Source organism: Cervus canadensis, chromosome 1, assembly GCF_019320065.1.
Source record: "Cervus canadensis isolate Bull #8, Minnesota chromosome 1, ASM1932006v1, whole genome shotgun sequence".
Taxonomy (NCBI): Eukaryota; Metazoa; Chordata; class Mammalia; order Artiodactyla; family Cervidae; genus Cervus; species Cervus canadensis.
In genome coordinates this window covers 83,486,706-83,558,794 of record NC_057386.1, presented here as the reverse complement: position 1 = coordinate 83,558,794, position 72,089 = coordinate 83,486,706, and positions in this window count along the sequence as shown.

Below are 72,089 nucleotides of genomic sequence, written 5' to 3'. Positions count from 1 at the left end.
ATCATATGATATTACTTCTGTGTGTGTATGCTCAGTCACTCAGTCCTGTCTAGCTCTTTTGACTTCATTGACTGTAATCCACCAGTCTCTGTCCATGGAGTTTTCCAGATAAGAACACTGGAGTAGGTTGCCATGGGATAGTCCAGGGGATCTTCTCAACCCAGGGATTGAGCTTTTGTCTCTTGCATCTCCTGTATTGGCAGGCAGATTCTTTACCACTGCTCCATCTGGGAAGCCCCCAATATCACTTAAGTGTGAAATCTAAAATATGACACGAACGAACTTACCTATGAAACAGACTCACAATCATAGTAGAGAATAGACATGTAGTTGCCCCCTGGGAGGCAGGGTGGTAGAGGGATGGAGTGGAAGTTTGGATTAGCAGACGTAAACTATTACATATGAAATGGATAAACAACAGGGTCCTACTGTATAGCACAGGAAGCTGGGTTTTTGTCTTTTCACTGGAAAAGACCCTGATGTTGGGAAAGATCGAAGAAAAAAGAAGGGGATGACAGAGGATAAGATGGTTAGATAGCATCACCAACTCAATAGGCATGATTTTGAGCAAACTTTGTGAGACAGTGGAGGACAGAAGAATCTGGAGTGCTGCAGTCCATAGGGTCACAAAGAGTCAGACAAGATGTAGCGACTAAACAACAACACAGCACAGGGAACTATATTCAATATCCTGTGATAAAAGAATATATATATATATATATATGTAAGTGAATTACTGTGCTATATAAAATTAATACAACAGAAATTATCACAACATTGTAAATATTTTAGAGTATTCAGTTCAGTTCAGTTCAGTCGCTCAGTCGTGTCCGACTCTTTGCGACCCCATGAATCGCAGCACGCCAGGCCTCCCTGTCCATCACCAACTCCCAGAGTCTTCTCAAACTCATGTCCATTGAGTCAGTGATGCCATCCAGCCATCTCATCCTCTGTCGTCCCCTTCTCCTGATGCCCCCCGTCCCTCCCAGCATCAGGGTCTTTTCCAATGAGTCAACTCTTCGCATGAGGTGGCCAAAGTATATCTTTGCCTATATAATAGGCCACAGTGGTTCTTATGCCTTTATCAAATTTTGCCATTTTGAAAGGTAGGCTATCTAGTTCAATATGTATTACTAAATTCTTTATTAATAGTGAAGGGCTTTCATTGTTTTAAACATTGTTATTGGCCAAGTGCATTTATTTCTCTGTGAAACGCCTGCTTACCTATTTTTCATTTTATAAACTTTATATAATTAAAGAAATTAATCCCATATTCTTAAAGTACTTGTGATTTGCCATTTCTTTCTTGGCTATACCAATAATAATTTTAGTCACATATATAAGTTCCAACCAGTCTTACAAAAAATCAGCTTTTTAAAATTCTAATAATTGTTTTTAAAAGGCTAGTGTGCTATGCACATTTTGCAAAAAATCACTATTGGTTTTCTTCTGGCCTACATAAATGGGAAAATTTCTAAATAGTAATTAGACATAATCATAATGAACCCAGTGAAGCATTGTTACAGTATGAAGGAACTCTGAAGTAAACAAACCAAAAAAAAAAAGAACATCAAAATTCACTTTAATCCATATAAAGAAAAAGCTTTGATAGTACTAAAGAAACAACATATAAATAAAGATTCACAGCACTGGGGAAAAGATAGACTAGGATCTTCTAACATAGAGTTTTAATATTATTGCCATTATTAGTCTCTTTCTCACACAGAAATTTTGAATAAAATGCCTTAGCGAGGTATCTCTGCCAATAAAATTGACAAGATAGTTACAGAGAAGCTTTCAAATCCATGGCAAAAGCAATTTATATTCAGTTTGCACTCATGTACAGTTAAAAAAATAACATTGGAATTTGGCTTCTTTTAAGTAGTCTTAGACTTAATTTCACCAACATTGATTTAGTCAGTAGAGTGAAAGTATACACTCTTTATGATTTTTTCAAGTGTAGTACATGTTTTATACTATTGTAGGAAAGAAAAATTAAACACATACCCCTTCTCTTTGGTATTATATGTGAATTAAAAATAAATGGATCCCAATCTAATATGATACCATTAACCCCCTAATTTTAATATTCCTTATTGATATTTATAAACCACACAATTTAAACTTAGGACAACAGGAATCCAGGTTCTCTCACTGCTATAAAGAACACTTTTTCTTTTTTGACTATTTCCATTTTATTGGAAAAAATCTTAAAGAATCCCCTCCATGTGTTTCTGCAGTTTTATTTCTGAAATATGCAAACAATGTCTTCTTGCAGTGGTGTTCACACCACCTTGGAAAACGAGATCAAAGTTGTACTTGGAAGGTAAGAAGTGATTATTCATTCTCTCTTTACTTTTAAACAGGAAATTGTGTGTTGATCCATCTCAACTAGAAGATAATTGAGTTAATAAAACAGCCTGGGGATGGGGGGAATGAAAGGTGATGGAGGACTTAAATGCAGCAAGCATGTGTACTCAGTTGCTTAGTTGTGTCTGACTTTTTTGTGACCCCCATCAGGCTCCTATGTCCATGGGATTTCCCAGGCAAGAATACTGGAGTGGGTTGCCATTTCCTCCTCTGGGGGATTTCCTGACCCAGGGATCAAACCTGTGTCTCCTGAATCTCCTGCATTGGCAGGCAGATTCCTTACCACTGTGCCACCTGGGAAACCCCTTGAATGCAGATCACCCACTTATATAGATGTAAAATCCATATCCTAGTTTAGTCTGCAATATGTAGTAATTTACAAAGAATTTAGATAACAAAGAAGATTGAAATGCATACAGCAGTAATATATAAATACAGGCATAAAGCATATCTTTATATTCAATATATATATATATATTTACAACTTCTATATCCATCAAGATTCTCTAGAAAAATAAGACTAATATGATGTGTACATATTTTGAATTATACATCATTTAAGGAATTGGTTCACTTGATTTTTGGGGCTAGCAAGTCTGAAATTCATAGGACAAATCAGTAGGATGGAAAGCCAGACAAAAGTTGCTATTGTAATCCTGAGTCTGCAATCTGTAGAGTGGACAGGGAGGCAAGAATTCTATAGTACAGTTGTAAGGCAGAAATCCTTCTTCTCAGAGAAACCTGTTTTTGTGTTTAAGGTCTTCCTTCAACTGTTTGAATGAGGTTCACCTATATTATCAAGGATAATCTCCTTTACCTAAAGCAAACTGGTCATAGATATTCATTCCATCTACAAAACACTACCACAACAACCTCTAGTGTTTGAGGAAACACAACTAGGCACAATAACCTAGCCACACTGACACATAACTTTTAACCATTACAATTGTGATATGTGATAACACACATGGAGATTTGTTTAAAGCAGTAATATGCATTGAACGTGATTATTCATTCAGTCATATATAAATGTCACATATTTTAGGTATGGTTGAATATTGAAAGCATTTACATAATGCAAATAAGAACAGGAAGGATTTTAATTATCCAATAATTGGAAAATAGTGAATTAAATGGAGATAAAATTTCAGTAGATTAAAAGCTCAGAGTAGAAGTGTAAAGAATATTTTTAAATTGGTGTTTTTTCAGATTATAAAATGGCTTTTATTTGGAAAGTCATATAACAGTTTAAAAAACAAATATAAGTCAATAGAGAGGATTTAATGAAAGCTTAAGAGGTATATAATTAATAAAACTGAAAGAAACCTATAAAGTGGGAAAAAAAAAAAGCCTTTCCTATGAAGAATATGTTCAGAATCCAAATAAACAATGTACCAAGCAGGTAGACTATTTTGTTTTGGAAATTAAATATTCACTAACCTGAGCGATCACTATCATGGTAGAAAGTGAGGAGGAACTATGAGCCTCTTGATGAGGGTGAAAGAGGAGAGTGAAAGAGCTGGCTTAAAACTAAATAACAGATTTAAACAGTACACTGTTCCAGCTGTATGTAGAAAAGGCAGAAGAACGAGAGATAAAATTGCCAACACCCACTGGATCTTAGAAAAAGTAAGAGAATTCCAGAAAAACATCTACTTTTGCTTTATTGATTATGTGAAAGACTTTGACTGTGTAGATCACAACAAGCAGTGGAAAATTTGTCAAGAAATGGGAATACCAGACCACCTTATCTGCCTCCTAAGAAATCTGTATGCAGGTTAAGAAGCAGCAGTTAGAACCAGACGTGGAACAACAGACTGGCTCCAAATTGGGAAAGGAGTATATCAAGGCTGTATATTGTCACCCTGCTTATTTAATGTGTATGCAGAGAACATCATGTGAAATGCTGGGCTGGATGAAGCACAAGCTGTAATCACGACTGCTGGGAGAAATATCAATAATCTCAGATACACAGATGACACCACCCTCATGGTAGAAAGTGAAGAGGAGCTGAGTTTGAGCAAGCTCCGGGAGTTGCTGATGGACAGGGAAGGCTGGTGTGCTGTAGTCTGTGGGGTCACAAAATGTTGGACACAACTGAGTGATTGAACTAACTATCTGAAGATAATGGTATCCCCATTACTTCATAGCAAATAGAAAGGGGAATGTGAAAATAGTAACAGATTTCCTTTGAGTGAGCTCTAAAATCACTGTGGATGGTGATTGCAGTCAAGAAATCAGAAGACGATTGCTTCTTGGTAGCAAATCTATGACAAACCTTGATAGTGTGTTAAAAAGCAGAGACATTACTCTGCCAACAAAAGTTCGTATAGTCAAGGCTATGATCTAGCCAGTGGTCATGTACGGTTGTGAAACCTGGACCGGAAAGGAGGCAGAGAACCAAAAACTTTTTGCCTTCAAACTGTGGTGCTGAGGAAGACTCCTGAGACTCACTTGGACAGCAAGGAGATCAAAGCAGTCAATCTTAAGAGAAATCAGCCCTGAATATTCTTTGGAAGGACTTACGGTGAAGCTCCAGTATTTTGGTCACATGATGTGAACAGTCAACTAATTGGAAAAGTCCCTAATGCTGGGAAAGATTGAGGGCAGAAGGAGAAGAGCTTGTCAGAGAATGAGATGGCTAGATGGCATCACGGATGCAATGGACATGAACTTGGGCAAACTTCAGGAGCTGGTGAGGGACAGGAAGGCCTGGTGTGCTGCAGTCCATGGGGTTGCAAAGAGATGGACACAACTGAGCAACTGAACAACTACAACCTGAGTTTACAAAATAAAGGAAGCATAAAAAGAGAGAGCCACTTATTGAAAAGAGAATGAAAGCAACATTTATTTTTAGTTTGAACAAATAGATTGACTAACATAACTACCACTGGCTCAGTGGTAAAAATTCCACCTGCAATACAGGAGACTCAGGCTTGATCCCTGGATTGGGAGGATCCCCTGGAGAATCAAATGGAAACCCACTCCAGTATTCTTGTCTGGAAAATCCCCTGGATGGAGGAGCCTGGGGGAGCTACAGTCCATGGGGTCTCAAAACAGTTGGACATGACTTAGTGAATAAAATGACAACAATAAAAAAAAAATTAAGTTCATTCTATTATGGGGTTCCCTGGAGGCTCAGATGGTAAAGTATTTGCCTGCAATGCTGGAGACTCAGGTTCAGTCCCTAGGCTGGGAAGATCTCCTGGAGAAGAGAATAGTTACTCATACCAGTATTCCTGCCTGGAGAATTTCATGGACAGAGGAGCCTGGCAGACTACAGTCCATGGGGTCACAAAGAGCTGGACATGACTAAGTGACTAACACTTTCATGTTGTTCTACTTTATACATTTTTAAAAATTGTTATAACTTACATTTCCATGCTAAATTCTCAGGTGACCTGCTTTTGTTTTAAAACTTTTCAAAAGGTTCTTAAACTCAACCACTCTTTAAATGAGGTTGATTAAGAACCTACTACAATATTTTACATAATTCAGGGGGCATCTTACACACTGCCCTGTGGAAAACCCATATTCTGGAAAAACAAAATGATTTCAATAGGAACAGCAGATTCCAGTTTCTTTTTTAACAGACTCCATTTATGAGTCAATTAAAAACCTGACACATTTGAGCTATTAAATACTTACTGTGAGGTAGTGTTTCTAATTGATTTTGTGTTGGGAAAAAACACCTCCCTTTTTTTTCTCTGCTGCAACTTCATCAAACCAGTAACACACAATTTATTTCTCTGTTTCTATTGTTGATCAGGAACAGTTAGACTGATACTGAGATTACTTAAGGGACGGGAAGGCATTTCAAGTGGCATTAAAACTTATTATCTTTCAAAAGAACTTAAAAGTATGCTTTACGAATGATATAAATGTGATTTCAGTTTTAAATTAGATGTGATTGCTATAATGTTTTCATGAGTGAACACAAAAATCACATCAAAATAAATTAAAACTAGATAAACAAAAAATGCCCCATGTTTAGAAGCAAACCCTTGGGCTTTTTGTTTTTATTGTTGCTGTCATTGTTTTTGTACTGTCAACTTTGTACTGAACTTCAGTGTAAATGAAAATCACAATTAATATACCTTTTACCCTTCTCTTTGGTGTCAAGATCTTATATATCTTATTCTTCTCATGATAATTCTAAATTTGTTCCAAAAGAAAAGAGATGGCTGTAATAATGTGTATGCTCTTAAAATGTGTCTTGATATAACAAGATCAAACATGCTATAAAGAAAAGAGGCAGTGACTATTTTGCACATTCAACTATATTTTAAAAATTTTACTATTGACTAGTTTATTTAATGACTATGTGACTTATTTGAGTTTACTCTATTTTAAATATGTAATGAATTATATTCCTACTTGCATAAATGGTTTACATGCATTTATTTGATTTTAGTAATGAAACAATGATATATGTATTGACTTACAAATTGACCTTTTTATCCAGAAAATCTTCTACTATTATTGATATATCTTGACTACTTAAAACAAAGCATCATTTGAATTAAACTGAAAACAGCCTTATATTTTTTTTCTACTTTAATTATTTTGGGGAAAAAAAAAAACTACACCCAGAAAGCATTAAACATTAAATTAATATGTAAATTTGTTTAAAATAAATTTTGTTATAATATGAATCACACCCTATTTCTAGTTACTAACAGCATAGCACAGTTACATTAAATGGAATTAAAAACAACACTTCAATTGACTCCATTGTGTTTTGCTTCCACACTTTGATTCTTTATCTCGACTTATTCAGGGATCAATATAGCAACATGAAGGGATTTTCAAATCATGATACACATTCCTTGAGGCCAGGTGAATTTCAAAGTAGCACACTGGCACAGAGTTTTGTGGGGCTAACTTTCCAGCTCCTTAACTCCCACGTATACTTTTCCTAAAACTGACTTCCCTGAAACCGAAACAGGAATCTGAGTTCTTGTTCATGGAGCTGAAGAATGAACTTCACAAACACACAAACACTCACAGTAGCAAGTGGATAGGATTTATTTTAAAGAGAAAGAAAAGTGCACTCAGCATAGACGCTGAGAGGGAGTGAAGAGTCCCCAGAAAGGCAGGACTTACAGCAGTTTATATCCTTACCAGTTCTGAATTGTACATTTTTGGTTAGCTCCTGTCCTTAAAAATAAGTCATTTCTAACCAATGTTTAAAGATCACAGTGTTTAACTTAACATCTCTATGGCTTCTCTTGATCCTTGGATAAAGTTGTCATCCTCTTTCATGCCCCCTGGCTGTTTTACAATGGACCAGATGTATGGTCTAAAGATTAATGATCACCAGTTGTTTTTCCCTCAGGCATATGGAACAGAAGTTAATTACTACTCTTTTCTGGATTTGAGTGCTGATAATTTATCAAACCAAGGACACGTTCCAAGAATTTGGAACAAAGAGTATAGTTTTAGGTTGATGGAGTGAGATTTCATTGAAAACCAGACCAAGGTCTCAGAGTCCTACACTGATTGCCTAGCAATTTCTATTTCAATACTGGGCTTGCACATGAGGTTTATCAGATATCTCCCTCCATTTGTCCTATTCTGAGACCTTCTTCCCTGTTACCCTTTCCAACTCTATAAGGAAGACATACCTCTTGTCTGGAATGTTTCTGTGGTGTTGCATGGCATGTAAAAATTCTGGGGTGCCAAATAAAGAAGCATTTAAAATATTTATAGTCATGGAGTTAAAAACAAAGCTAGTGGAGGTGATAGGAGTCCAGATGAGCTATTTCTAATTCTAAAAGATGATGCTGTTAAAGAGCTGCACTCTATATGCCAGCGAATTTGGAAAACTCAGCAGTGGCTACAGGACTGGAACAGGTCAGTTTTCATTCCAATGCCTAAGAAAGGCAATGCCAAAGAATGCTCGGACTACTGCACAATTGCACTCATCTCACACGCTAGTAAAGTAATGCTCAAAATTCTCCAAGACAGGCTTTAGCAATACATGAACCCTGAACTTCCAGATGTTCACTCACCTAGAGCCAGACATCCTGGAATGTGAAGTCAAGTAGGCCTTAGGAAACATCACTACAAACAAAGCTAGTGGAGGTGATGGAAGTCCAACTGAACTATTTCAAATCCTAAAAGATGATGATGTAAAAGTGCTACACTCAATATGTCAGCAAATTTGGAAAACTCAGCAGCGGCCACAGGACTGGAAAAGGTCAGTTTTCATTCCAATCTCAAAGAAAGGCAATGCCAAAGAATGCTCAGACTACTGCACAATTGCACTCATCTCACACGCTAGTAAAGTAATGCTCAAAATTCTCCAAGCCAGGCTTCAGCAATACGTGAACCATGAACTTCCAGATGTTCAAGCTGGTTTAAGAAAAGGCAAAGGAACCAGATATCAAATTGCCAATATCCTCTGGATCATCAAAAAAGAAAGAGAGTTCCAGAAAAACATCTATTTCTGCTTTATTGACTATGCCAAAGCCTTCGACTGCGTGGATCACAATAAACTGAAAAATTCTGAAGATGATATGAATACCAGACCACCTGACCTGCCTCTTGAGAAACCTATATGCAGGTCAGGAAGCAACAGTTAGAACTGGACATGGAACAACAGACTGGTTTCAAATAGGAAAAGGAGTATGTCAAGGCTGTATATTGTCATCCTGCTTATTTACCTTACGTGCAGAGTACATCATGAGAAATGCTGGGGCTGAATGAAGCACAAGCTGGAATCAAGATTGCCTGGAGAAATATCAATAATCTCAGATATGCAAATGACACCACCCTTATGGCAGAAAGTGAAGAAGACCTAAGGAGCCTCTTGATGAAAGTGTAAGAGGAGAGTGAAAAAGTTGGCTTAAAGCTCAACATTCAGAAAATTAAGATCATGGCATCTGATTCCATCACTTTATGGCAAATACATGGGGAAACAGTGGAAAGAATGGCTGACTTTATTTTGGGGGGCTCCAAAATCACTGCAGATGGTGATTGCAGCCATGAAATTAAAAGCCTACTCCTTGGCAGGAAAGTTATGACCAACCTAGATAGCATATTAAAAAGCAGAGACATTATTTTGTTAACAAATGCCCATGTAGTCAAGGCTATGGTTTTTCCAGTATTCATGTATGGATGTGAGAGTTGGACTATAAAGAAAGCTGAGCACTGAAGAATTGATGCTTTTGCACTGTGGTGTTGGAGAAGACTCTTGCAAGTCCCTTGGACTGCAAGGAGATCCAACCTGTCCATCCAGAGGAGATCAGTCCTGGGTGTTCATTGGAAGGACTGATGCTGAAGCTGAAACTCCAATACTTTGGCCACCTGATGCGAAGTGCTGACTCATTTGAAAAGACCATGATGCTGGGAAAGATTGAAAGCAGGAGGAGAAGGGGATGACAGGGGATGAGATGGTTGAATGGCATCACCAACTCAATGGACATGAGGTGGATAAACTCTGGGAGTTGGTGATGGACAGGGAGGCCTTGTCTTTCTGCGGTTCATGAGGTCGCAAGGAGTCAGACCAGACCAAGTTACTGAACTGAACTGAACTGAAAGAATGTTCAAACTACCATACAATTGTGATCATTTCACATGCTAGCAAGGAAATGCTCAACATTCTTCAAACTAGGTTTCAACATTACATGAACAGAGAACTTCCAGATGTACAATCTAGATTTCGAAAAGGCAGAGGAACCAGAGATCAAATTGCCAACATCCACTTGATCATAGAAATATGCAAAGGGATTCCCAAAAAACCATCTACTTCTGTTTTGTTGACTATGCTAAAACTTTTCACATTGTGGATGACAAGAAACTACCGAAAATTGTTAAAGAGATGGGATTAACAGACCACCTTACCTGTCTCCTGAGAAACCTGTATGCAGGTGAAGAAGCAACAGTTAGAACTGTACATGGAACAAGACTGGTTCCAAATTGGGAAAGGAGTTATGTCAAGGCTGTATATAGTCACCCTGCTTACTTAACTTATATGCAGAGTATATCATATGAAATGCCAGGCTAGATGAAGCACAAGCTGGAATCAAGATGCCTGGGAGAAATCACAATAACCTCAGATATGCAGATGACATCATCCTTGTGGCAGAAAGTGAAGAGGAACTAAAGATCCTCTTGATGATGGTGGAAGAGGAGAGTGAAAAAGCTGGCTTAAACTCAGCATTCAAAAAATGAAGATCATGGCACCCAGTCTCGTCATTTCATGGCAAATAGGTGGGGAAACAATGGAAACAGAGATCTTATTTCCTTGGACTCCAAAATCACTGCAGATGGTGACTGAAGCTATGAAATTAAAAGATGCTTGCTCCTTGGAAGAAAAACTGACAAACCTAGACAGCATATTAAAAATCATAGACATTACTGTGCTGACAAAGGTCCATCTAGTCAAAGCTATAGTTTTTCCAGTAGTCATGTATGGATGCGAGAGTTGGACTATACAGAAAGCTGAGCACTGAAGAAATGATGCTTTTGAACTGTGGTGTTGTTAAAGACTCTTGAGTGTCCCTTGGACAGCAAAGAGATCAAACCAGTCAACCCTAAAGGAAATCAGTCCTGAATATTCATTGGAAGGACTTATGCTTAAGCTGAAGCTATCTGATGCAAAGAATAGACACGTTGGAAAAGATCCTGATGGTGGTAAAGATTAAAAGTAGGAAGAGAAGGGGACAACAGAGTATGAGATTGTTGGATGCCATCACCAACTTGATGGACATGAGTTTGAGCAGGCTCTGGGAGTCGGTAATGGACAGGGTAGCCTGGCATGCTGCAATCCATGTGGTCACAAAGAGTCGGACACAACTGAGTGACTGAACTGAACTATCTTTTGAACTGATATCTTGGAACAGTCCAACTCTTACAGGATAGGGAGAGTTGAAGAGCACCCTTGTGTGCCTCGGTTCTTTTCAAGGACACAAACAAAAATCTGACGTCTTAACTGTTGAAGAAGAAAAAGCACACCTCAAGGGAGAGTTCAGCCAAGCCAGGAGAGGCACTGGCAATGTTGAGGTAACTCAACTGGAATGCTGAGGTAAGGGTGTTTTCAAGACAGGGCTTTTGCATATTCAACTATGTAGGCGTGGCCTGACAGTTTTGATTGACAGTGCAAGTTACATAACAATAGGCTCTATTGTGCATGTCTTTCCCATAATTTAGTCTGTTATAATCAGATGTATATATATATAAAATTTTTAATGAACAGTAATGTAATCCTGTTATAATCAGATGTATATATGTATAAAATTTTTAATGAACAGTAATGTAATCCTGACTGCCTAAGGTCCCTTGAGGACACAGCTGTTCATCAAGGGCACATGTGCTGGAGTTGCAGAAGTCCCTATGGTTAGTTTGTAGCAAAGCTGTGAGCTCTCTTTGGCTGTACTGGGACATGTCTGGGGAAGGGTTTAGAGATTAGCTTGAATCTTTTATGACTAGGCCACTTCTTGTTGCTCATGTTTAACTTCCTACATAACACAACCAGCTGGCTAGCTTAATGACACTTGTGTGTTTATAGCCCTGAGGTATGACTCTAAGAGTATAGATCTTAAGACCAAAATATTGTCCTGGATATCATAGTAAATTAAAATTCAATAATAAAAATGTCATATTAAATTTATAAGAAATTGTTTACACCATCATTTCTATAACACCATTTATCATTATAATATTTATCAGCTAAATTAAAAATTAAATAACAGGGTATGACTGTATTCTAAAAACATCTTTTGGGACTTCCCTGGCAGACCAGTGGTAAGATTTCACCTTGCACTGCAAGAGGTGTAGGTTCAATCCCTGGTTGGGGAGCTAAGATCCCACTTGCTTCATGGCCAAAAAACCAGAACATAAAGAAACAACAGAAGCAATACTGTAATAAATTCAGTAATCACCAAAAAAAATGGTCTGCATCAAAAAAGATCTTAAAAATATCTTTTGTTTATAGATCTTCCTGGTGATAAGAGTCATACAACTGCATTCTCTCCATGAAATAAAATACATATACAAAGGCCCCAGTTTGTCAAAAATTTAAAGCAATATATGAAAGGTAGGAAAAAATACATAAAATTGTTACTCTGTAAGAACCTCTACAACTTAAAAAACTCCATTTATAAGTAATGTTTACATATAATTTCTCATTTTATACTTCAAGTTGAGTCAGTACTAATATTATCCTCATTTTACAAGAACTCTAATTTTATTAGCAAGGTATGTCCATCCACTCACAAAATCTGCTCACTCCATCGTATCCCAAACTGCTTCATATTTTGAGTAGCACTTCTACTAATCTAATTTTATGTATATTTATTTCAGAATCATGTAAACATACTCATTTCACTCATGTGAGAGATGTTTTGGAGCTATATTGTTTTCCTGAAGAGCCCTGTGTCTAAAATATGATGAGAGCAAATTGTAAACTTGTCCTCAGTATTGCAAGTCAACCAAATGAGGAATGGACAGAGCCTGCACTCCTCATTAAATAAAGCCAGGCTTTCATCCCCTTGGATCTGTGTGGCCCTACCCCTGCCCCACATTCAGACATTGAGTCCTGATAGGAAGCAGCGGCAGTAGTAGTTAGGAATGTGTGACTGTGATACATTAGGGCCTGCATATTCATCCTGGCATTTTCCTTACTAGCTCTGTGACCTTGAGCATAGTATTAAGCATTCTAAGCTTCAGTCTCCCTGCTGGTATTGTAATAACATTGTTTTGAGAAGTTAAGTGAGGTCTTCCATTGAAAGCAGTTAGCTTAGTGAGTGGAATAAAATAAGCATAGCCAAAATGCAATCTATTGACTAAGATTCATTTTCCTTGTTGATTTCAATTTGGGGAAAATTTTATTATTAATTAGCATTGTGCTTCATATAAAGAAATTACAGGTCATTCTATTCAGTTATTTTTTAGCAAAAAGAAAAGCTCTCTTAATGGTGACAGTTGAAACTTTTGACTTATTTTGGACATTTTCTATGACATTTTTAGTGGTGCGACCTCTAGTGTCAATTATCATGATAGATTAGCTAAGAAATACCTGAATTAACAATTTTAGCAAATCATTCTTATTTTTAAATTAGTGTATGAGACAAAATATAGGAATGTAAAAACTGAAAATGTTTTTTTAACTCTGACTAGAAAGGCACATAGATCATGGCTGCTATTTATCAAGTCAGATGTCACACCAGTCTACCTCACATTTTAAACTGCAAGTTTTATAGAATGATGCTTGCTATAATTGCAACTATCTCTCATCATAAAGCTTTTCAGTTAATATTTTATGTTTTTTCAAAAGCTACGTTACATGCTACATGGTTCATTTGACAAGAGTTACATTTAGTGTTCTAAGAACAATACTCCATGATACAAAGATAAAATTATTTTTGGAGAAAAAAATGCATTTAATTATTTTATATTTTGTTGTGTAAATTTTACAGTATTTTTCCATGGAGATGCTTTCCATGCTCAACACTGCTCAACAGTGAACTTGGAATATTCACTTTTTAAGACACATGCTTGATTGGTCAATAAAAAATTCTACTTTGATAAAGTCATTGAAAGTATTGTTTAAATATTTAAGTCTTTCCTTAACGCTATAGTACTTATTAACCAATGAAAACATAAAAATCCTTTCATTACCACTCTCTGTGCTTAGTTGCTCAGTCGTGTCCAACTCTGCAACCCCATGGGCTGTGGCCTGCCAGGCTGCTCTGCCAGGGGGATTCTCCAGGCAAGAATACCAGAGTGGGTTGCCATGTCCTTCTCCGGGGGATCTTCCCAACCCAGGGACTGAACCCAGGTCTTCCTCATTGCAGACAGGTTCTTTACCATCTGAGCCACCAGGGAGCAAACTTCATTACCACTAAATTACATACATATGGGAGTTCACTGTGATATTTCCTTCAGGTTACCAAGCAAGCATAAGGTACATGCTATTCATTTGTTGACACTATAAATCCTCTCACAGATTATCTTTACAATTACACTCTAAATAACCTTAATAAACACAGTTTTTTGATAAAAAATAAATTTATTGAAAAACACAAATCAAAGAATGTATATTTTTATTGAGATGATTCAATATTCTATTTCACTTATAGTCTTATTTTTTAATCTATGCTACTGCTGCTAAGTCACTTCAGTTGTGTCCAACTCTTTGCAACCCCTTGGACTTCAGCCCACCAGGCTCCTCTATCCATGGAATCTTCAGGCAAGAATACTGGAGTGGGTTGCCATTTCCTCCTCCAGGGGATCTCCCCAACCCAGGGATCGATTCCACCTCTCTTACATCCCTTGCACTGGCAGGTAGGGTTTTTTCTGTTTTTTTTTTTGTTGTTGTTGTTTGTTTTACTACTAGAGAAAATGCTTATGATGTCCCTTCTGCTCATTTAACTGGGATGAGGAGTTTAAATTAAACTAATTTTCAACTCATAACAATTACCTACTTCAGAGAAATTATTTATGTTCATATTATTTGGCCTTTCTTTCAAATTAGCCATTTTTCTTTTTTTGGTCTAGTCTCCCTACCCACCCCAAATATGGTTTGTTTTTATTATGTTTTCATGATATAGATGATATTAGAATAGAGTTTGTGGTTTGTTCAAAATTGGTTGCCTGTAAATCTTCAAATATATACTCTGGATATATATGAAATGTTCTTTGAGGTAAATTATGCAACTTTATCCCAGAATACTTTTAATTGAAACCTCTGGCTGAAAAGCCAACACGTGAAGAGAAAGATGTGAGAGTTCATGGTAAATAATCTGGTCTAAGAGGACATTAGTCCCAAAATATAATCTTTTTTATAGTTTATTAGGTTTGGCAAATTACTTGACTTTTATAAACCTCTATTTCCTTAACCTTAGAAAGGCAAATTTAAGAAAATTAGGATTACAAATCTGCTAACTGGTGACTTGATTTAAAACTATATCTCATATATACAAAATATTCTTTATATTCCACTGATGTTTTATAGATAGATAGGAATGTTATCTATCTATAAAGTTCCAAGAAAATTTCAGAAAAACATCTACTTCTGCTTTACTGACTACATTAAAGCCTTTGACTGTGTGGATGACAACAAACTGTGGAAAATTCTTAAAGAGATGGGAATACCAGACCACCTGACCTGCCTCCTAATAAATCTGCATGCAGGTTAACAAGCAAAGTTAAAACTGGACATGGAACAATGGGCTGGTTCCAAATTGGGAAAGAAGTATGTCAAGGCTGTATATTGTCACCCTGCTTATTTAACTAATATGCAGAGTACATAATGCGAAATGCTGGGCTGGATGAAGTACAAGCTGGAATCAAGATTGCTTGGAAAAAATATTAATAACCTCAGATATGCAGATGACATCACCCTTATGACAGAAAGTGAAGAACTAAAGAGCCTCTTAATGAAAGTGAAAGAGGAGAGGGAAAAAGCTGGCTTAAAACTCAACATTCAAAAAACTAAGATCATGGCATCCAGTCCCATTACTTCATGGCAAATAGATGGGGAAACAATGGAAACAGTAACAGACTTCATTTTCTTGGGGTCCAAAGTCACTGAGGATGGTGTCAGCAGCCATGAAATGAAAAGATGCTTGCTCCCTAGAAGAAAAACTATGGCAAACCTAGTGAAAGTCGCTTAGTCGTGTCTGATTCTTTGCTACCCCATGGACTATACAGTCCATGGAATTCTCCAGGCCAGAATACTGGATTGGGTAGCCTATCCCTTCTCCAGTGGATCTTCCCGACACAGAAATTAAACTGGGGTCTCCTGCATTGCAGGGGGATTCTTTACCAACTGAGCTATGAGGGAAACCTAGACAGCATATTAAAAAGCAGAGACATTGTTTGCCCACAGAGGTCCATCTCGTCAAAACTATGGTTTTTCCAGTAGTTATGTATGGGTGTGAGACTTGGACCATAAAGTTGAGCACTGAAGAATTGATGCTTTCGAACTGTGGTATTGGAGAAGACTCAAGAGTCCCTTGGACTGCAAGATCAAACCAATCAATCTTAAAAGAAGTCAGTCCTGAATATTCATTGGAAGGACTGATGCTGAAGCTGAAACTCCAATACTTTGGCCACCTGATGCGAAGAACTGACTCATTAGAAAAGACCCTGATGCTGGGAAAGATTGAGGGCAGGAGGAGAAGGGGATGACAGAGAATGAGATGGTTGGATGGCATCACCGACTCAATGAACATGAGTTTGAGCATGCTCCAGGCCTTGGTGCTGGACAGGGAAGCCTGGCGTGCTTCAGTCCATGGGGTCACAAAGAGTCAGACACAAGTGAGCAACTGAACTGAACTGAGGAATGTTATTTTATCCTGAATGAAACATTATAAATTTGACAAATCTAGATTGTGAAAATAATAAATCCAAAAGGCATTCATTCATGATCATTTGGATCTTCTTTAATTCAAGTTCTTTTAAAAAAGAAACCCTGCTAGGCTACATGGCAGTAGTTCTTTTCTAATACAAGTCTTGCTATTCAGGAAAAAGTAGTAGATTACTCTGATCTTAGAAATTATGTTTCCTTAGGAAAATACTAATTTCCAATATTTCATAATTTTTTATCTAAATTAATAAATCTTCCCCATTTCTTCCTCTGCCTTATATATGTAATATATTTCTCCCTGTTATTAATATATATGCATACATATATGTATATAGTATAAAATATTATTATATATGTAAATTTGGTGAGTTTAAAACCTTTCCTATTAATCTATAATTCTTTCACAAGTTAGGTTTGCTTTCTATCTTCAAGCAGAGTTAATAATGCTTATGTTTTGTCTGTTTGATAAATTTTTAAAGCCACCTTTAAATTACTTAAATGCCTTTTCTCAACATATTGTCTCTCCGTATTATTTTCTGTTATTGTCTTTTTCAGCTTCCACTTTTCTTATCATTTTTCTCTAATATTTCAGAAACTTAGTATTGTATTCAGTTTTGGTTATTCTATGAATTTTACATGCTATCTCTTTTACGACTCTCATTTACCCTTGACTACTTTTTTCATCTTCTCCTCCAACAAACTGAAACAGCATTTTTATTGCATAAGTCTTTGGCAATGTTTTGCTAAAGTTTATTTAATATGATACCATGGACTGATTTCTTCACTTTTAATTAATAAATAAAATATTCTGAGTAATTAGTATATAATAAAATGGTATAAATAGAAAATATTAAAATATCAGAAATCACTATAGAATATGACTTTTTATTTTGAAAATGTTTTATTCTGGACTTTTGTTTTTATAAAATTATGAATCAGGCTAAAAATTAACATACTTCTATTTATAGACTTTTCTAATTGACCATATATTTTTTCCACTTTCTTTAAATAAGTGTCAAAGATCTAAGAATATTTTTATATACATCTATTATAAAGATAAATGTTTTCTTTTCTTATTTCATTTATTTGCAAGTTATATTCTGTTCCACAAAATAAAGTCTATAAAACTTGAACATATAAATTACAAAACTTATAAAATATATGAATATAATTTAAAAGCCCAACAATTTTATATGGATTTGTTTACCCAATGCTCACTCTGATGCCTTTTAATCATAGTTTCTAGTAGAATAGTAGAGCATACAAGGGAAAACTGCACTTCCTGGGCCTTTTTCTAGCTGAGATTCTAGGTGTGACATTGATTCAGTCATTGGATTTTGAGGAAGGACTAAGCTCCGTGTAGTAAAAGGTGTCTACCTTGAAGCAGATCATGGAAGAGAACGTGTGCTTTTGGATCCTGTGCTGATGTATTGATCTTAGAGACTGTTTCAAATCTGGCAGCTTCCTTTTCTTGGCAGAGGAGAATTGTGTCTATAAACGGCACTTCATAGTTGTCCAACTTCTGACTGTGAGCCAGCAGATAAGAGTCTCATTGTGTAGTGTGGATTCATAGATGTTTCTAGAGGTTTCACTTTCATAGTGATTTCATAAAGTAGCTACAGCTCTAAATAACTAAGGTGGTACTGTTGCTAACAGCACAGCGCATTAAATACTTGAGTAACTGTTTTTAGTAACAGCCATTGACCACACACAAGAATATGGGAAGTTGGAATTTACCAGTTAAGTTTGAAGGCAACAAAGTGAGGAAAAGTTAATCCATTAGAACCTCACATTTAGTCACTTGGATTATCACTGATGAGCACCTGAAATAAAGTAGTAAGAAGCCATTAAAGGCAGGGCTTCCCAGGTGGCACTAGTAAATAATCCACCTGCCAGTGCAGGAGACGCAAAGACATGAGGGTTCGATCCCTGGGTCGGGAAGATCAGCTGAAGTAGGAAATGTCAACCTGCTCCAGTATTCTTGCCTGGAAAATTCCATGGACAGAGGAGTCAGGGAGCTGCAAAGATTCAGACATGACTGAGTACAAAGGCAAGTCTTGGGTGGTCAAATCTTTGCTACAAAAATCATTAAGGGTTTTGCAAGTAATGAAAAGACTATGGGAAAAGACTAATGAAAAGACTACTGGGTGCTTTAATCCATCAGGAAAAATCTTTAAAAAAGTGTAAAATGAAGGGCACCAGCTTTTGGTTTCTTATAGCCAAGTCAGACGATCTGAGGGTTTCCATGACTAACATAAAATAATTATTTTATCTCTTATAACAATAGGGTTACTGTATTTGAAAATGAGATTCCAAGTCTCTTTCTGTGGGTTGGTGAATTATAGTGTTAGGTTTAATTTGCCAGATAACTTTAGTGAAAGTTAGACAATTTATGGAAATAGGTGGATCCCAAAATTGCTCTAATGGCATTTAGGAAGTGTGCATGACTCAGAATACTTTAAATTACCCAACCTACACCAAGGTTCTCCCCCTGGGATAAGCCAAACTTTTTCTCTGACTGATGAATCACCCAAGATATTCCTTTCTAAAAAAGCCAGGCAGGTCTTCCCAAGGCACCCTTCATTAGTTTCAGATTTAAATTAGAGGCTAGAAATCAACATAGCACAGAGAGCTAATTATTAAGTAGTAACTTGAATGAAAGGCACACCCACTAGAAGAGAGGGGGTGGCTTTATCATTTATAAGAGGAATAAAGGGAGGAATGTATGTGAGAATGGATTCTGAGGTTTCTAGAACAGGGGATGAAAGATAATTTTAGAGTAGCATAAATTAATTGAGATGAATTTATATACTAGACATGTCATGTAAAAATATGCTACCTTGATTTTCTGAGAGTGGTTCTGATTATCAAAGCAGTAGATGAGATACAGACTCAATGCTGGCTTAAGATAAATGAGAATGAAAGCCCCGAAATTTTATGATATAAAGCAACTATTATTGGTATTTAGTACCATTTTAAGGCAGCTCTGAATGACAAGTGAATTAGGAACACCAAGGAGCATATCTGGGTGTCCTACCTACCAGAAAAGAAAGACTACCATTGGAGATTTAGCTCTACTGTGATTTCTGGATGTTGACTAATTGTTTTATGAGTGATAAGAGAGTTGTATAAATCAATAACAGAAAGTATGAGAGTGAAAGTCACTCAGTAGTGCCCAGCTCTTTGTGACCCCATGGACTATACAGTCCATGGAATTCTCCAAGCCAGAATATTGGAGTGGGTAGTCATTCCCTTCTCCAGGGGATCTTTCCAACCTAGGGATAGTATGCAGGTCTCCCACATTGCAGGTGGATTCTTTACCAGCTGAGCCATGAGGGAAACCACAACAGAAAATATAAGTAGACATATTAGATTAAACCTCACAAAGTGCATCCAGGCTATGAAAATGTTTGTTTCCATATGAATGTGCAATATCTTCATTCTGTATCTTGAAGAACACCCCAATAACCAGGTGAACAATATGATTTCTCCATAGAACTCATATTTCCTCAGTCAGTCATCTCAATGCCATATCAAATGGCTCATGTAATTTGCTGTAGTGACAGGAATAGAGATTATGCACAAGACCAACAATATGAATTTTTTCTGTCATTGGTGATTAGTCTATGGCTACTGCTAAGTGTCTAATCTGCTAACTCAGAGACAAATGATAAACTGCTCCAAATGATGTTGCATCTTAAGACCAGACAGTTATCCAGTGCCAGGGCAAGTGTATTGGCCCCTTGTATCAAAGAGGGCGTACAAAAAGCAGAGACATTAAAGCATTAAAGAAGCATATTAAAAGTAGACATTACTTTGCCAACAAAGGTCCATCTAGTTAAAGCTATGGTTTTCCCAGTAGTCATGTATGGATGTGAGAGTTGGATTATAAAGAAAGATGAACACTGAAGAATCGATGATTTTGAACTGTGGTGTTGGAGAAGACTCTTGAAAGTCCCTTGGACTGCAAGGAGATCCAACTAGTCCATCCTAAAGGAAATCAGCCCTGAATATTCATTGGAAGGACTGATGCTGAAGCTGGAATTCCAATACTTTGGCCACCTGATGTGAAAAACTGACTCATTTGAAAAGACCCTGATGCTGGGAAAGATTGAAGGTGGGAGGAGAAGGGGACGACAGAGGATGAGATGATTGGATGGCATCACTGACTTGATGGACATGGGTTTGAATAAACTCCGGGAGTTGGTGATGGACAGGGACGCCTGGCGTGCTGCTGTCCATGGGGTCCAGTCAGACATGACTGAGCGATTGAACTGAACTGATCAAAGAGGATATCATAATTTTCCCTTTTTCTTTATCTTTATCTGTCTTTCTCACCAATGCAATTCTTTTGGTGACAAAAACTGTGAATCTTCTAAATACTTAACACACTATCATGATATTCCACACAACACCATCTCAAAGAATGGCTCCTGGTTATGTTGAAAATAAGCTTACATTCAGGATTCACTGGTGAAGGTGATACACTGACTTACTTGACTTCTGGGGCCTGTTTGTATTTACAGATGCTGTAACTGCATTGTTTATTATTCTTGTTTATTTTTATTGTTGTTGTTATCAGGAAGCTTAAATATAGGAAAAAGGAATGTATATGAAAACTGAATAAACAAAGGATTTGACTGTAGAGAGATCAAGTATTGGCTCATTGATGCTGATTCCATGGTAGTTTGTGGTGGTTTAATTACTCAGTCGTGTCTGACTCTTGCAACCTCATGGACTTTAGCCCATCAGGCTTCTTTGTCCATGGGATTTCCCAGGCAAGAATACTGGAGTGGGTTGTCATTTCTTTCTCCAGATTTTCCCAACCCAGCAAGTGAACTTCAGTCTCCTGCATTACAGGCAGATTCTTTTTACCAACTGAGCCACCTGATTCCATAGCCCTTGCAGAATTCCTTCAGAGAATGAAATATCCTTACAGAAATGCTTCAGAGAATGAAACATTTATAAACAACAGCTTCCCTTGCTTCTTATCGCTAGATTTCAGATGGTATTTGTCCTCTTTAATTTATTTTCAAAATTTACTTCATGTTATTATCCATGGAAAAGAGGGAGAAAGGAATATCTCTGATGGCAAGGATCATTTTCAGGCCTGATGTTCTTATCTTGATGCTGCTGAAGCTGTAGGAAGCTTTCTGATATTCTAGCCTCCTGACTATGGTACAGACTCAGTTACATAGTGTAGCCTGGAGAGTTTTTATTTCTATAATTCTAAAATTACAAATTTATTTGGATAATAAAGTGCTGTCTGTCTCTGTAATTAAGAATAGAATTCTCCCATTTCAATTGATTTCAAAATTTCATGCAATAATTCCTTGTTAAAACTGAAGGAACCTAATAAAACTATCATAGGTATCAAATTCCAGAAATAAAAATCATTTATTATAGCCTAAAGGCAACTCCACTGAAATAAATAGAAGCATTAGACCGGCTCTCGTGGGAAAGCATTCCTGTCTTCTTATGTGAAATATGTGAAGGATTGTGCTAGTGCTAGGAAAACTTGGAAACAAACAGGACCTGGAATACTATAGGCAGTAATCAAATAAGTTACATGAACTTCAGACTCATTTCAAAATTGAAAACCACAAAATAAAAGTAAATTCTAGAGATACATGGCATTAATGCATTGTGGATTTTCCTTAAATATTTGTTTCTACAGGTAGTAATGAAATAACTATACTTTCAGGTAGTTTAGTCACTAAGTCATGTTCAAATCTTGTGACCCCATGGACTGCAGTCTGCCAGGCTCCTCTCTCCATGGGATATTCCATGCAAGAATACTGGACTGGGTTGCCATTTCCTTCTCCAATACTTTCAGAACTTATTTAACACAAAAAACACACAGATTCTTTATTAGAAAGTATAAATGGTTTTCTGCCTTATTAGATTATGAAGTGTTTTTAATCAACACTCCAAACTGTTCTAACAAGCCTCAGTTGGTTGCTGAGGGATTTCCTAAAGTGGGTGACCAGTGGCGTTTCATGTAGGTCCTAATGTGTTACAGAAATGCTGCCTGGAATATCATTTCCACCTCACCCTTCAGACCATTTCATGCAACTCCTACCTTCCCTTCAAACCTCTGTGCATTTAGCCACCTCAAAAAAGATTTCTGTTCAGTTTCCGAAGGAAATTTTGAGCTAGTGCGTCGTCTGAGCTGGTAATTCTGGAGCACCCTATTTGTATACATTTTGTACATTTTATACACTTACTATCATGTACAATAATTATTGGTTGACTGGTTTTTACCACTAAACTATCATGTCCAGTGAGCATTTTGAATAAGCTCTTTATTTCATTATCTGGTATAGTCTCCAGCACAGGACAGGTTATATTTGCTTTAGTCAAAATAATAGTATGAAAATCTTGATTATGGTGGTTTCCCTTTTTCATAAAGGTATAATTCATGGATAGGAAGACCATGAATGGATGAAACATAATTAAATAACAACAGGATACATGCTATAGTATCTGCCCTTAAATCATTTATTATAATAGAACCCCACTGCCTCTATGAATCACTTTTACTCATTCTTCACAGAAAGGAACTTAAAGTCCTTGAACATACTAGAGAAAGAATTTTATTTCTAGTTTCCAAAAACTTGGTTTACCACGGATTCTCTTGGGAACCTGACTAAAATACATGTCTAAAATAAGATTTATTGAAATTGAATGAAGTTGTTATTCAATCGCTAAATTGTGTCTGACTCTTCGCAACCCCATGCAATGAAGCAAACCAGGCTGCCCTGTCCTTTATTATCTCCTGGAGTTTGCTCAAACTCACCTCCATTGAGTTGGTGATGCCATCCCACCATCTCATCCTCTGTCACCCCCTTCTTCTCCTGCCCTCAATTTTTCCCAGAATCAGGGTCTTTTCCAATGAGTCAGTTCTTCACATCAGGTGGCCAAAGAATTGGAGCTTTAGCTTCAGCATCAGTCCTTCCAATGAATACTCAGGGTTGATTTCCTTCAGGATTGACTGCTTTGATCTCTTTGCAGTCCAAGGAACTCTCAAGAGTCTTCTCCAGCACCACAATTCAAAAGCACACATTCTTTAGCACTCATGTTTATTTTGCTGAATGGATATATAATGTGCCATAGCAAACTTGAAAAATGAGTAGAAAATGAGGTACCAGTCAATCATATCAAGTATCAAGACCTATTTAATCAAAAGTTATTTAAAAGGTTTATTTTCATCTGAAAATAGCCAAACTATACTAGTGTATTTCTTGCATTGTGATAAACAGAAACTTAGTGTGTTAAAAAAATAAGTATTTGCCATCACTCATCAGTCTGCGGGTCAAGTGGAAGGTTCTGTTGAACAGTGTGTGCAGACTTGGCCCATCAGTGTTGGGATCACTCATACATTTGATAAGTCAGCTAGGTATGTTTATTCTAGGATGGTTTCCTTCATATGTGTAGTAGTTGGCTGTCGCTGGCTGGTATTAGCTGGTATATGCGGAGGTAACAACATTGCTCATAATCTAACAGGTGAGTACTGGCTTGTTTAAATTTAGCTGCAGGGTTCTGAGAGTAAGTGGAAATACAAAAGACCTTTGGATCATACTTTTAAAATAGGCACACAAATCATTCTCTTTTATTCTATCTTCCAAAGTAAGTCACAAGGGCAGCCTAAATTTAAGGGGTAGGAAATGGACCGCACCCTGTTAATAGCTGCAGCTGCAGAGTGATGGGTATAGATCACTGATGAACTGAGGCCACTTTTTATAGCCAATTTAATCACAAAGATTAAGGGGAAAATACATAACCTGGAAATAAAACCTATTCTATCAAAGGTATTAGCTATAATAAAAGATATAACAAATTAGCAATGAAAAACTTGGGAATTGTTCTGGTATTAACTTAAAATCTGTAAAAATTAATTTTGTATATGTGTAGTATATATCATGTATACAAATATATTTATTTCTTCATCTCATAATAATATGAGTCATGATCATTTAAATGTTAAGGTGTCATATTTTTACTCGTCAGTATTCATTTAAAAGAAATGAAAGACCTATGCTCTCTTCAAACAACATGGAGAAGAAAAATACTCAAGCTTAAGTCAGTTTGAGCCTCAGGAAATTCACTAATCTCAAAGTGCAGATATACTAAAAAAACTTCCAAAGCTTGAAATAAGTTCACAACAGACACAGAACAGTGAATTCAGTCATAACTGCCAATTTAACTTTTAATTATTGTTGAAAGAGGGAGCCAATGTCTCAGATTGATATTTTGCTTTGATGTCAGAGAGCTCTTCATAATATAGTCTGAGCCCATATCATCAGCATATCTGTTTCACTTTAGAAAATTTACACATTTATTATGTTTTCATACCACTCTTCATAACAATTTATTTTATTTTGAAAATCATAACCAAAATATTGAATATTCAAAGAATATTACTTTATATAACAGAATTAAGGTAGTTAGACAAGGTTCAAGCATCTTGAGTAAAACTTCTGCAATGGGAACCAGAATACAAAAGAACTGTGATGAACATATTTCCCATCATTCACAGAATATTAAGATATAATGCAATTTAGTTGACCCTGAGTTGAATAATGACTTTGTGCCAGTATTAGATGATTACATCTAATTCTTAATAACAACACTTTGAAGTAGTGCCATTTTTAATGTCTTTACATTTTAGAGTGGTTTTATGTTCAAAGCAAAACTGAGATTTCAAGATTTCCTATATACCCCCTGCCCCCTCCACATGCATAACCTCACTCTCTGTGTTGTATATTTTGTGAGTCTGGGCAAATGTATGAAGAGATATATCCACCATAGAGCAATAAAGGGGCTTTCCAGTGGTGCTAGTAGTTAAGAACCTGCCTGCTAATGGAGGAAACATAAGAGATGCGGGTTCGATCAGGAAGATCCCCTGGAGGAGGGCATGGTGACTCACTCCAGTATTCTTGCTTAAAATATCCCATGGACAGAAGAGCCTGGCAAGCTATAGTCCACAGGGTCACAAAGAGTCAGACATGAGTGAAACTACTTAGCACACACACATAGTAATAGATAGACTAATTTCACCCCTCTAAAAATCCTCTGTGCTTGGACTATTCATCTCTCCCTACCCCCACCCTGGAAACCAGTGACCTTTTTACTGTCTCTTTAGTTTTGCCTCTTCCAGAATGTCATGGAGTCAGAATAACAGCATGTAACCCTCACAGGTTGACTTCTTTCACTTGTTTAGTTGCTAAGTCATGTCCTACTCTTTTGTGACCCGATAGACTATAGTCCACCAGGCTCCTCTGTCCATGGGATTTCCCAGGCAAGAATACCAGAGTGGGTTGCCCTTTTCTTCTCCAGTGGATCTTCCTGACCCCGGGATCAAACCCACATTTCCTGCATTGGCAGGCAGCCTTTACCACTGAGCCACGGGGAAGCCCCATTTTCACCTAATAATGTGCATTTAAGATTCCTCCATGTCTTTTCATGGCTTGATAGAGCATTTCTTTTTACTTAATAATACTCTGTTGTTTGGATGTACCACATTAATTATTCCATTCACCTACTACAGGATATCTTGGTTGCTTCCAAGTTTTGGCCGTTATGGAGAAATATAATATTAACACCCATGTGCAGGTTTTTTTTTTTTAATTAGACATAAGTTTTCAATTCATTTAGATAAATACCAAGGGGCAAGAATGCTTAATCCTACAATAGAATATGTGTAGTATTGTAAGAAGTAGCCAAACTGTCTTCCAGAGTGGCTGCACCATTCTGCATTTCCAACAGGAATGAATGTTGCTCCACATCTTCACAGGCACTTGGTTTTATTAGAGGTTTGGATTTGGCCATTCAATTAGGTGTGCAGTGGTATCTTATTGCTATTTCAATTTGCATTTCACTGATGACATTAGACGTGGGTATCTTTTCATATGTTTGCTTGTCATCTCTATAAAATCTTTTATTATTCTTATCAATTTGAAAATAAAGAATATGAGAGTCAAAGAGTTTAAGTAACTGTCAAGGTTACATAATTGAGAAGAGTGGAGACTTAAATCCTAGATGAATCATCTGATTTCAAAGCTCAAGTTATTTCTACCATAGTATAGTGTCCTTTGGTTCACCCCAACTACAATATTCCACTATTTAGAATTGTCATATATTTGAAAGCCTTTTGCTAGTTACATTAAAGGAATGAAATGGCTCCTTTTCAGTAATTTCTCAAAGAATACTATATGAAGTATATTTTCTTATTTGCCTGACTGTTCATAGGCACAAATATTAATGATAATCCTTAGATTCCTTCTAATATATGACTCATCTGAAAACCTTTTACTCCTTCCTTATTACAGAGAAAATTCCATTAACAAAAATAAACACTTTGAGATTAATAATCCAAGGCCAAGAGAAGTATCACACATTCAACCATCATTCTGTTATTTAGTAAGTATTAATTAGGCACTTAGTGCTCAAACTTCATTAATATACAGAGGAGGCAATTAGATCAAATACTATAGTTTAAATTGTGAAAAAAATGAGTAGTGCTAAAAATAAATGCTAACTGCCTTCAGGAAAAATAGAGGCTACCATGAACTGACATTTTCCTGATATTCAAATAACAAGTGAAATCTCAAATATGAGTCAAATCCAAAAGAAGTAAAATTTGCACAAAGATAGAACAAAGGTAGAATGAATGAATTAGTATTGTTAGGGTTGCTTGTTTGTTTTTATAATGCAGAGGCTGAGGCAATAATAAAATAAGAAACTGAAGCAAGAAACAAAAACTTGTATGGAAGTATGAAAACTTCATTATTATGTCCAATTGTGGGAAGGAAGTAAGATGTAGGATGAGGTCAGCATATCCTCTTGTGCTGTGATGAGCTTTAGTAGATTTTATTACAGAAAACAAAGCTATATAGCTATGTGTACTGAGGTAGAAGACTAAGAATAACCCTTAGATGCACATGGGAATATCTTACACTCAAATAAGTAGGTTAATGAAAGATTTATCTATGTAGGAGAGTCAACACTCATATTCAAGATCCAGTCTAACCTGAAAATTCAGTGTTAGTATAATTACATTCCTTAGCATTATATCTCATCTCAGGCTTTGTCTCAAAAAAAAAAAAAAAAAGAAAGGAAACAAACAAACAAACAAAAAGAATAAAAACAAAAACTAAAAGCTATCAGCATTTCTGAGGGGAAGAGGAACAGATGATAAAATTAGATAAATGTAGGAATTGAAACTATCTCTGCTTGGCTGAGTTCTTCGTTTTCTTCTTTGGGTTTATTTGCTTTCAAAAAAGATACATTCTTTTCTGTTATTTTATATCATAAATTTAAAAGCTGGTAAAATCTTTATTCTATAATAATAAGCCTGCAGTTATCCCACCAACTTCCAATAAGGTGAGACTGCTTACTTCTGAGGAAGCCCTTTACTGCCACACATTTCAGTTATAACCTTGCCTTTGTCATTTAAAAAGAAAGAGCATTTTGATCGCTATCTGGCAGAACCCTATGTCTCTTACCTAACACTGTAGAATTTAGAGAGACAGGATGGGTGCTCTTTATTGGGCCCCTTCCAAATTTACAGGCATTAAACACGTCAGTTATTCACTATTGACTCTGTGTTATCAGACAAGGAGATTTGTACATAAGTGGGATACTAGGAAGAGTCTAGAGAACAATCCCTATGAAGGAAGTGAAGGAAGCAGGAGTAGCTAGATGGAGAAGTTGAACTATAATTCAGTACAACATAGGACTCTTGAATATCATGGATAATTATGAAGGGGAGATGACCCCTACTTCCTTTCCCCCTTTTCCTTTCTCCTCCTTCCCCTCCTCCCTTCCTTCTTTCTACCCTCTTTCCTTTTTTCTTTTCAATTTATATAAATCTTGAAACTTTGCAATTATCTGTTCCTTTCTTAACAAATTCTTTCAAGCTTTTCTCCAAATGGTGACTTCAAATGCTCTATGATCTATTTATTAAAAGCAGTATGTAGCTACTAAACAATTCCATATTAAATTAGAAAACTAAAAAGTCACTCCCTACTATCCAAATAGGAGAAGCATATATGAATAGCTTTTGTATAGAAAATTAATTGAAATCTGTTAGCCTGACAAGCAGTCATTTTTAAGATTTCATGTTCCTTGCCCCATGGGAAGAGGGCTGAAGCCTCAACTGTAATTGAAAGCAGAGGGCTAGAACCACTCAATTTCCCCTAATTAAGAATAGGAGAGGATTTGGGAGTTTGGGGTGGGTTGATGGTTTGACTAGTCATTTGGTTGTTTAGCTGGTTGTTTTCTTGCTACAATGCACTAGAAGAAGGGAGAAAAGGCAAGTGAAGATTGGGAGAGCAAGAAAGAGCAACCTGGTAAGAGGGTAAAGTGTGATTTGAGCAAAACACTGAGCAAATTTTTAAGAACAGGTGTGACTAATATTCATCTCTACAAGCAGTAGGCAAGCTCGAGATGTCATCTAGATGTCTATGTAACCACTACGGGCATCTCAGAGGTGTGTTTTTTACAAATATTATTTATTGCAACAAGTAAGTATGTATCTGTGCTATTAAACATTTACTCTATTTTATGATTACTGCCATTAAAAAAGAAAAAAGCACTGTTCTCCATCTGGCCAATATAGAATATAAAAGTAACAATGCATGTGAATAATGAAAACAGCCCTAAATTAATTAATAAGCAGAAGGAAGAGGTCTCTTCTAGATAGGACTCATAGCATTATCTCTTAGGAATTTTTCAAAATGTCTGGGAAGGCATGTGGCTTTTACTAATGTATGAGTAGAAATTCAGTTACCTTCACATATATGTTAAAGAGCAGAGTGGCCTGGGCTTATACATGAATTATACTGTTTAAGACTCTTCCTATTTGTTCATTTATTAATTTATGTGACTAATTATTGTTGAGCACAAATTATTGTCCAGGTAATATAGAAGCCACCGGGCATGCAATAATGGATGAGACAGACTCAGTCTTGGTCTTTAGGAAGCTTATGCAGGCACCCTTCATTTTATTGTGCTTTACTGCTACTGTAGTTTTCAAACTGAAAGTCTGTGGCAATCCTGCATGGAGCACGTCTATTTGCACCATTTTTCCAATTCCATTTGCTCATTTTGTGTCTCTGTGTCACATTACATTAGACAGAGCACTATCCTATGCATAAAACTAGGGCTTGAAATTCACAATATCAAGAAAAGAACTATCAGTTATTATAGGTCAAACCTTTCTTAGAGTTCATAAGGTTGGGAAGAGTTTCCATTCCCACTAGCCAAATCAGGAAGTCTCATGAGACAAGGCACTGGGTAGAGATTGCAAAAGGGTCATGCCTAGACTGGGGCTCTGCTTGCCAAGTCACTTCAGTCGTGTCCAGCTCTTTGCGACCCTGTGGGGGCTGCAGCCCTCTGGGCCCCTCTGTTCACAGGATTTTCCAGGCATGCATACTGGAGTGGGTTGCCATGCCCTCCTCAGGCTGGGGCTCAATTAGTCCTAAAGTAAAACCCGTGGTGGAGTCACGTCAATGAATGGAAAAACCACTACAATACTGTAATTAGCCTCCAATTAAATAAATTTATGTTAAAACAAAAACAAAAACAAACCACCAAAAACTATTCTGGGCTTCCCAGGTGGCGCTAGTGGTAAAGAACCCACCTGCCAATGCAGGAGACATGAGACACAGGTTTGATCCCTGGAGAAGGAAGATCCCCTGGTGAAGGAAATAGCAGCCCATGCCAGTATTCTTGCCTGGAAAATCCCATGGAGAGAGAAGCCTGGCAGGCTACTGTCCATAAGGGTTGCAGAGCTGGACACAACTGAAGTGACTTAGCATGCATGCATGCAAAAAGTACTCCAGACACACACAAATGTGCAAAAAAATGCTTAAAGGCAAATCTCTAAAAGACAAAATGAATCGTCACCAATTTATGTGTGTTCAAGAACAAAGTCTTATTCTCTTTGAATATAGACTCAAAAAAAACCCCTCAAAATCCCATGATGTACAGCATCCAAATAAATAAATAAATAAAATAACTGGTAGTAATGAAGCAAGAAAATATTATACAAAAATAGAAAAAATAAATTAATAGCAATTATAGAGAAGATGAAATAGGCAGAAGACCTTATGATATCTATTGTAAATATTATTACTAAAAACTTGAACATAATGAAGAGAGAAATGAAAAATTAAAAATGTCATGAATGAAACCTCTATATATGAACACAAAGTATTTTACTAAAAAAATGAATAGGATAATAAATAACAGAAAAATTGACACTTCAGAAAAAAATATCATTGAGTCTGAAGACATACCAATAGACACTACCCAATATAAAAAAAGCAAGACTGAAAAAAACAAAATGAATAGACCTGGAGTAATCTGTGAGATACATGTATGTATTATAATTCAAATTGCAGAATGAAGGTGAAAATATTTAAAGGGATAATGACTAAAATTTTAAAATATAATAAAACAATAAAAACTCAGATACAGGAGAGTAAAATAACTTTAAGTAGAATAAACATAAAATAAACCACACCAAACACAAATGGCTATAAACATACAATCTATTAGAGCAGTCAGAAAACAAAAACAAACATTACATATGGGAGGAAAAGATAAGAATTACATATTCAGAATTTTATGCTGAGTAAGTGTCTTTCAAAAATAAAGGTAAATCACAGATGCTTTAGAAAAATGAAAACTGGAAGAATTCTTCATTAGTTGACCTGTACTGCCAGGATGTTTACAAAGTTCTTTAAGAAAAGTAATACCAAATAGAAATTTTTGTTTATGCACAATTGGATGAAGAGTATATTAAGGTGCAAATACGTGGGTCCATATAAGACACTAGACTTCCCTGGTGACTCAGTGGTAAAGTACCCACCTCCTAGTGCAGAGGACGTGGGCTCAACCCCTGGGTCAGGAAGATCGCCTGGAGAAGGAAATGGCAACCCGCTCCAGCATTCTTGCCTGGGAAATCCCATGGACAGCGGAGCCTGGCCAGCTATCGTCCATGAGGTTGCAAAAGAGCAGGACGTGACTTAGTGACTAAACAACAATAAATATAAGACACAATGTCCCTGATTTTTAATCTGAATGATAACTGATTCTTTATTGTAGATTTTACATTATATGTTTAAATATAATGAAGCCAAAAAAGCACAAAAGATGAGAAGAGGAAAATCAAAATAGAAACATTGTTATAAGCATTTTCAACCATTCATAAATTATAATAGCAATCTAACAGAAGGAAGAAAAAGGTGGAATTAGGAAGAAAAAAGAAGTGCACATAAATAAAAAACATGAGATGGTGGATTTAAACCCATTTTCCTTAATGTAAGTGTTCTGAATAAAAACTATTCAACATAAATACAATTGGAGCCACTAACATAAATACTTCTGTCTTCCAAGTTAGGAAATAAAAGGTTAACTTAGTATATTTAAACAAATAATTTTAAAATATTGTTATTTCAACATGTAATCAATATGTCATCAATGAGACAGTCTACATTTTATTCTACATCATTGAAATCTGGAGTATATTTTTTACTTCAGCACATATCTCAGATATCAACTCAGCAACATTTCAAAGCTCACCAGCCATGTGTTTTTAGTGGCTATCACATTGAAGAATACATGTTTAAACAGATAAATTAAAAGACAAACATTGCCAGATCGAAAATAAAGACCAAACTATGTGATGTTCCAAGAAAGTGATTTTTAAATGTGCATACATAAAAAAATAAAACCAAAAGATGTGAAACAATATACCAGGCAAATACTAATCAAGAATAATAGAGTAGACATACTAATATTAGATAAACTAGATATCAGAGCAAGACCTATTATTAGGAATAAAGTGGGACACTTCATCATGATAAAGGCCTCAATTCTTCCAGAATATCTGAAGAACTTATTTGTCTAAGTAACTAGTAGCAGAGCCTCAAACAGATGATGAAGCAGAAACCAATGGAAACTTCTGCAGTTACTGTGCACTTATACAATACTGAAAAATGTGTGTGTGTGTGTGTGTGTGTGTGTGTGTGTGTGTGTTTGGAGGAGCAGGAGGGAGGGAGAGACTGATGGAGGGTGAGAGAGAGAGGGGAGGTTTATTTTTAAAAATCTTAATTATAATATAAATTCATAGTTGATATGGTAAGACTGTTTATTTTGCCATGTAATTCATCTTGAATACCACACAGTCTATGCATTAAAGTTAACAGTGCAGTCACAGTTGATGACTTTAATAATGCATACTTTTAAAACTTTTCTGCATCCAAACTTTCTTCATCCTGCATACCAAGATACTCTAGTAAAACAGGGTGTCTGCATTCTCATGCATAAGTTTCCCTTGTTTTTATCCTCCTTTTTAAATGAACTATTTCATAGATAAATGTAACAACTGTTATTGGTATGCATAGATTTTAATGAATAGACCTAGAGCATCAAGTAGCCATTATATTGGGCTTCCCAGGTGGCTCAGTGGTGAAAGAATCTGCAGGACATGCAGAAGACCTGGGTTCGATCCTTGGGTTGGGAAGATCCCCTGGAGTAGTAAATGGCAACTGACTCCAGTTGTATTGCCTGGGAAATCCCATGGACAGAGAGTGGCAGGCTACAGTCCATGAGGTTGCAAAGAGTCTGACACCACTGAGCATACACGCAGCAATTATATTAATATTTCAATTTTTTCCTCATGGAAGTTGTTTCCATCAATATGTTATTTTAATAGAAATGGATGGGAGAATGAAAGAAAGTATAATCCAATATACATACATATCATAAACTGCAAACAGCAGTTAATGATATGAAAATAACCTGTATCCTCAGGAACTTGTAAAAATTCATTCTATAAATAGTGAAGAGTAATAAAGAAACCCAAAATTGATACAAGGAGAAATAAGGATAAATGATAAAAATTTAAAATATTTAAAGATTCACTGAAGACAATGAAGTTATGATTCTGAGTTTATACAATGAATACAGATACGAACAAAAGTATAGAAACTGACATGTGCTTTATTTGTGGGGACTGATCACCTTTTATTGCCTAAGATATTACAGTTCAGTTCAGTTCAGTTGCTCAGTTGTGTCGGACTCTTTGCGACCCCATGAATCGCAGCACAACAGGCCTCCCTGTCCATCACCAACTCCCGGAGTTTACTCTAACTCATGTCCATTGAGTCGGTGATGCCATCCAGCCATCTCATCCTCTGTCATCCCCTTCCCCTCCTGCCCCCAATCCCTCCCAGCACCAGGGTCTTTTCCAATGAGTCAACTCTTCGCATGACGTGGCCAAAGTATTGGAGTTTCAGCTTCAAGCATGATTCACTTTGACAGTGGAAAAAGAATCTTCTCAAACCTCTTCTTAGTTACACATCAGGTAGACTATAGCCTCTCATCAATAGCTTAAATGAAAACAATCAGTACTTGACAACTTGCAGGTAAGAAACTGCATAAGTGCACATCTGTTGCACCTCTTTTCCCAAAGAGGATAAGAATTTGTATAAATTATATTCAATAGCCTGTTTTTAATCTGTCAACCTCTAACAATAGAATGGGAAAGACTAGAGATCTCTTCAAGAAAATTAGAGATACCAAGGGAACATTTCATGCAAAGATGGGCTCAATAAAGGACAGAAATGGCATGGACCTGACAGAAGCAGAAGATAGTAAGAGGAGGCAAGAATACACAGAAGAACTGTACAAAAAAGATCTTCACGACCCAGATAATCACGATGGTGTGATCACTCACCTATAGCCAGACATCCTGGAATGTGAAGTCAAGTGGGCCTTAGGAAGCAACACTAGGAACAAAGCTAGTGGAGGTGATGGAATCCCAGTTGAGCTATTTCAAATCCTGAAAGATGATGCTGTGAAAGTGCTGCACTCAATATGCCAGCAAATTTGGAAAACTCAGCAGTGGCCACAGGACTGGAAAAGGTCAGTTTTCATTCCAATCCCAAAGAAAGGGAATGACAAAGAATGCTCAAACTACTACACAACTGCACTCATCTCACATGCTAGTAAAGTAATGCTCAAAATTCTCCAAACTAGGCTTCAGCAATATGTGAACTGTGAACTTCCAGATGTTCAAGCTGGTTTTAGAAAAGGCAGAGGAACCAGAGATCAGATTGCCAACATCCGCTGGATCATTGAAAAAGCAAGAGAGTTCCAGAGAAACATCTATTTCTGCTTTATTGACTATGTCAAAGCCTTTGACTGTGTGGATCACAATAAACTGTAGGAAATTCTTAAAGGGGTGGGAATACCAGACCACCTGACCTGCCTCTTGAGAAATCTGTATGCAGGTCAGGAAGCAACAGTTAGAACTGGACATGGAACAACATACTAGTTCCAAATAGGAAAAGGAGTATGTTAAGGCTGTATATTGTCACCCTGTTTATTTAACTTATATGCAGAGTACATCATGGGAAACGCTGGACTGGATGAAGCACAAGCTGGAACCAAGATTGCCGGGAGAAATATCAATAACCTCAGATATGCAGATGACAGCACCCTTATGGCAAAAAGTGAAGAACTAAAGAGCCTCTTGATGAAAGTGAAAGAGGGGAGTGAAAAAGTTGGCTGAAAGCTCAACATTCAGAAAACTAAGATCATGGCATTTGGTCCCATCACTTCATCACAAATAGATGGGGAAACAGTAGGAACAGTGGCAGACTATTTTTGGGGGCCTCCAAAATCATGGCAGATGTTAACTGCAGCCATGAAATTAAAAGACGCTTACTCCTTGAAAGGAAAGTTATGACCAACCTAGACAGCATATTAAAAAGCAGAGACATTACTTTACCAACAAAGGTCCGCCTAGTCAAGGCTATGGTTTTTCCAGTAGTCATGTATGGATGTGAGAGTTGGACTATAAAGAAAGCTGAGCGCCGAAGAATTGATGCTTTTGAACTGTGGTGTTGGAGAAGACTCCTGAGAGTCCCTTGGACTGCAAGGAGATCCAACCAGTCCATCCTAAAGGAAATCAGGCCTGAATATTCATTGGAAGGACTGATGTTGAAGCTGAAACTCCAGTACTTTGGCCACCTGATGCGAAGAGCTGATTCATTTGAAAAGACCCTGATGCTGGCAAGATTGAGGGCAGGAGGAGAAGGGAATGACAGAGGATAAGATGGCTGGATGGCATCACTGACTCAATGGACATGAGTTTGGGTAGGCTCTGGGAGTTGGTGATGGACAGGGAGGCCTGGCGTGCTGCAGTTCATGGGGTCACAAAGAGTCAGACACGACTGAGCAACAGAACTGAACTGAACTTACTCTTTTATGGGCTTCCCTGGTGACTCAGCTGGTAAAGAATCAGCCTGCCATGCAGGAGACCAGGGTTAATCCCTGGATTGGGAAGATCCCCTGGAGAAGGGAAAGGCTACCTGCTCTAGTATTCTGGCCTGGAGAATTCCATGGATTGTATAGTCCAGGGGGTCCCAAAGAATCAGACACGACTTAACAACTTTCACTTCACTTCTTTCTTTATATTGTACAGAAGCGAAGACAATTTTGGTGACAATCTTCTTTTTGTAAACTGATCATTTTAATTGTTGAGTAAGTTTGTTTAAGTATAAATTACATGTACTTTGAACATTACAATGTAAAATAGATATAAAATATCAATTACAACTAAGAACCACTGAAATATTTAATATCTGAATTGAAGACCTAAAATAGCCAGTATATTTTAATGAAACAGGCATAAATTAGTTGGCAGAAAATTATATTAGAAGCTAGAAATACTCTGTGCCAACCCCTAGGCTCACTGCTGTAATAAATTATCTCATTACAGTCTCACAATGAATTCTTGAAAAATATATCAGTGCTTATTTTACATATGAGGACACTGATGCTGAGAGGGTTTTGGTAGCTTGCACAAAATTACATTTTTTTAAAGTATAATTTTCATATATTTCAACTTTACTTTGCTATCTTCAGTCAGAGAAAAGAAAGGAAGCTATGTAGTGTCAGTTTCTCTGACATTTTTGTAGATATGCTTAACAACAAACTGAAATATTAAGGAAAGAGCAGGTGAGGCTGGGTGGGACTTTAAAACTGCATGCTTTGTAGCCCACTGGAGTGTCTATGACAGAAATCCCTCCGAAAGTTTGACTTTCCTGGGTAATAGTGATAAACGAGTGGTAGAATTCTCTTTTTTCTTATTCCAGAAACAATAGTTTATACACTATGAGTTAATGTATAATTTTTATATGACTCTTGGATATATATTAAGCTTATTCATATACTGTTTGTTCATACCTGATAAGCACAATAAATCTAAATCTGTATCAACAAATAGAAATTTCTGATGTTTTCTGGGAAAACTACACAAAACAGCCTTTCCTAGTATACATTTCCACATTGTTCTATCCTGTGTTATTTGGCTTGGAGAGCACACAGCAGTTTTGTCACAGAGCCGAGGGAACTTCAGTGCCTCCCAGAACAACCTTAAGAAATCTCCAAGACTTCTGAATGACTGAGGTAAGTATTATATCTCAGAAATTTGGTGAAAATGAATTCTATTGACAAGTACAAAATCTCTGCATTGAACAAGGATTAGAATTATATATCCTTTTATTTCTTCATTCTAAGAATAGTTCTAAATGTTTGCAATAAGACACTCTAACAGGGTAAAGAAAGGATTTGAGTCTAATGGCCATGTTTTGAGCCAGGGGTCTTCTATGAAATATGAGCTCTCTAGCATACTCACTCATACATAAAAGAGAAAACTATTATATTTGATTTACTGGGTTCTCTGAAAATTGAACATAATACATAAAAATCTTGGGTTCTCAGAAGGGTTCAAAAACTTTCTTTTTTTTTTTTAACCCCCACTAATTAAATATATTACAGGTTACCCAAAACAAAATATAAGCCACTTGAGGTCATAAAAGTTAAGGAAAAAAAAAAAAGCAACAACAAAATACTAATTCCTACTCGACCATAAACCAGACAGAGATGGATGAGTAATTAACCCAAAAATTTGAATGAACTAAAATTAAAATGATATAGTAAAGATCTGTGAAATATTAGCAAGTGATATAATTATTTCTATTGATAGCCATTTCTGTTTTCAGGCTAGGGATTATGTGCATCTTTTTCTAAAAGATCCATCTAAAGATGAAAAATATTCTACAATAAATTTATTGACTTCCCTAAGTGAAACACATGGTTATTGACTTATACATCATTCTGTTTCAGTTACGAAGTACATACACACTGTGTTAAATATTACCAAACTATAAGAATATTAGGGGATTTTGAATAACAAATTTCTATTTTACTTAAAGTAGCATTTAATTGTAACACATGAACTTAAATACAGGTAATAGTTGACTTTGATCCTGAAACATTTAAATTATCCGTGCTAAAATGGCTTCTCCCTGGTAATATGAGTTTTTATTTGTTTATTTTTTTGCCAATATCATACCTAAAACAAGGTCAAGTTCAGTTGTGTGAATGGCATACCTTGAGCTGCCAGTGCCTAATCTTTGATTCCTCAGACAAATGTCTTAGTCCCTAGCATCTAAGTGTTTAGTTCATGCTTGTTTCAAAAAACAAATAACTTATAAAGAAGTAGGTCTGTTGAATGACAATAATATTTATATGGAATAAATGAAATTCATTAATAAAATAATAATCATCAGTATCACATAGCTTTTAGTATTACATTTGAAGACATGGTATTCGTGGCATCTGGTATCATTATTTGAAGAAAATTATCACTTACAGTTTCTTTTTAAGGAGGTAATCTAAGATTGAATTTCACGGTATAGGTGTAAGGTATATCTACTCTCTTCTTTTAATTCCACAAGTCCAATTCATTCCAAATAATGGGTTCTACTGATGAAAACTCATTTTCTTATTTCATACAGGTGAAATGTAATAACACCTGAAGCCAAGTTCTGGCATACATAAATCAATATTTTCAACTATAAATGTCGCTTTCCCCACAGGTTTTGCTACTTTTGATTTAAGAATCATCATGGTTCAAAGTACAGATTGATTCCTTAGAGAAGCGGGTTATTAGCAACAAAATAACCACCTAGATATGAGTCACTGAACACTGCCCTTTTGGTTAGCTGTATGTTAAATAGAGATCTATGCAGCAGTTCCATAAAGGAGTGCTTATTTACTAGGGGCATAACTAAGGTCATTAAAGTGAACTAACAGTGAATTTAATTTTAGACTCAAAGGAGCAGAATACTTGACAAAAGGCTAGAATGTTAATATAATGACGATGGTATGCTATGGCAAGAAAAGTTAATCTTGCATTTCCTAGGATATGAGGCATGATATGTGCTTTCCTTGAACGCTCATTGACATTTTTAATGGTTTTGGTCCCCCCCTATCCTTTTATGATAAGACGTTACACGAAAACAGAGGCAGCAACAATTTTTAAATGGATTAGGCGGTTATTTATTTCATCATCTTAGTGAACAAATTATACTAACCTTATTAAAATGTTAAACCACTTGATTAGACCATATGGAGACCATTTGATAATAAAGCAAGCTGATCATTGCTCCGGAGAGGAACATTTCTATTTCAATTTCCAGGGCACCTAATCACATTATTACATGTTTGCCTGAGTCTTGGTGGGCATTTGTCTATACTGCCTACTTTTGTCCTTTGGAAGAAACATGAGATTGGGTGGGAAAGCAGGTAACTCCACTAATGTTTTTACCTGCCTTCAGAATAGCCCAGTTAATAGTGAACAACCATTCTGGTTTTGCTCAGGACTGAGGAAGAGTCTGGGACATGGAACTTTCTGATATTAAAGCAGGGAACATCTCAAACAAACTGGGATGAGTTGGTTACCCCAGTTTCCCTGATCTTGCTTATTTTTTTAAAATAAAACATTTAAAAAACAACGTGCCAAATGAATCAGACAGGTAATGTAAGTCTGAGGTAGTTCACTTTCCTGTTCTTCCTAGATTAACAAAACAGACCCACAAATAGGCAACTTGATAATTGTTGATGCAGTTATCTATTTTCTCCAGGAATCGGAGACTTCTGTACCTAAATCTTTACTGTCATGCATGTCAAGACAGACCTGTGTTTTTGCCTTACACTCCCGGACACCAAGTCTCCAGGTGAATATTAAATAATGCATTTCTTTAGGAGCATGGGCCATTGACTTTAGATAAACTAATTATTATTTAAGAATACTGAGAAAAAATTTTAGATACAGATTCATATCTACGTTTCCAAAGTTGCTAAATCCTAGAGGAATGGATCTTTTTTGCATTACTAATTTAATTGCCTTACTAATTAAAAACTGGTGAGGTTATTAGATATCCTCTCCCCCGGAGTTTATTTAAAATCACTTACAGTTGTTGTTGTTGCTGCTTCTCTATGCATATGTAGTTATTCAAGTGGATCTACCCTTTACCCTTCTGCAAGGCAACCTACTCTAATAAGACATTTTCCTAGTTTCAGGCATCACATTTCACCTTCATGATTATTGCTGTATTTATTAATAACTACTAGCTGTAGCAATAGTTCAGTAATATTCATCTCTACATTAGCTGTCCTTTTTGTACTTAGAGTATTTATACAGGAATTAAGGCCAAAGCCAAACATAATGGACTCACTACTGTGTCCATCCCCCTTTGCACCAAATTCAAGTCATTTGGTCTTGCAATTCCCATGCAAGGAGGGCTATGCCCAGTTTCAGGTTAGAGAGGAATGTCTCTAGTGTTCTAATTCCCTTCATTTTTGCAGAGGTTTGCTTCCCTGGCAAACAATGTCTTCAGTATTCTCATCAATAAGAGCTCGGTATACCTATTTACTATTGAAATTACCAGAACAGACACTTAAACACCTCTACTAAATTGTGTGTACTTAGATAAGTTAGTCGAGAGACAGTATATAGCCCTCCTCAGGATCCATGCATGGGGTTGCAGTATTAACCCCTTATTCCTGCAAGATATCAAAATCTGTGAATTCTCAAGTCCCTTGTACAAAATGGTTCAGTATTTGCAAATAATCTACACACATCCTCCCAAATACTTTAAATAATTTCTATATTACTTATAACACCTGATGAAATATAAATGCTATGTAAATACTTGCTGGTGCATGGAAAATTCAAGTTTTGGCTTTTGAAGCTTCCTGAATTTTTTTCCCAAATATTTTGGATCACAATTGGTTGAATCCAAAAGTGGGGAACCTGGTAATACAAAGACCAGATATAGTCTTAATTGACAGTGACAAATAACCTCGTTTCTTAATTGGCATGAGGCTATTTAAGGGTTGGCAAGCTCCACTGTCTTTTGGTAGCTCTTTCTTGACCCGAGGCCTTTCTTGTGTCTGTGTGTGTCTATATGTATGTGTGTGTGTTTGTGTGAGTGTTAGTTGCTCAGTCATGTCTGATTCTCTGGGAACCCATGGACTGTAGCCCGCCAGTCTCCTATATCCATGGGATTTCCTAGGCAAGAATACTGGAGTGGGTTGTCATTTCCAACTCCAGGGGATCTTCCTGACCCAGAGATCGAACCCAGAGATCGAACGTACATCTCCTTTTGGTGGATTCCTTACCACTGAGCCACCAGGGACGCCCTAGGCCTTTCTTAAAAATATACAAATTCATTCCATCAAAGCATTACCCATTTAAATCACTTGTTACACCTGGATAAAACATCTAGAAACAGGCAAATAAATCTTCTGAAAAGAGAAGAATGCTGGGAATTTTCTGTCAGACCTCAAGGGAGTGTGTTAACAGACGTGCGCACTTCAGATTGATTTGCTAGTGACTAGGCTGTTTTACAAATCCTGTAGGGGAAAGTTACAGTAAACTTAAAGCAATAGAAATTTTTCCTACCCACATAAGGCAAATGATTCCTGTTCACAGATAAGAATTTTTTTCCTCTAAAGAATATAAAATCCTGTTTATGTAAATGGAATACTGGTAAATGGATTTTGTGTCTGTATTCCTTTCCTCAACATATTTTGAGATTCTTTCATGCTGTAGAGTATATTAGTAGTTTATTATTATTATTTTACTGTGAAAAAAATTCACCATTGCATGGCTATACTGCCATTTCTTCATTTATTTGTTAACAGGCACAGAGTGTTCTAGTTAAGGGCTATTATGAATAAAGCTGCCCTGAAAATAAAGTAGATAAATATAAACTCTGTAAGCCAAATTGTCACGAGTACTGGTTTTAACTGATTCTTTTGACTATTCTGAGCCATTGTAATTCTATATGAATTTTTAAATCAGCTTATCCATTTCTGAAAAAAAAAAAAAGCCATCTGTGATTTTGATAGTGACTACATTGCATCTGGATGCTAATTTGGGGATTCTTGCCATCTTAATATTAATCATTCCAATCCATAAGCATGGGGCAACCTTCCATTTATTATGCCTTTGAAGTTTTTTGTCTGTGAAGTGTAACATCTGGTCCTCTTCATTAAGCAGTGTTTAGAAGTTTTCAATTTCCCTATATGTGGATCACACTTTCCTATTTCTTTGTATGTCCCATAATTTTTACTTGAAAACTGAACCTTTTAGAAAACACATTTAACAGCACTGGATCTTAATCCTCTAGGTTCCTTCCTCCCTAGGGTTTGTTGTTGATGTTGCTGTTTTCCTGGTCATTTATTTGTTTAGTGACTTGGCTGAAATAACTCTCTGAAATCTATTTCCTCCACAGTGTGAAGTCTCAGATGTACTTCCTCAGATGTTTTTCTTGTCTTTATATTTTAGCTCTGAAACAGCATAAGCCATTTATTGGTCAAAGATTGTTGTGCTTAACCAGTTAGATTTTGACCCACTTCCATTGAATGTGATACCTTGGAGGCTGCTATCACAGATCAAGTTTACATTTTTTTTCTCTCTATTTTCAATTAGGGACTAATAGATTGCATTCTCTCCCCCTGATTACCTCTGAAAGGGCTCAATTTTGGTCATACACACAGGCTTCCAGATGACAGGGATGCGTGTAATTTTAAAGTCAGTCTTCCTAGGAGCTGCCTTTATGTCAGACTATCACATTGTTCAGCCTGTGTTTGGTCAAGGTTGTGCTTAAGTCCCTAATGGCAGTGAGTCTTCCACTCTTTGTGGATCTGCGTATGGCCCAGGGAACATTTTTAAACCTGACTGCTCCTGTATATAGCCTTCCCAAACGCCACTGTTGTTTCTGATTCTACAAGGGCTCCTCTGGACTATCTCTTTCCTATTTCTTAAACTTCCAGTTGCTCTGTTAGCTTATTGCTACTATTATCACCAAGCTATGAATGCTCTTTTGCCTAGATTCCCACTTCATTTCCAGCATTAAATATTGATTATAAATATCTTTGTGTTGAGCTTTATAATCGGAAAGATATATCCAACTGAATGTAGGGTTCCAGAGAACAGCAAGGAGAGATTAAAAAAAGAAGCCTCCTTAAGTGAACAATGCAGGGAAATATAGGAAAGCAATAGAATGGGAAGGACTAGAGATCTCTTCAAGATAATTGGAGATATCAAGGGAACATTCCATGCAAGGATGGCATGAAAAGGGCAGAAATAGTAAGGACCTAATAGAAACAGAAGAAATTAAGAAGAGGTGGCAAGGATACACAGAATACTATAAAAAGAAGGTCTTAGTGACTCAGATAACTACAATGGTGTGGTCACTCACCAAGAGCTAGGACGTCCTGGAGTGTGAGGTCAAGTGGGCCTTAGAAGCACTAGGAAGGAATCAATGACAAAGCTAGACGATATATTACAAAATAGAGACATCGCTTTGCCAACAAAGGTCCATATAGTTAAAGCTGTGGTTTTTCCAGTAGTCATGTATGGATGTTAGAGTTGGACCATAAAGAAGGCTGAGCGCCAAAGAATTGATGCTTTCGTACTGTGGTGCTGGAGAATTCTTGAGAGTCTCTTGGACTGCAAGGAGATCCAATCAGTCAATCCTAAAGGAAACCAATCCTGAATGTTTATTGAAAGGACTAATGCTCAAGCTGAAGCTCCAATACTTTGGCTACTTGAGGCAAAGAGCTGACTCACTGGAAAAGACTCTGATGCCAGGAAAGATTGAAGGAAGGAGGAGAAGGGGTCAACAGAGGATGAGATGGTTGGATGGCATCACCAACTCAATGGATAGGAGTTTGAGCAAACTCTGGGAGATGGTGAAGGACAGGGAAGCCTGGCATGCTGCAGTCCATGGGGTTGAAGAGTCGGACACGACTTGGTGACTGAACAACAGCAAATAACATATATATTTTAGTTCTTATTAATTTGGTGAAATCATTTGTATAACCTTGATTTATCTGATTATTAGCTATTAAAGAACATGCTCTGTTTGTCGTGGTATACCTGGCACTTAGTAAATTACAAGTCCAAGTTACCATAGTGTATGCTGCCTAACACATGAATGTGTGCTGAGTAGTCATTCAGTGCATTTATTTCCCATAATATATATATAGTATTTTTATTAAAAATATTTTAATGATGAAATTACAGAAACCATAAATATTGCATACTAAAGAGAATTAATACAAGCTGAGTTATATTAATATTATACTTTTTTTTAAAATTGGGCAATACTAGTAAAGTGAAGAGTCGGACACGACTGAGCGACTGAACTGAACTAAGTGAAAGTGAAAGTGAAAGTCGCTCAGTCATGTCTGACTCTTTGTGACCTCATGGACTGTACAGTCCATGGAATTCTCCAGGCCAGAATACTGGAGTGGGTAGCCTTTCCCTTCTCCAAGGGACCTTCCCAACCCAGGGATCGAACCCAGGTCTCCTGCATTGCAGGCAGATTCTTTATCAGCTGAGCCACAAGAGAAGCCCAAGAATAATAGAGTGGGTATCCTATCCCTTCTCCAGGGGATATTCCCGATCCAGGAATCGAACCGGGGTGTCTTGCATTACAGGCAGAATCTTTACCAACTGAGCTATCAGGGAAGCCCTAATACTAGTAAAGTACATGCCTATTGTCAGGAAGATAATCAGAGAATATTCTCTGTCAATGACAAAGTCAATATAGTTAGATGACTAATGGATTGCCTAGAGCAAGTTTTCTTATTTTTAAAGTTATGTCCCCCATGAAATAAAAATAAAATCCTAAGGATTTAATCATGACTTAAGATCATGTGTTTCAGAAAAATAATATTTTCTAACTTATATGCAACCTGATTTATTCTTAATCCTTTTATCCAGCTCCTGATATTTGCTTTTTGCAAATGTCATTTTTTTTCTTCTCAATATTTCTAGAGTTAACTTGTCTTAAAACTTAAAGATAAATTTGAAAAATGGAAATTAGCTATACAATTACATATTTTCAAGTCTCTAAAACTTAAAAAAAATTTTACAGAAGACACATTTGCCTGTCACTTACTTGTTTAATGTCTTGATAAGAAATTTTAGTCATAAGCATGTATAAAAAAGTAATAGTTCACTTGAATAATGAATATTATAGAGTTTTGCTGAGTGTTTTTTCAAATTTTGCAAGAATATAAACATTGAAAAATGACAATGCAAAGTTCTACCATATGAACAATTATGATAATTTGAACTGACATTATTAGGAATAATTTAATACAGGTAATAGGTATATAGCCTTAGTTTGAATTTAATATCAATAAGCATTATCTTAATTCTTAATAATCACAACTTTAGATGACTTTGTTGAAGGTATTTCCAATGCATGTTTTATATTATGAACAATTAATTTTCAGAATTTGCATAATTATTTCTATCACTGGTTCATCATACTAAAGGATGCATATAAGTTAGTCAAGCTGAAGTAATACAAGTAACATCACAGTTTTAGCAAAAGTGACAGATTGGATGTACTTGGTGGTAGGTGGTCAAAGGTTCACACATTTCCTCTATGCAAAGGTAAAAAGGGAGATGACAGGAATATTCTGAGAACACAGGTTACTGATTCTGTCTGTACTTTTTAGAAATACCTGCATAATATTGGTCAGTAATTAAAAACAGTATAAAAATACAAAAAATCCAAATCTCTTGGTTTGACTCTTATAGGGAATTTTTGAGATTTACTGAATGTATGCAAAATTACATTTTTGGTTGAAAACAATAAATAACAATAACCTAGTGAAGAGTATTTTTCCAAAATTCTTAAGATCCTTTAAATATAAATATCATCTTTTGGTCACGAGCTAAAGCTTGATCATGAAAATACATGAGAAGTTTTGTAGCCAAACTCCTGCTTGAAATTTTATTCTTAAAGTTTGTTCTTTAGATTTTCAATTCTCCTTCCTGTCCTTTTTTTATTTTTATTTTTTAGCTTTTCTGATAAATAAGTACCTGTATGCTTCTGTGCATGCAGACCAAATTATGTGAAATCTATTTGCTCAAAAAAAAATCACTCAAAAAGATAAATTGTAAGCCATATATTTCCTTTCTCAGTCCCCTGACAGACAAGTTTTAAAATATTACCAATATATTTTTTGCACATTTATAGAGGTGATTCTGGAATGAACATTAGAATGTAAGACTTCTAACAGCAATGCATATTTTTGAAGGGCTCAGAAGAGTGATATCTGTTTGGCCATTTGCATGATAACAATGAACAAATACTTTTATTCTATAATGTTTCAGAAGATATACATTGTCTATATACATGTGTGTATATATCTGTCAATGTAAGTGTTGGACTAATAGTTTTAATTAAGTAGTAATTCAGATATTAGTCTCTATAGATAACAACAGAAAAATATAAAGTGTAGACTCCCAAGATTGACTATTCTTACAAAGCACCACAGATTATTTATAACAATTGTTTACTTACAATATTTTCACTCTTTTAAACCAAATTCTATGGTACTCTCTTCTAGGACAAAGCTATGTGACTTTCCCCACAGTAAGAATTATGTGATGAAAATTCTACCTCTACAGAAAGAGAGTAATATCATATTTGTGGTGGAAGAATGACTTTATCATCTTATTCTGATAAGTCCCCCAACAAATTAATACATTGCTGTTAAAATGAGCTTTCTTTTGAGGTGGTTGATTTATTTTTTAAATTTTTATTTTATATTGGAGTACAATTGATTAACATTGTGTTAGTTTTGGGTGTATAGCAAAGTGATTCAGTTATACATATACATATATCTATTCTTTTTCAAATGCTCCTCCCATTTAAGTTATCACAGAATATTGAGTAGAGTTCTCTGTTCTATAGAGTAGGTCCCCGTTGGTTGTCTGTTTTAAATTTAGTGGTGTGTATGGTTGGGGAGACCCCCTGGAGGAGGGCATGGTACCCCACTCCAGTATTCTTGCCTGGAGAACCCCATCCATGGAGAGTCCGGCACGACTGAGCGACTAAGCATAGCACAGCACAGCGTGTATGGGAGTGACATAAAACGAGCTTCTGAAACTCTCAAACTCTTTCATATTTTTCAACTATGCCATGCTCAAGTATTAGCTGTGACAGCTCCTATGAGTCATCACATAAATAATGAACTCACATCAGTGGCAAAAAAGATTGCTAACAATATGTCTGTTATGGAATCTACAATGGCTTAGAATTGCATTTTGTTAACAAGCCTAGGTGGAGAAGGCAATGGCACCCCACTCCAGTACTCTTGCCTGGAAAATCCCATGGACGGAGGAGCCTGGTGGGCTGCAGTCCATGGGGTCGCGAAGAGTCAGACCCAACTGAGCGACTTCACTTTCACTTTTCATTTTCATGCATTGGAGAAGGAAATGGCAACCCACTCCAGTGTTCTTGCCTGGAGAATCCCAGGGACGGGGGAGCCTGCTGGGCTGCCGTCCATGGGGTCGCTAAGAGTCGGACACGACTGAGCGACTTCACTTTCACTTTTCACTTCCAGGAAATGGCAACCCACTCCAGTACTCTTGCTGGGGTCATGTTGACTAAGAGGAGTATGGTAGAGTGGTTAAGCATATGAGCTCTGGATCTCTGGTTTTGAATCCTGGCTCTGTCATATAACATCTTTGTGGCCTGGTTAAATTATCTTTCTGTAACTACTAGGGATTATATCAGCACCTATCCTATACAATGATCTGAAGAATTAATTAAGCAATTAAATCAATGTCTAGTGCATTAAAATTGTTTATAGAGTTCAGGTAAGATCATCAGTCAAAAATAAAGTAAAATGTTCTATCTTGGACATTATATATATGTGACTATCTATCACACTACAATGAAAAAAATTTCCTTAATTCTGTAAGCAAAAATAAGAATTATATCTGAGTTGTATTCTATTAGAAGTAATAATCCAAAAAAAAAAAGAAGTACTAATCCATCCTACCAGATTCCTCTGCTGCTGAATCCTCTTACAATAAAAAGTAAAGTTAGAGTTCATTTCATAAAGCCATGAAGTATAGAAGTTGTAAAACTTACACAATGACAGTTTTTAAGTGTATTCTCTCATTTCACCTCATTAATATCTTTGTCTTCAGAATAAATTAATTTTGTGCATTTTTCCTTCTCATTATAATGCTTGTCACAGTAGAGAACAATCAGAATTATAATAATACAAAAAGGAATTGAACATTATGGCAGTGTGCTCCATAACTTTTATATATTATATCCTAAGCTTGCTCTTGATTTTCTTGCAATTTTATTATATCTGTCACATTAACAAAGCTGTAAATATCAACTGGAACACAAGATATCATGGAAGAGACAAGTCTTCTCTATAGTCTTATCAAGTAACATAAATTAAGTTTCAATAAGGATTACATAAATGTTTTAATTATAGAATATATGTATTATGTATGTGAAAAAGAGGCAATTTTAATGTAATAATATGTGGTATGAATGTCAAGATAAAGCTTGTATTTAAAATCTGAAATAAAGAGAAATATTATAATCTAAGGAGATTCTTCCATCCTAGAGTATAAACAAATATTAATGAGTATTTTGTAAATTCCTAAGCACAGCAGGAATATAAGCAAATTTTTCACACAATAGATTTTATAAGAAATTATGAATTGCAGAAAATTTTTAATTTTTAATGTAGTTAAGGACTTTTCAATTTAATACAGTTCAGTAGTTGTAGAAATACCAGATATATATCACATTTGGTTAAACATTTTCCCTCCAGTAGACCCTCATAACAAAATATGTTATGTGCACCTAAATTAACATTTCAGATGACTTGTGTAGTCCATAATGTGAAAATGCAGGATAATGACATTTATTCATTTTAATTAATGCTTAGATTCATATAATTTAACACCTTAATAAATTTCAACAATCTAGTTAGTCCATGCCTCAAATAAAGGAAATTAAATCCACTAAAAGAAGGAATCATTGCATACATGAACATCTCAAGTACAGTTGTCTCTCTGTATTCATGGGAGTTTGATTCCCCCAGATACCAGCAGATACCAAAATCTGCAGATGTTCATATGACAAGTCATAGTTTATCCTCAATATCTGTGGGTTCTGCAGCTTCTGATTCAACGAACTCAATTTACTGATTCAACTAACGTAATTGGCAGTTGGTGAATCAGCTGATGGGAAACCCATGGGTCCTGAGGACTTACTGTACTGCAAAACTTGAAAATTATACAAAGAGAATAGATGAATGTGATTTATTACCATGATTAGATGCATTTTCAATGATGTTTCCCTAATGAGAAAATCTATCAGTGATAAATTCCATATCTCAAGATACACTTCAAGGTCATCAATTTCCTGAGCAACTCTAGCATAGGTTGTGTACTAATAAAGCTTCCTATGGAATGAAAGAAAATATTTGCACATGATGTGAGCAACAAGTGATTAATCTCCAAAACATACAAACAGCTCATATAGCTCAATATCAAAAACTAAAACAACCCAATAAAAAATGGTCAGAAGACCTAAACAGACACATCTCTAAGACAAATTGCCAAAAGGCAAATGAAAAAATGCTCAACATTGATAATTATTAGAGACATGCAAATCAAAACTACAATGAGGTATCAACTCAGACCAATCAGAATGGCCATCTTCAAAAAATTTACAAATAATAAATGCTGGAGAGGATGTGGAGAAAAGGAAACCTTCTTATACTGTTTATGGAAATGTAAATTGCTCCACTATGGAGCACGGTGTGGCTATTCCTCAGAAAACTAAAAGCAGAGAGAGAGATTGGGAGAGGGAGAGAGATAGACATCTATTTATCTATATATACCTGAGTCACTTTACTGTACACCTAAAATTAACACATTATAAATTAACTATACTTCAATAAAAATAAAAAATAACACCTTTAACATGCAAAAATAAAAAAACACAATAAAATACTACCTTTTGCTAATGTTATTGGTAAAACTAAGAAAGATTGGTGACATACAGTGTAGGCAAGGATCTGGAGGAATAAGACTGCAAATTGGTACAACTTTCTTGTAATTAGCACTCTCTATTAAAACTTTTTAAATGCCTAAAAAACAAGTGCCCTATGTTTTGAACAGCAACGGTATCAAATAGTAATATATTGTCAAGGAGTAGATAATTCTCTTAACTAACAATAAATGGAATAATATGATTAAATTTTCTACCAATTGATATATCACTTTCAGAGCAAAGGCAAAACTGGTTTCAAAATAACTCGTAGAAGATTAAAATACTACATAATGTCTCTGACAGCTACAGTCTATTTTGGGGAAAATAATGAACATTTTAGAATCCCAAGGGGGAAACAGTGATTATCTCAGCAGTAAAGAATCCACCTACAAAGCAGGAGACACAGGACACCCTGGGTCAGGAAGATCCCCGGGACGAGGGCATGGCAAGCCACTCGGTATTCTTGCCTGGAGAATCCCTCGGAGTCCCTGGGATCACAAAGAGTCAGACACAACTAAAGTGACTGAACATGCACGTATTTTATATGAGCCTGCTCATGGTGTTTTGTATGTGGCTCCAACACATTCTTTTCCATTAACTTTTTAATTTAAACACAATGTGCATATTATATTTTCAAGTTACCTTATTTCTATATTAACATCTCAGAACTTAGTGAAAAGGTATTTGTTTTTTCTTTTAGATTCATGATTACATAGTTCCTTCTATGTATTTCCTCTTGGACTTTTTAGAAAATGACTTCTCCTACACATGGCAGCTATATAGAGATTAAAATTTTTGTTATCCTTTTTCTTTCAACATGTAACAAATATTTACTGAACATCCAGCCTGTACCAGTATACTGTATTTGTATACTCTATACACTGGATACTGTACCAGTATACTCTGTACTTGATATTGAAACTACTTCACTTAGGAATGTTATTCAGAAGTTTAAAATCTAGTTTCTACTAAATAAAATGTCTTAATAACTTAAATCTAGTTCTAATAGATAAAATTTTCTAATAACTTTTTCACATTTCATATTTAAAAACATATTGGAATTAAAGAGAAAGAGATAGATGACAGAAACAAAGAAATAGATGAAAGGAAGAAAAGAAAGAAGAAGGAAAGAAGGAAGAGGTAAAGAAAGTGATAGATAATAAAAAGATAGTGATGTAGAAAATGTAGATACACATGTAAGTAGAGATGCATACATATAAAATCATCTTTAATTCTAATACTTTTACTTATTTACTTATTTACTTATTCATAGAGTGAATTAAATGACTAACAGTTTATAGCTTACTGCTTGAATTTGTGTCGTAAAAAGTTTACCAGTCTTATTTTGACTTAATATCATGTTCTGCATACTCATGTTTATATTCATAACCACAAAAATATTTTCAAAATATATACATTTTACACCTGTACACTCAAGATAGCAAATATATTACATATAAGGGTGTAAAATAAAATAATATATGGGCTCTATCAGAAAGGCACACAAACAAAAATGTTAATTAAAATCTTTATTAAAGTATAATATACATATAGATACAAGCACTGATCATAATAATACACCCTTGATGAGTTTTTACAGATTGATATGCCCATGTAAACAGGAACCAGAACCCTATAAACCACCAGAAGCATGGTCTCCCATGCCCCTCACCCCATGCCTCATCCCTGTCCTTAGCCTGCCCAGTCACTGAAAAACTTCGTCCTGACTCTTAAAACCACAGGCAAGTTTTGCTTGTTTTATGATTAATGTAGATGATTCATACAGAACATAACCTTTTATGCCTGACTTCTTTTGCTGAATATATCGTTTGGCAGATTCATTTATGATGCTCATTTTCATCGCTGTAGTAAATAGCATCAAATAGCTTGACAATGTAATTATCCCATATCATGTGAATCCAGTTGCTCCCCCAAACATTACCAAACTTGGTATTTTCTTCATTTTAGTCATTTGGTCAGGTGTGTACTAATGTCTAATCATGAAGCTAATGTTAATTTCCTGGGTGACTAATAGTATGGACTAATGATATTTTTGTTTATTGGCTGCTTGCATTTGTTTCTTTTTATAATATCTTTTCAAGAGTTTTTCCATATTTCACTTGTTCTTTTTCTTGCTCTTTTACCCACAAATTTGTAAAAGTTCTTTATATTTCTGCATTTTTCTTCATTGGATATACAGAATAGAAATATATTATTTCTCTTTACATTCAAAATTTCTACTCTCTTAATAGTGTGTTGTGAAGTACAGAAGTTTTGACTGTCTTCTGGCCCAAGTTTGCACCTTCATTTAACTGGTCCCATTTATTAAACAGACCTTCATTTTTCTGTAGCACATCATGGTCAACCTTGACATACATCAGGTGACTGCATTTGAGTGCATCCCTTCTGGATTCTCCATTGTGTTCTATTGACTCACTTCTCTGTCTGTGAGTTTCCCAGGTGGTGCTAGAGGTAAAGAATCTGCCTGCAGGAGGCTCAAGAGACTCAAGAGATCCAATCCCTGGGTTAGGAAGAGCCCCTGAGAAGGAAATGACAACCCACTCCAGTATTATTGCCTGGTAAATCCCATGGACAGAGGAGCCTGTTGGGCTACAGTCCATGGGATTGCAAAGAAGTCAGACACAACTTAGCAACTAAAAACAACAACCTTCTGGATTTTCCATTGTGTTCTGTTGCCTACTTCTCTTTCCTTGAGCTCCTATTTTACTATCTTAATTACTGCAGCATTTTAAGAGCTGTTGGTTTATCTGGAATGCATGTCCTCCAACTTTATTCTTTTATTTCAGTTCCCTTGCTGACTCTTGGCCCATTGCACTTACATGAAATTTTAGAATCAGCTAGTCAATTTTCGCATTAAAATATTTTTCTAATATTCAACTGGCTGTGCAATGAATATAGAGATAACTTGAGTAGAGTTAACATTCTTTTTTACAAATATCTTCCAGTATATGGACATGTTATCCCCCTCCATTTACCTGAATCATTTATAAATTATCTCAAGAACAATCTTTTTGTTTTGTTATTGAGTACAGAAATTTGGCACAGCTCTTGTTAGCTATATTCATAGATAGTTGATATATCTTGGTACTAATGTAAATTGTGCATTTAATCTTTCAAGTTGTTGGTTTATATATATATATATATATACACACTTACAGTTAATATTCATATATTACACATACAGTTAATATTCATATATTAATTTTGTATCAGCAACCTTGATAAATTCACATATTAATTGTTGCTCTTTATATTATTTATATATTTTCATACAAGATATGTGTGAATCACAACAAACTGGAAAATTCATCAAGAAATGGGAATACCAGACCACCTGACCTGTCTCTTGAGAAATCTGTATGCAGGTCAAGAAGCTACAGTTAGAACTGGACATGGAACAGACTGGTTCCAAATCAGGAAAGGAGTACATCAAGGCTGTATATTGTCACCCTGCTTATTTAACATATGCAGAGTACATCATGAGAAATACTGGATTGGATGAAGTACAAACTGGAAACAAGATTGCTGGGAGAAATATCAATAACCTCAGATATGTAGATGACACCACCCTTATAGTGGAAAGTGAAGAAGAACTATAGAGCCTCTTGATGAAAGTGAAAGAGAAAAGTGAAAAAGTTGGCTTAAAACTCAACATTCAGAAAACTAAGAACATGGCATCTGGTCCCATCACTTCATGGGAAATAGATGGGGAAACAGTGACAGACTTTATTTTCTGGGCTCCAAGATCATTGCAGATGGTGATTGCAGACATGAAATTAAAAGATGCTTGCTTCTTGGAAGAAAAGTTATGACCAACCTAGACAGCATATTCAAAAAGCAGAAACATTATTTTGCCAATACAGGTCTGTCTAGTCAAAGCTATGGTTTTTCCAGTATTCATGTATGGATGTGAGAGTTGGACCATAAAGAAAGCTGAGCACTAAAGAATTGATGCATTTGAACTGTGGTGTTGGAGAATACTCTTGAGAGTCCCTTGGACTGCAAGGAGATACAACCAGTCAATCCTAAAGGAAATCAGTCCTGAATATTCATTGGAAGGACTGATGCTGAAGCTGAAACTCCAATACTTTGGCCACCTGATGTGAAGAACTGACTCATTGGAAAAGACCCTGATGCTGGGAAAGATTGAAGGCAAAAGGAGAAGGGGATGACAGAGGATGAGATGGTTAGATGGCATCATCAACTCAATGGACATGAGTTTGAGTAAACTTCGGGAGTTGGTGATGGACAGGGAGGCCTGGCGTGCTGCAGTCCATGGGGTTGCAAAGAGTTGGACACGACTGAGTGACTGAACTGAACTGATACAAGATAATATTCTATGAAAATAATACTTTTACTTATTATTTTGAATATGAATGTCTCTTACTTAATCTATTTGTCTTAAGTGTTAAGATTTATGTATAATGTTCTTTATCAAAGTAATAATATATCCTCTTTAGTAGTTTTCTAAGAACTTATTTTTCATTAGTGTGGACAGAGTAACTAATTGACAGAAAGATGTAATAAAATGTAATTATTCAGAAAAAGGAAATAGAGGATAAAGGAATATTAAAAGGCTGAATAGAGAGATGATAGGTGTAAAATCAGATATATTTCAATTATATTAAAGGTCAATGAATTTGACATTCCATATAAAAACTATAATTGTGAGCTGGAAAAAAAAAAGAGAAAAACCCAGCAATATTACGCTTGCAAAGACCTTCCTTAAGATCACAGAAATTTTAAAAAGGATGAAAAATAACTTAATCAATGGGCTAAAGAAAATGTGAATAATATGTTAGTAACTAGACCTACCTGACATAAGTAGAACTCTATATTCAAAATCTTCCATATACACTTTTCTAAGTCCATATATAATGGATTCCAAAATCAACTAACTCAAGAGATAAAAGACACATCTCAACAAACTTTACAGACACATTAAATTCTCTCAGAATATGTTGTCTAACCACAGGGGAATAAAGATAGAAACAATTAAACAGAATAGTTCTCAAATTATGCAACTCTCAAAACATTTGTATCAAAGAGAAGTAATGGGAAGAACAATGATGGGAATGTAAAGTTATACTGAAGTTAATGACAAACAAAATTCAATATAACAAAATTTGTAACATGCTACCAAAGGTATGTTTAGAATCAAATTTATACTATATTTCAAAACAGGTATCCTTGAGAGTCTATGTTTATGTCTTCCTATTAATGACAGAACCTTAGAACATGTTAACTCTACATATATGATTCTCACTTGTCACCTTTTATTCTTGACTTTTATATTAATGATTTTATAGTTACTAACCACATATATTTACCATATTTATTTTCTCTTTTGTTCTGCACACTTTTCTAATTTTCATACCTCAATGTGACAGTATTTTCTAGCAGTTGGAAAAAATCTGAATAAATAATTCCCATATACCCTGCATCCATATTCCTCACAGGGTAACATATGATCATATTTGATTTAGCCTCTGTCTTCTTTCATTCCCCAAAACAATTTTAAACTAACTCATAGGCATGGAAGTTTCTTACCATTTAGCATTTCAGTATATTTTTCTTTCAAAAAGGGGGGCAGGGATTATGTTTATGTAACCAAGATTTTGCCAATTGTCCTAATAATGTTATTTGGAGTTAAAGAAAATTGAGCATTTTTTGTCCCACTTAATTTAGAGTGGTTCTTCAGTTCTTGTTTTTTTACAGTATTTATCTTTTTATATACTACTGACTGGTAATGTTGTAGGTTGCCCCTTAACATATTTTCTTCTGATGTTTCTTCATTTTTAAAGTTAGGTCAAGCATGTGTGTTGTAGGCATATAGGAATGCTGTATCTCTGTTTATCATACGCTCTACATACCAGAATCTCTCTCTCTGTATATATACAGAAGTGTGCACATATGTATACAATGTACATGTCTAAAAATTTTTATAGTAGCAATATTGGTACTATCCAAGAACTGGAAAACACTAGAATATGAGCAGTATAATAAATAAAGAGCTGTACAGAAAAGCATTGATCATTATATTATAATAAAATTAAAAGGCTACAGCAATGTTTTTTCTGCAATGACATGAATTTCCAAAATATACTCCTGAGCTATGGAAGCAAAAGACACATGTACACACTCAAATGTATTTCCGTGTTTATATTTTTGTAAACAGAAAAATTAAATTTATGGACTGTGTATAGGTAAAAAATCAAAGCAGCACAATGAAACTGCTATATTGGGAGTCAGGACAAAGGTAACCACAGTGAGAATAGGAGAGAGTTGTGGGAACATCTGTTTACTACCAGAATTATACTTATTTTTCAAGGAAATGGTTACATGGATTCTTGATGTATATGTATTTGTTTAGCTGCACATTTATGTTTTATGTGGGCTTCCTAGGAGGCACTAGTGGTAAAGAATCTGCCTGCCAATGCAAGAGACTTTTTTTTTTTTTTTTACTTTACAATATTGTATTGGTTGCAGGAGACTTTTAAGAGAGGCAGATTTGATCCCCAGGTCGGGAAGCTCCCCTGAAGGAGGGCATAGCAACCCACTCCAGTGTTCTTGCCTGGGAAATCCCATGGACAGAGGAGCATGATGGCCTACAGTTCACAGGGTTGCAAAGAGTTGGACATGACTGAAGTGACTTAGCATGCATGCATACATTCTATGTACATCTGTAATTGTGCATTCTATTTCATAATAAACAGTAAAAGTTTTTAATGTAAATTTGAATAATTTTCAGGTGCCTATGAAATCCTTAAAGTGTGCAAACACATAATTATTTTAACAGTTACAAAGGAAATTTGGCTTAAATAAAGTAGTGAGAGAGGAACTAATTCTCATATTAGGTGTAAAATTTAAGTAGCTCTACCTTAATATTTCTGTTTCTAAAGCAAAGTAATAGTGACAACATCCATTATTTTCTCTTTTTTAATAAAAATGTAATGATAATGACAATTGATTAGTACTATCCAAATTATGGTGCTAAATATATTTAGCTATACTGATCTTCTTTTTATACAGTTATTTCATCTTTTTGTCATATAATCCTCAATTTACCTCAAGTAAAGCTAGCATCTTGAAAAATATGGAGAATGGAATGATGAAAGGATGATACATGCCTCAATTTCAATTAAAAGATTACTCTCTAGAGATAATAGCACATATGGCTGAAGCAAAATGCAACATTTATCTGATTTTATACCCTTGGTTATAGTTTACAATAAACCCTAATCAATCTCTAATTATCATTTAAGTCAATGATGTGACTCAGGCTCTGAGTTGCCTCACATTTTAATCCCTCATACAGCTAAACACTTTCAACAAAAAGACACTCATCATGTCCTGCTTTTAGTGAGTACATCACAAAAAATATTTTTTACTACAATTTTGAAACCATTAAATACACTTATCATAGTCTTTTTCACTTGAGGTAAAGATATTACAGTTAACCCTGAACAATGTTGGGGTTAGGAATGCTGACTCCTAAGCAGTCAAAAATCTAAGCATAACTTTACAATTGTCCTTTTGTATTCAGGGTTCCACAGTCATGGATTCAACCAATCACACCTGGACTGTGTAGTTCTGTAGCATTTACCACTATTAAAAAAAAAAAAATCTCAGTGTAGGGGAACTGTGAAGTTCAAGCCCATGTTGTTCACAGGTTAACTGTATTTCTAAATATCTGACAATGATTCAAAAACAAAGATGTGAAGTTATCCCTATTTGTAATAGATAGCTGACATTTAGTAAACAGATATTTTGTGATAAAATATTGTTAGATAAATTAATTACTAAAGTAATGAGTTAGAAAAATTAGAGCATTTATTGAATTGTCCTAGAATTTATCTGCTAGATCTAAATTCTACTCCAAGCTATTTATGTGGAAACTCCATTGTAATTAGCGATAGTTACAGATGAGTACATAATGGGAGAATTTAGCCTCTGATTTCTCCAAACGCTGCACTTACAAAGAAAGCTTCTAACAATTCAAACGAAGCTCATTAACTAATTAAAGTACAGAAATTGAACAAAGCCCCTGACCCCATTTGGTTGAACTTATAAATTGTTTTTCTTCGTAAGACTGCTCCATCAGTGGAAGTTATAATCTCAAATGGAACATCAATAAATCTTTCATGGTAGATGAAAATGTAAGACTTAGGAAAAATTCCACCCTATTAAGAGCGTGGCTTCATTATACTTTATTTTTTACAATCAAGGCTTCTCTTAAAGCACTTGTTCCAGGTCCCATTTTTACTTTGTAAGTGTGAAAACAATAATGTATTTTCCAGTTCAGCATACCTGGTGACTTTACAAAGAATCATGAACAAACAGCACTGCTGGAGGAGCTAAGATTTATATTAACACTGTCCTATCATTATCACTACATTCATAGCTTGACAGTTTTGAGGACATTGCTGTTGTTTAGTTGTTAAGTTGTGTCTGACTCTGTTGCAGCCCCATGGACTGTAGCCCAGCAGGTCCTCAGTCCATGGGATTTCCCTAGCCAAAATACTGGAGTGGGTTACCACTTCCTTCTCCAGGGGATCTTCCCAACCCGAGGATCTAGTGCGCATCTCCTGCATTGGCAGATGGATTCTTTAGCACTGAGTCACCTGGGAATCCCTTTGAGCACCTAATTTCCTCTTCATTACACAGTCCAAAGACTTAGACTCTCAGAAATCAAACACAAGTCTCTGAATCCCCATTTTCCCTCCTTTTAGGTAAAAAGGAATCTAAAGTCAGGCAGGTGTTGAGTAGCACATCTGTTTTGCATACAATGCAGAAAGGAGGATCAAATGAGAGATCCTTGAAGGTTAGAGGTCACACTGAAATTGTTTAACCAAATTACACTCTGGGAAACACAGCAAGTGAAACCAAAAATGACCTGATATGTAGAGAAGATAGAAAATAGGATCAGAAATCTTAAAAACAGGGACAGCAATTGTAAGCTTATGATAACTACTCTTTCTCCTCTATCTTGATTCTCAAATCTTAATTCCCATTAAAAATTAGCTTCACTACAGTGTGATAACTATACTTATCTCTGCTGTATGATTCACAGGAAAGTTGTTAAGAAAGTAGAGACTAAGAGTTCTCATCACAAGGAGAGTTTTTTTTTTTTTATTTTTATTTTACATTATGAGATGATGGATGTTAAGTAAACCTATTATGGTAATAATTTCACAATGTATGCAAATTAAACCATCATGTTGTACACCTTAAACTTATACAGTGGTATATTTCAGTTATTACTCAATAAAACTAAGAAAAATAAAACAAAGCAAAACAAAAAAAAGGAGTCTAACACCATAACTCTAAATAGAATGTGTGTTTTTGAATTTGTGACTTAATTAGACTATTAATAGTTTCTAGAGTATATCAAAGATCAATATGAGAATGTTTGATGACTGTCATGTGTATCCAACAAGTTAAAATAGCAGTCATATTTATCATTATTAAAATAAATTACTTTTATTTTAAAATCTTATTGGATCAGATATTAGGCTACATTCTTCTAGCTGCCAAGAATACATAATTAAACATGCTTTAAGATTCAAATGTTTGTCAAAAGTCTTGGCCTAAATCTAGCACTTCTTGAACCGTTCTACTTATAATACTACTGAAGCTCGATTGGGAGAGTGAAAATAATTCAGAAGATAGAAATGTGATCCAAATACTGTTAAAATCTTGTTTTCAATATAAATGCCTCTGTAGTTAGAATTAAGGGAGACTGGAAGAGATAGTTTATACCTTCATCTACTCTTATTATTTCTAACTAGAATAGACAGATGTTCATCATTATCTCAACTGAAAGTATTTGCTTTAATAAAAATGAATATAGATATTTCTTAATACAGATGGTTAAGATAAAGGAGATTGACAAGTTTAAGTATCTACTACACTTCTCATTGTATGGGGAAAAATGACACCATGCTTCAAGTCAGTTACTCTTCCAGATGATAAACAACCTTTACAAGCTCTGAATATATACAGACACAACACAAAAGTATAAAAAGATACGTCTTACATCCCGAGCATTTCTAACCCGTAGCTGCATCTACAGGTATCAAACACGTTCACTTTTTAATTTTAAGTACCCAAGGATACAAAAGATTTTATATTCTCAACATTATAATATCAATCTGAAATATTTTGATAAAACAAATATTACTTTTCAAAATAAAAGTTGACTTTTGAGAGATGATTATTGTTTTTCCTTTCCCTATTATAACATAAGCATGAATTAATAGTGTCTTAAATGTCTACAAAACTGGAAAACAGAATGATAACAGGAAAGAAGTGAAACAAAGCAACAGTCCTCCAATTGAGTGATTCCACTCTTAAGAGCCATGTGGAGGAAATAATTTAAAAGACAAATAAAAGAATCTATTGATAAATATAAATAACAAAATTATACTTCAGATTAAGTCTTTACCCATGATATAAATAAAATATTATACAGCAGTTTATGCAATACTGTGTAACATTTTAAAATTACAATTGTGAAACTAATAAAAAAAGAAGCAATTCTAAATATGAGTAAATTAAATTCAATATGTACATGATTAATATAGTTAGAAGCATAAAGTCATTTATATTAATTTCAATTAGAGAAGGTTATCCTTTGGTTTTGGTTACTTAACCTTGAGGAACTTATAGGTTTAGATTTAGGTTTGCTTACATACCCCCAATGATTTTAGAGTCATCTTAGTCTAAAAACTTCTTTAATTAATTTGACACCTGCAAAGTAGTTTTAAAATTGCTAAAATGAATTGCTTTGAGAAAGAAATAGCATTCATTTGAATACAGTGTTTGCACTTTACAATTCTTATGAGTAGCCCCAGTGAGCCAGCGCTTGTGTCTTCCTGACTTTCCCTATTGTATGGATTGGTTAGTTAGCCTGTGATTAAAACACATTTCTGAGTTTAAAAGAATATGAACAGTTTTTGTTTGGCTGGACTTTTTGTTACTAGTTTACTTGTTTCAGTTTGGGGCTGAAACTCTTTTCAGCTCACTACATTCTAAGTAGAAGCTGAAGTTTGGAAGTTTATGAATATACTATTAATAAATTCCTGTACTATTTACCTCAAATTTCCTTAAGTATCTCTCAAATAAGAATTCTGACTAATAAAGTCCTTTGAGAAAGATGATTTTAAAATGTAGAATGTGAAATTTGTATTGACATGAAAAATGATGCAAGAGAGTAATAGGTTTGAAATGTATAACAGCCAGATAAAGTTACCTGATAATAGGATGAGTAGAAAAACTGGAAAGATATATATGGAGAAAAGTAATTAAGTGGTATAAGTTAGGCTTAAATGTGCATTGAAACTTGTAGTATCAAGTGAGGCTACAATTTAGGGATTTGGCTAATATTAAGGGATCATTTAAATCAAACTGGCAAGTGCTTACAAAATATCAGGTTCACAACACTGAAGTTAATCACAAGGAAACGCCCTTGAATGGATCACAAACTGTTTAAATTTCTCTAACTCATGTTACAGTAGTTCTTCATTACAGTAGTTCTAGCTCAATTACAGTAGTAATTCACATAGCAACTCTGATTGATACTATTCTAATTTCACAAACAAGTAAAGCACAGTTAACTGGCCTGCAACCATCTTTTTAAAGCACTTGTGCCCTGCACCAGCTAATTCTGAAGAATATATTTTGGCTATATCATAAATGGTTTTTTCTTTGTTTTGATTCATTACATTAAGCACTATGATAAATCTGTATAAAGGATATTGATAAATACTGCGGGTCAAAATAGAATCTGGACAAATTATGACTTATTTGTCTTATATTTAAAGATTGCACTAAAATCTTCTGCTACAATAACTGATTTTAAAAAATCTAAATAAAATGCAATTGCTAAGAAAAATAAATAAAAAATGACTCCAAAGTCTTTCTGTCTACGACTGTTTAGGATGGTTATATTAGTATATACTCCATAATCTTTTGTGAGGTATTATCGTGTCTAAGTTTTCTTTATCAGTTTTATTGAGATATAATTGATATACAGCTTTGCACAAGTTTAAGGTGTATTGTATAATAACTTGGCTTCCCTGGCAGCTCAGCTGGTAAAGAATCCACCTGCAATGCAGGAGACCCCAGTTCAATTCTTAGGTCAGGAAGACCCCTAGAGAAGGGATAGGCTACCTGCTCCCATATTCTTGGGCTTCTCTGGTGGCTCAGCTGGTAAACAATCCACCTGCAATGCGGGAGACCTGAGTTTGATCCCTGGGTTGGGAGGATCCCCTGGAGAAGGGAACAGCTCCCCACTCCAGTATGCTGGCCTAGAGAATTCCTAGGACTGTATAGAGTTAATAAATTACATACATATGCTGACTCACTGACATACATATATTGGGAAATGATTACCACAATAAGTTTAGTGAACATCCATATCCTCATATAGTTACATTTTTTTTCCTTTGTGATAAGAAATTTTAGGATCTACTCTTTTAGCAACTTTCAAATATACTGTATAGCACTTACCGTTATCATTAAATTTAAGAGAATGAAAAAGAAAAATGAGCTGTTAGACTTTGTGTGTGCTCTTGCACATACACACACACACACATACACACATATATTCATGAAAGGATGGATATATATCACAGACAAAAAGTTGTAGCTAGCTATTTAATAGACTACACAATGACTGTAAGAATCAATTTTTGGCTTAATATGAAGATTTAAGCTACCTGTAGTACTCTGTGTCAATAACTGCAACCAAACCTTTTTCTGTCTCGGAATAATTGTGCCTTTGGAATGATGATGCTACCACAAAGTGAGAATCAATATTTACCACTATGAATTGTGGCTTATAATAACAATGATTATTATGAGATAGTCGATTAATAACATAGGACTTTCATAACAAGGATATTAAGCAAATAATATGTTAAAATTCAGAACATATTTCATTGCAAGGAAAATCAAGACCAGGGATGACTGAGATCTAGGTATAAGAAAACCCCCTGAAACAGAAAAGCCTACTAGGGATGTTTGAGTCTAAAGCAAGAGAAGAAAGTTCAGGTATATTAACAGTGTGTGACAAGAAAAATCAGCTATACCCCACTGACTGGAACCATCAATTGAATTGTAACATTAGTGTCAGAGGGAGAAAAAGGTGTATATACATTGGCTAGAATTTGAAAGACAGCACCCCAGTAGGAATCTAGACTCAGATATTACCATATATATTGCAAAAGTAGAAACTTGGCCATGAACATGTTGTTAGTGGGTTTTTGAGTATAATTTTGCAGCATAAGCTGTATTAAGGATGGGTTATAGCAGAATAGATACAAGTCAATCATACTGGTAGTAGTAACTCCATTTATACCAAGTATGGGAGTTGGGGTCTATAGTTAGAACGTAGACATTATTGGTATAGATGAACTATGTTCCCTTGAAAATTTACATGGTGAAGCCATAACCTCTAATATGGAGGTAGGGCCATTGGGAAGTAATTCACATTAGATGAGGTCATCAGATGGAGCCCTCAAGATGGGATAAGTGGGTTTGTAAAAAGAGGAGGGGAGAGAAACCACTTTCTCCCTGCCACCTGAGGCTACAGAGACAAGGTATGTCACATACAGGCCAGGAAAAGGGCTATCACCAGAACAGATTTAGCCAGCACTCTGATCTTAGACTTCCCAGCCTTCCTATTGTGAGAAATAAAAGTCTATTGTTTAAACCATCTAGTTTATGGCATTTTGTTATACAGCCCAAACAGACTAAGCAGTCATAAATATAGTTTAAGAACTCTACTAACCTAATTTGACTATTTAAATTTTAGATTTGAAACACAATAACCATTGTCAATAATGGAGGAAATATCCACACGTCCGTGTGTGTGCTCAGTCGTGTCCGACTTTTTGCAACCCCATGGACTGTAGCCCACTAGACATGTCTAACTGGTTTCAAAGGATCTAACAGATTGGGATAGACATATTTTTCTCTCCTATATTTCCTTTTGAAAGAAAGGAGAATGGGGGGAGGGTAGAACTTTAAACTATCCAAGGCACTCTTCCCCAATATTTTGTTCATTCTATTTTATTATACCTAGAAGTTAGTACCCTCAGAAGGCAATTACAACTCTTGGATTTTTTTTTTTTTTTGCTCTTGCTCACTGCATAAGCTGATGAAAACAATTTTTGATTCTTTTTGAAATCACGATGAAATGTTACCATTACCTTTTCTCATTCATTTCTAAAAATCTCCTAACATATACTGAGCATCTTCTCCCACTAGACCCTGTAGTCAGGTGCTATGAGGTAGGTTGGAGCCCAAATAAAGATATTATTCTAGCCATCTTCATACTGGAATTCTATTATACTCATGAGACATCTATAACTGTGATTAAAAGCTAGATTTTTGTGAAATATTATGTATTACTAATGATGACTGGGTTTACAACTGAAACTAATGTGTGATCTTACTTCTATTATTGTTTTTTCAAATTTGTTGGTGCATATATAAAAAACTAGTATTTTGTCTGTACAATATAGTCTTAAAGTATTTATTTTCACCATTTAAAAATAATGAAGATAGAAATTTGTAAGCAGTAAAAAAAATGACAGATAATCTCTCAATCATCTAAACTATGGTATTAAACTGTGGCAGAATAAAAATTCTATAAATACATTGAAAAATCAAAATTTTAGAAAATTTTACATCTTTTAGTGTACAGTTTTCTTCTTTGTATTTTTCCACTTATTAAGGGTTTCTGGACCTATTGAATAATTACAGTCTTCAGTGATTGTCCTCCTGTGCAAAGCTGCTTTCAGGAAAATGTTTATTATTTTAGTGTTTTTGAATATCTTACAGAAGTTATAAAATGGTACTGCATCTGAAAAGAGAAATCCTCTACCTTGCTTACATTATACTTCATTTCTGACAATTTTTTTTCCTGAATGTTTCATTGTCTCTCTGTGCAGACAAAGCTAAAAGGGATTATATCTGGCATATCATTATTTTATTACAAATTCTTATTCTTCTTAGATTTGGATTATATTTTTCTACTTGGATAAAAAAAATACTTAGATTCAAAGAAGGCAAAGCCATCTCAGCTTTCTATTTCTCTTGCTTCCCCCAAATCAACATTTTGTTTATTGTACTTTTGTGTAAGCTCTAATAACGAATCGATGGCATCGGACGGTGGGTAGACCCACACCACATTGACACAGGGCACTGTTATTAAAAATGAGCTTTTATGACTAGATGGACTGGTGGCTCTTGCATGGTGTGTTTTCTTTCCATGAGGTATCAACATTGACGTGTGAATGATTCCACTGAAACTTCTTTAGTAACTGAACGTGATGCCTGACAAGGGAGGCCTGTATTTCCGTCAACTAGAACAGTGTACCTTAAACAGGCTGATATTTTATTTATGCTGCACTCTCTTAGCTTCTCTAGAGGGAATGTTTCTCAGTTCCAATTATCCCATTGATTTTGGCAGGGCTAACAGATTCAGTCTAAAAATAGATCATAACTGTTACTTAATTTTTTTAAGAGCTTTGCACCAACCAGTAGTTGAGAACTTTTATTTATTGAACACAAAATTGAGTGACATTGCAGAAGTATACTGTGCGGTCTAGTGCTATTTAAACTTTGTGTCTATAGAGTTACCCATGGGGCTTATTAAAACAGGCCCCACCTCCAGAGATTGCGATTCAGATGGTTGTGGTAAGGGTGAGGAATACACATTTTATTCCTCTGAGTACTCTGTAGAAAGCTAGCACAATTGAAGTAAGCATGACGATGTTGGGTTAGTCAAACCCAGATTTAATCTTAGCTGGAGAATTATCTACTACTGTAGAACTGTTGTCAATACTAATTACCCAAGAAACATGTTTTAAATAACTTAGATTGCTTACACTCCTTTCACTAAATTAAATGAATCTGTGAATTCTATTTGCTGAAAGTCTTTTGCAATATATTTTAAATAATACAGACTTTTTAAAGAAAGTAGGTTTTACTTAATGTTCCTCAGATAACACACATTATATTTACATTGATACTTCGAGCTCCTTCTTTGTGCCAATTCATTGAATTTTTATTTTTAATTATCTCATCCTACAGATTTAGTTTACAGAGGATTTAAACGTTTTAATTTTCTTGTCATTCTTGAAGCAATGTGTCAAATGATTTTCAAAATTTAGAACAAATACACACAGAACAGGTGCAACCTCATCTTATGATTGGAATACATTTGACTTGCTCTGAAGGACAAACTAAACTATCCTTTCAACAGCTCAATTTATGAGAAGATAGTAGCAACACTTCAGTTTCTACCAGTAAGCATAAACGATACTGTCACAATAGTAGGGGAAAATAATCAGATGAGAGAAGATGATATAATGCCTAAAGTCTTCTGAAAAATCTTCATCAGTTTGAAGCTTTTATAACCTCCTAATTATATTGTGATTAATGCTACTTGTCTGATGTGATAATTATCAACCTAACCACGTAACCACAAAGTTGAAATTCCTTGTAGAGGAAAAATGTGTAATATCATTCTAAAAAAAGGATATACATACCCCCCAAGATAAAATAACTGTAAAGACTAAAATAAGAAAAGTTTCAGAACACAATTGCACAATCTTTTAAGGAAATGACAACAAAGTTGTTTCCATTCTAGAACAGCATTTTTGACAAAATTCCATATCTGAGGTTAATGACAAGGTTTTAAAAGGGCACAATGTTTTGAAGGAGAATAGAGGTGGTTTAGAAAATTGAAAGAAAAAAGGAAGGGAAAATACATGGATAAGATTATATAGTTTAGGGCAGTAAAAAAGAATAAAAGTGAAAATAGGTAATCAGGAACATGAGTTACATTAAAACTCAAATAAGAGGCATAACAACATCAAAATGAGTTGTAAAAGCCTAAGTATATAATACTAAACTGTCTCAGGTTATGTCCAAATAAACATTCAAATAATAATAAAAAGAAGTGACAAAACTTCTCCATGCTGAGCAATAGTAAATCAGTTTGCTCGTACCTGAAAACGTTTATTTATGGGTTTGGTCACTGTTAGAATTAAGCACAATATACAAGGGATGAAAGTGATTTGTATACTCCAAATATATAAATGAGCAACAATGAGCAACACTTCCCATTTATTTTGGTAATAATTCTACACACCCCATCTATAAAAGGAAATTGTGTTTAACTCTAGTCAGTTGATAAAATTGATATTCTCATAATACACCTTATGATTAATCATGATCAAAATAACAATGAAGCATGGATTGAACTCAACAAAGAGAAAAGTTCTTGTAAAGTTAGAAGTCAGTACAACACTCTGTCAATTGTATGATGCAGCCATACAAGTAATCATTTGCAGTCTCTCTACAGGCACAGAAAATTAGGTTCTTCTGGGACTAAAGATTTGCTTAAGTTACTAATATAGCTTAAGAATTAAAAAAGTAGGTCTTCCCTGGCAGTTCAATGGTTAAGACTCTGCACATCCACTGCAAGGAGCATGGGTTCAATCCCTGGTCAGGGAACTAAGATACCATACGCCAAGATGCTGCCAGAAAAAAAAAAAAAGAATAAAGAAAGCCTTCTCACATAAAATTTGATGAATATTTACAAACTATCATATGAGAAATATGACCTACCAATATTTTGCTATAAGAGTCTTAAGAAAATAGAGACAATGAAGTAGGCAGGAATTATTCTTAAAAGTGAAACGATTTTGGTGTTGAGCTAATAGATGTATATCTGTGCAAAGAGATAGAAATGGCAGAATGAAGACACTGAGTATGAAAACAAGCAAATTCTCCAGTTTTCTAAAGAGATTGCATATTTGGAAGTAGTTAGATGAATGGTGTTAAAAAAGAAAACAAGGAGGTTTTTGAGTAAAATTATTAGGTAGTGATGTATTGTTTAAAGTAGATAATTTGTCATTTGTGGGAGGAACTGGAAGGCTCAGAGATGAAAAAAAAAAAAAAAACAGAGGGAGAGGGGAACTAAGATGGCAGAGGAATAGGACAGGGAGATCACTTTCTCCCGTACAAATTCATCAAAAGATCATTTGAACGCTGAGCAAACTCCACAAAACAACTTCTGATTGCTAGCAGAGGAAATCAGAAACCCAGAAAAGCAGCCCGTCATCTTCTAAAGAAGGTAGGACAAAATATAAAAGATAAAAAGAGAGACAATAGAGTTAGGGATGGAGATCCATCCCAGGAAGGGAGTCTTAATAGAGGAAGTTTCCAAACACCAGGAAACCCTCTCACTGGTGGGTCTGGGGGAAGTTTTTGAATCTCGGAGGGCAACCTAACTAGGAGGGAAAATAAATAAAACCCACAGATTATACACCTAAAAACAACTCCCAGCAGAAAAGTACCCCAGACGCTCGCATCCACCACCAGCAAGAGGGGGCAGAACGGAGAGGAGCGGGTGGCATTGCTTAGGGTAAGGACCGGGCCCGAATGCCCTGAGAACAATCAGAGGGAGCTAACGTGAGATAGCAACTTAAACTGTGGGATTCCAAGAGAGAGAGAATTAACTTGGGAAAAGCCCTAAATTTAGGCACTACCCACCCGTTCCCAGAATGAAGGACTGAGCGAATTCCAGAGAAGAGCTTGCTGCTGCGGACCGGCCCATCCCCCACCAGAGGCAGGAAGCAGGGGGTAGGGGAAAGGGGCAAACTCGGCCTCAGAGACGGCACCCCCTACCAAACTGCAAACAGGCTTCCAGCTTCTAACCAAAGACTTCCTGAGACTCTGGATGGTCGACATCCACCGGGAGGGTCACAGCCAGAAATCAGCTTCCCAGAAGAGACAAAGGCGCACCTGAGCGGCACGCGTGGAAACTGAGGCGGGGACCCGGAGGGGAGAAGGCGCGCTGCACCCGGGCAGAGTGCGCGCCTCAAGCTCCTGGCTGCCTGAGGCCCAACTGAGTCTGCGTCTTTGTGGAGCACCCGAAAACCTGAATGTGAGCGGCTTAGGCCTGGGAAGTGCACGCAACTCAGGGCCCGCTCCCTGTAGAGCAGACTGGAGCCTGAGCAGTGTAGACGGGGAGAGCACACGCCCCTGAGCGGGGGCAAACCCAGTGTGGCCGGAACACCGCGAGTGCTCCCCACACAGGCCGGTGACATTTGTCTGCAGCGCCCCTCCATCGCCGCAGCTCGACTGAACAAGTGAACCTGAACAAGAGACCACCTCCGCCCGCCTGTGTCAGGGCGGAAATTAGACTCTGAAGAGACCTGCCAACAGAAGCCAAATAAACAAAGGGAACCGCTCAGAAGTGACCGCTGCAACAGATTAAAATCCCTGCAGTTAACACCGACTACACCGGAAGGGGCCTATAGATATCGAGAAGTGTAAGCTGCAACAAGGAGCTATCTGAAACTGAACAGAACCCACACTGCCCGCAACAGCCCGAGAGAAATCCCTAGATATATTTTTACTATTATTATATTTTTAATTAAAAATTTTTTTTCTCTTTCTTTTTTAAAGTCCTCTATTACTCCTCTATTACTCCTTAATTTTCATTTTTATAACCCACTATAACCTGGCAAAAAAAAAAAAAAAGGACCCTATTTTTAAAGCAAACTTCATATATATTTCTTAAATTTTTTGTGTTTTTGTGGTTTTTTTAATATTGTATTTTTAAGAGTCTAACCTCTACTCTAGATTTTTAATCTTTGTTTTTCAGTATTTGATATCAATTTTGGACATTTAAGAATCCAACCTTCACTACCCATTTTTACTCAGGAGTGTGATTACTGGTTTGATCACTCTCTCCCCCTTTTAACTCTCCTTTTTCTCCCCCAGATCACCTCTATTTCCTCCCTCCCCCTTCTCTTCCCAATCCAATTTTGTGAATCTCGGTGGGTGTTCTGGGCTGTGGAGAACACTTCGGGAACAGAGTACAACCTAGATCTGTCTCTCCTCTCTTGAATCCCACTTTTTCTCCTCCTGCTCACCTCTATCTCCTTCCTCCCTCTCCTCTTCTTCATGTAACTCTGTGAACCTCTCTAGGTGTCCTCACTGTGGAGAATCCATTCATCATTAACCTAGAAGTTTTATTATCAGTGCTGTATGGAGGGAGAAGTCTTGAGGCTACTGAAAGAATAAGACTGAAATCCAGAGGCAAGAGGCTTAAGCCCAAAACCTGAGAACACCACAGAACTCCTGACTACAGGGAACATTAATTAATAAGAGATCATCCAAAAGCCTCCATACCTACACTGAAACCAACCACCACCCAAGAGCCAACAAGTTCCAGAGCAAGACATACCATGCAAATTCTCCAGCAACGCAGGAACATAGCCCTGAGTGTTAATATACAGGCTGCCCAAAGTCACACCAAACCCGTAGACCCATCTCAATACTCACTACTGGACACTCCACTGCACTCCAGAGAGAAGAAACTCAGCTCTGCCCACCAGAACACTGACGCAAGCTTCCCTAACCAGCAAACGTCAACAAGCCAAACATCCAGCCCCACCCACCGGGAGAAACCTCCACAATAAAAAGGAACCACAGACTACCAGAATACAGAAAGGCCACCCCAAACCCAGCAATCTAAATAAGATGAAAAGGCAGAGAAATACCCAGCAGGTAAAGGAACATGAAAAATGCCCACCAAGCCAAACAAAAGAGGAGGAGATAGGGAATCTACCTGAAAAAGAATTTAGAATAATGATAATAAAAATGATCCAAAATCTTGAAAACAAAATGGAGTTACAGATAAATTACCTGGAGACAAGGATTGAGAAGATGCAAGAAATGTTTAACAAGGACCTAGAAGAAATAAAAGAGTAAATTAAAAATGAAGAATGCAATAAATGAGATAAAAAACACTCTGGGATGAACCAACAGTAGAATAACGGCGGCAGAAGATAGCATAAGTGAGATAGAAGATAAAATGGTGGAAATAAATGAAGCAAAGAGGAAAAAGGAAAAAGAATTTTTTAAAAATGAGGACAACCTCAGGGACCTCAGGGACCTCTGGGACAATGTGAAATGCCCCAACATTCGAATCTTAGGAGTCCCAGAAGAAAAAGACAAAAAGAAAGGCCATGAGAAGATACTCGAGGAGATAATAGCTGAAAACTTCCCCAAAATGGGGAAGGAAATAGCCACCCAAGTCCAAGAAACCCAGAGAGTCCCAAACAGGATAAACCCAAGGTGAAACACCCCAAGACACATATTAGTCAAATTAACAAAGATTAAACACAAAGAACAAATATTAAAAGCAGGAAGGGAGAAACAACAAATAACACTCAAGGGGATTCCCATAAGGATAACAGCTGATCTTTCAATAGAAACTCTTCAGGCCAGAAGGGAATGGCAGGACATACAAAAGTAATGAAAGAGAATAACCTACAACCCAGATTACTGCATCCAGCAAGGATCTCATTCAGATATGAAGGAGAATTCAAAAGCTTCACAGACAAGCAAAAGTTGAGAGAATTCAGAACCACCAAACCAGCTCTTCAACAAATGCTAAAGGATCTTCTCTAGACAGGAAACACAGAAAGGTTGTATGAACATGAACCCAAAACAACAAACCAAATGGCAATGGGACCATTCTTATCAATAATTACCTTTAAATGTAAATGGGTTGAATGCCCCAACCAAAAGACAAAGACTGGCTGAATGGATAGAAAAGCAAGACCCCTATATATGCTGTCTACAAGAGACCCACCTCAAAACAAGGGCCACATACAGACTGAAACTGAAGGGCTTGAAAAAAATATTTCACGCAAACGGAGACCAAAAGAAAGCAGGAGTCACAATACTTATATCAGATAAAATAGACTTCAAAATAAAGGTTGTGAAAAGAGATGAAGAAGGACACTACATAATGATCAAAGGATCAATTCAAGAAGAAGATATAACAATTATAAATATATATGCACCCAACATAGGAGCACCGCAAAATGTAAGGCAAATGCTAACAAGAATGAATGGGGGAACTTAACAATAACACAATAATAGTGGGAGACTTTAATATCCCCTTCACACCTATGGACAGATCAACTAAACAGAAAATTAACAAGGAAACACAAACTTTAAATGACACAATGGACCAGCTAGACCTAATTGATATCTATAGGACATTT